The sequence below is a fragment of the Canis lupus genome, chromosome 3, assembly GCF_011100685.1.
Source record: "Canis lupus familiaris isolate Mischka breed German Shepherd chromosome 3, alternate assembly UU_Cfam_GSD_1.0, whole genome shotgun sequence".
Taxonomy (NCBI): Eukaryota; Metazoa; Chordata; class Mammalia; order Carnivora; family Canidae; genus Canis; species Canis lupus.
In genome coordinates this window covers 79,328,904-79,400,992 of record NC_049224.1, presented here as the reverse complement: position 1 = coordinate 79,400,992, position 72,089 = coordinate 79,328,904, and the positions used below count along the sequence as shown (strand labels likewise).

General features: G+C 33.8%; 1 long non-coding RNA gene across 1 annotated transcript; it reads right to left on the bottom strand.

The window, feature by feature from the left end:
- Positions 1–26,324: 26,324 nt before the first annotated feature.
- LOC111095394 lies at positions 26,325–63,053 on the bottom strand. Its single transcript, XR_005356427.1, has 3 exons — positions 62,912–63,053; positions 32,082–32,334; positions 26,325–26,466 (listed from the first exon to the last, which is right to left on the bottom strand). It is a non-coding gene; the product is annotated as an uncharacterized LOC111095394 (long non-coding RNA).
- Positions 63,054–72,089: the final 9,036 nt, after the last annotated feature.

Sequence of the window (72,089 nt, the reverse complement as noted above, 5' to 3'; positions counted from 1 at the left end):
GTACTCCTGAATCTCAGGCAAGGAAGTGCTGCCTGTGAAGTAGCCGGTGCCTTGGACACCAGGGTGCCTGTGTTCCAGATCCCGGCTCTATGATTTGCCATGTTGGTCCATGCCTGAGGCCCAGGAATCATTACTGATGACAACCGGTGCCCCAGACCCGGAGTCGCTGTTACTGCCCAGGGACCCACATTCCAAGGTCTGGCCCCATGGCTGCTCTCAAGGGAATTGCACACCAGATATCTGTTCCCATGCCACTGTGGGGCGCTCACAAGCCATATTATCTCCCATGGGAGAAAAAGAGATCAAGTGGTTCCCGGTAGCCTTTGCCACCAAACCTTAAAAAAGCCACCAGATACCTTCAGCCTTTGTCCCCACAGATCCCTGCAATCTTCGCCAACAGTGACCTCAGCTAACAGAACTGTGTGGAGACTACACAGCTGGGCCCCCCACAGACTGAAACTGCCACACCCCAACAAATTGGCACCCTCATGCTCACCTTCAGGAAAAGTCTAGGTCTATCAATATCTGTCTCTAAATTCTCGACAAGGGTGACTGCTCCAGCAAATGCATAGTGTCGATGCTAGGATACCCAAGAAAACTGATAAAATATTGGAATTGCCAAAATCAGGAATAAAAGAAGGTGTGTTGTTTACAGTCTTCAGGAAGGAAAAAACACTCTAAAGAAACACTATGGATGACTCTATATTAACAAGTTATATAATTTAGACAAGATGGACATGTTCCTAGAAAGATACAAGCTACCAGAAATTACTCAAGAAAAAGTAGAATATCTGAGTAGACCCAGAACAATAAAGTAAATTAAATGATTAATTATAAACCTCTCACAAAGGAAAGCTCAGGCTCAGGAGATGTTGCTCATGTGTTCTGCCAAACATTTAAAGAACAATTAATACCATTGTCTCCCCACAAACTCTTAAAAAATAAAGAAAAAATATTCCCTTACTCATTCTGTGAAGTCATCCTGATACCAACCCTACACAGAGATCTCAAAAAAACCCACAAGACACTGAAGAACAATGTTTGTTATTAATATAGATACAAAATCCTCCACAAAATAATAGTAAGCCAAATCCAGCAATATGTTAAAAGTGTTATACATCAAGGTCAAAAAGACATATTCCAGTATCGCAACATTGACTTAAAATCTGCATATCAGTTAATATAATACACCACATCAACAGAATAAAAGATAAAACCGTATGGTCACCTAGACACAGAAAAAACATTTAACACATCTAACATCCTTTCATGATAAAAGTACTCAACAAGCTGAGAACAGAATGAAATTTCCCCAACTGATAAAGGGCATCTAAGAAAAGTCTATAGCTAACATACTGAATGGTCAGACTGAATGTTCTCCCCTTATGAGCAGAAACCGGATAAGAATGTACATTCTAGCATCTTCCATTTGACATTTTACTGTAGGTTTTATACAAGGAAAAAATAATAAAGGCATCCAGATTGGAAAAGAAAAGGTAAAACTATCTCTATTTGCAGGTGATATGAGTTTATGTATAGAAAATTTGACTGAGGCCACTTAGAACTATTAGAACAACTGAACTAGTTCTGTAAGATGGCAGAGCACAAGATAGACAATATTGAATTTTATTTTTATGCTAACATTAAAAATTAAATGAACAAAACAATTCCATCTACTGTGGCATCAAAAAGAATGAAACAGGAATATATTTAAGAAAAGAAATGCAGGGATCCCTGGGTGGCGCAGCAGTTTAGCGCCTGCCTTTGGCCCAGGGTGCGATCCTGGAGACCCGGGATCAAATCCCACGTCGGGCTCCCGGTGCATGGAGCCTGCTTCTCCCTCTGCCTGTGTCTCTGCCTCTCTCTCCCTCTCTCTCTCTCTCTCTCTCTGTGTGTGTGTGTGACTATCATAAATAAATAAAAAAAATAAAAAAGTGTATTAAAAAAGAGAAAAGAAATGCAAAATTTATACTCAGAAATTTATAAAATGCTGCTTGAAAGAAATTAAAGATCCAAAGAAATGGAGAGACACCCCATGTTCAATGATCTTATAACATTAAGAAGACAATACTCCCTAAATTGATCTGTACACTTAATTCTTATAAAAACCTCACTTGGCTTCTTTGCAAACATGAGAAGCTAATCCTAAAATTAATATGGAAATTAATAGGCCACTGATTAGCTAAAGCAATTTTGTAAAAAAGAACAAAGTTAGTATACTTTCACTTCCCAGCTTCAAAATTCAATCCAAGCTACAATAGATACAGTGTGATACCAGTTTAAATATTGTCATATGGACTAGTAGAATAAAATTGATTATCCAGAAGTAAACTTCCTTATTTATGGTTAACTGACTTTTGACAAGGGTGGCAAGACAATTACATGAGGTGGGGTCCAAAATGTGGGTGGTGTAGGAGATTAAATCTTTCAACAGATGATGCCAGGACAACTAGATATTCACATTAAATAAATACTGTACACAAAATCTAAATAAAAATGAGTCATAGTTCTATATGTAAGAGCTTAAGCTATAAAACTCTTAGAAGAATGTATAGGTACATTTTTGTGACCTTGGTTAGGCAATGGTTTCTTAAATATAATTCCAAAAGTAAAAGTTACAAAAGAAAAGTAACTGCAATTTAAAAGGTACTATCAAAAAAGTTAAAAATCAACTCACAGAATGGGATAAAATATTTACAACTCATATATTTGATAAAGGGATTATATTTAAAATATAGAAAAAACACTTAAAATACAATAAGAGGACTTCTGGGTAGCTCAGCAGTTGAGCAACTGCCTTCAGCTCAAGGCATGATTCTGGTCTGGAGATTGAGTCCCACATTGGGCTCCCTGCATGGAGCCTGCTTCTCCCTCTGCCTGTGTCTCTGCCTCTCTCTCTGTGTCTCACATAAATAAATAAATAAAATCTTTAAAAAAAATCAATAATAAAAGGACTAATAACCCAAATAAATTGAGCAAATTACCTGAATAGACATTTCTTCAAAAATAATATACAAGGGACCAAAAAACAGAAGTGGTCAACTGAACATTTATGTTCAATATGTGAACATAAATCATGAACACAATGAGTCCTGCTTCACATCCACGGGGATGGCTATAATGAAAACAAAACAAAACAAAAACAAAAACAAAAACAAAACCCCCTAGCTATTTACAAATGCTTGTGAGGATGTGGAGAAATTGTAACCTTTTATACTTGCTCCACATAAAGTGGAGGTTCAGTGGTATCTGGGTGGCTCAGTCGGTTAAGCATCTGCCTCAAGTCATGATCCCATTCTCCTGAGATCAAGCCCCATATAGGGTTCCCTGGTCTGTTGGAAGCCTACTTCTCTGTCTGCCTTTCCCTGATTGCTCTCTCTCTCTCTCTGTTTGTCAAATTGACAAATAGAATATTTTTTAAAAATCAAAAAAAAAAAATAAAGTGAAGGTTCTCTCTTGGAAAACATTGTGGAATTTCCTCCAGAGTTTAAAAATAGTTATCATATGTCCCAGCAATTCTATTCTAGGTATATATCCAAGAGTAACAAAGACATAAATCCATGCAATAATTGCTACATGAACCTTATACCATTATTCATAATAGTTCCAAAGTAGAAAACACTTAGATGTCTATTAACTGATGAATTGACCAACAACATGTGGTATATTTGGTACAGTTGAATGTTATTCAGTAATATAAAGGAATGAAGTACTGATACGTGCTACAACATTAATAAACTTTGAAAACATCCTAAGTGAAAGAAGCCAGCCATGAAACACCACATATTACCTAATTAATTTTATGTGAAATACCCAGAATAGGAAAATTCATAGAGATAAAAAGTAGATTAGTGTTTACCTATGCCTGGGGGAGGTGGCAGTAAATGAGGAGTGACTGCTAATGTTTTCTTTATGGAGTAATGAACATACTCTAAAATTGTAATGTACAATTCTGAAAAACCATTCAATGGTAAAACTTTAAATGGGTAAATTGTATGGTATATAAATAATGTCTCAATACAGCTGTTACATATTTTTATAAAATACACTTACTAATGGAAAGGAAAAATATAAGAATTATCTAAAATAGAAATAAAACTTATTTTAATGTTTATTATTATTGTTATTTTTATTGTTATTGTTATTTTGCTCTAAAATACTTACTGGTGGTCCCCAACAAGGCAGATAAAAGAATATGGAATGTTAGGGCAATTATTCTCATGACTGTGCGTGTCTGATTACTTGAAGTCTCAAGTTATGTTTTACTGCTGTCTGAAATGTCCATATAAGAATTTTTAGGCATATTTCTTAAAAATGCAGCATCTTCCTTTAAAACAATTTAGATTAACAAATGCTCACAATTAGATAAATGCAATATGCTTTAAACATATGTTCATTTTTTGCAGCTTTGATTTTTTGTTTGGATTTTATAAGTTTTTCAGACTATTGCAAGTTCTTTTTAACTTATTACTTGAATGTTCTAAGGTATGTATAAGCAAATCCCTAATATTCTTTAGTAATTGTGTGATTCTGCAACAGCTTATTAAACATCTGTGGACATCATTTATGCTACACAAATTATACTAGAAAACATTGTAAATTCTCTTAGAATTAACTTCATAGTAGAATTAATGGTTAGTACCAAATAAATGAGCATGAAATAAGCAAAATCAGAAATTCAGAAGTCTAACCATTGCATTATTTGAAGTTTGAAAATAGATCTATATATCTAAGTATACTTAGATATATAGATATATTGATGTCATGATCAATTAAAATATTTATATATAATAAAGCTTATGGAACTAGAAACAAGAAGTTTGGTGCTAAGGATCATCTATAGGTAGTTGTTTTGCACAGTAGTGTGGGACTATAAAAATGACTATGAAATCTAAAATTGTGGAAAATGACAATCAGTATGAAAATTATAACTTCTGTAATCCATTTAAAAGGTCAAAATATCTTTTAATATCTGCTATAAATGTAAAGGGAAATGAAAAAAAAAATAGGACTCATATTGCCCTGCATCGCTCTCCTTGCTTAGAGAGGAGTCTGCCTCCTTTTACACTTTCCCCTGCTCGTGTTCTCTCAGTCTCTCTCAAATAAATAAATAAAATATTTAAGAAACATAGAACTCATATTTATTTGAGGCACTGTTACTTAAAACATTAAAGTATTTTTTATTTCTTTAAATAAATTCTTATCAAGAATAGTTTGAGCAATATTGGGCTTCTGTTTATCATATAACTGTTAACACAGAGTGTCCATCTTTTCAATGTCTTAGCAGATTGTCTTACTCCTTTCCAAGTTTGGAACCCACATTTCATCCTTCACACTTTAAATGTTGTGAAATATCTCTGACGGTTACTTTAAAGTGAAATGTTTTGCTGGTGTCACTTTCTCTAGAACAAATTCATCTTTTTTTGTTAAATCATTTTTCTCATTTATTTAGTAAGTTCGCCTTCACTATGTTCCTCTAGTGTCTCTAGTAAAGCAGTGCTATCAACATTTCCAAAGACAGGTATTCTCTTTATAATTTCATTCATGTTTTAATTCTAATTTCTCTTCCAGTGTTATCACTTTTCATTTCTTTGCTGTACTTTCAGCTTTGTCAATTACCACCTGAATTTTACATTTTTTTAGATTTATTGATTAACTGATTGATTGATTGATTGATTGAGAGAGAGTGCATGCAGAGGGGCAGAAGGAGAAGGAGAGAGAGCATCCTCAAGCAGATTCCATGCTGAGCTCCGAGCCTTATGAGGGGCTGGATCCCAGGACTATGAGCTCATGACCTAAGGCAGAAATCACCAGTCTGTTCCTTGATCAACCGAACCACCCAAATGCCCCTGAATTGTTCATTTTGTAATATGATAAGGATGGATTTATATTATGTGGAAAACTGCACTTTTTTTGGGGGGGGGGTGTCTGTGCATGAACTGAATAACAGCTTACACATGGAGCAATCTTTCACAGACTTTGGAAGAAGTGAAGTGATTACTCATGTAGTTAGTGATTCACTCATAGACAGGAACAGTAAACTTTGTACCTGGTGTAATTAGTGACAATATACCATGGTAAATGGAATATGAACCATGTTATTGGTTACCAGTGTTATTTAAGTAAATTAGGGTAACTGAAATCTGTGCCTATCACAGTTTTGCAGTTAATGGTTGGTTGTATTCTACATAAACTACTTGGAAGCTTTGGGAAAGTTTGAGGAAATTCATTTATATAATTATTATGAACACAGTTTTCTATTTCCTTTATCGTATTTGATGGATATTTACTCTCAGAGAAAGTAGAAATTGATGATCAATTCCTAAAACTCTCAGGATAATCCCAATATGTAGGACTGAAAAGCAAGCTTGTTCAAATTTTTTAAAATCATCTCTTATTGGGTAGCCCCAGTGGCCCAATTGTTTAAATTATTTAGCACTGCTTTCAGCCCGGGGTGTGATCCTGGAGACCTGGGATGGAGTCCCACATCAGGCTCTGCATGGAGCCTGCTTCTCCCTCTGCCTGCCTCTCTCTCTCTCTCTCACTCTCTCTCTGTCATGAATAAATAAATAAAATCTTAAAAAAAATCTCTTATTTTCTTATAAAATAAATGTAAAATATAAAATAGATGAAGAAAAATATTATTGTATAAAGTATAAAATGACTTAAAAAGTAAATAATAGTATTACAAATGCTTAATATAATTAATATAATTTTTCACTGAATACTATGTGACAGGAATTATGTTAAATGCTTTATGGAAAAGTTCTAGAAGTAGGTGTTATCTTCCCATTATATAGTTGAGGCAAGGTAGTTTAAATAAATGTTATAAAATTTTCAGAGCTAAAATTTGGTATCAATATATGAACCTATTTTGTTCTAATTCAAAACTCCATACTTGTTCTTCACCAAATTTGAGGCAAATAATGATCTAATATTTAATTGAAGCTATATATTTGTAACCATATTTGTATCTTTTTTTGATTTCTTATATTTGCAAATTTCTTAATTTCTCTGTCTCTCACTTTGTCTTTCTCTCACGTTTTAAATGAGATCTAGATTCTTGTTTTTATTTATTTTTTTATTGGAGTTCAATTTGCCAACATATAGCAAGCATAACACCCAGTGCTCATTCCATCAAGTGCCCCCTCAGTGCCCATCACCCAGTCACCCCCATCCCCTGCCCACCTCCTTTTCCACCATCCCTTGTTCGTTTCCCAGAGTTAGGAGTCTCTCATGTTCTGTCTCCCTCGATCTAGATTCTTGTTACTCAAAAAGTAAAATGCAAACTGAAAGCATGGACTTCACTTGGGAATTCATCAGAAATTCAGAATAGGAGATCCCATCCAGAACCTATTAAAATCAAGCCAATTTTAACTAAATGACTGGGTCACATATTTTCTGAATAAACTTTGGGGAGCAGTTATCTAGATTACCAACTACTCACTCATTTTTTTAAATATGTTTTTTTAAATCACCTATAAAAGGACCTAATAGATAAAAAAGATACTTATAAACCAAAGAGCTCTTATAATTTCATGTCCTTTCTCACCCCCAAAACAATCAATATCTTAACATTTTTCTTTAGGCTTTCCATCCTTTTCTTGAAAATTTTAACAAATATATATCCTTCAAGAATTCTTCTGTATGAATGAAATCATACTGTTGATATTTTCATCCACTTGCTTTATCATTCACCATTATGTTCCTGAAATTCATGCATATTAATTGTCTTGCTTTATCTCATTTATTTACACTGTGGGATAGAATTTGATGATGTAAATATACCAAAATTTATTTATTTTCTGGCTATTGTTCACTTCGATTGGTTTTAGTTTGAAGCTAGAATAATTATTGCTGTTATAAAACTTCTTGTGTACATCCCTGAAGTATATGGCTATAAATTGGAATCATTGTGTCATAAATTAGTTATATACATTATATGGCTATACAATTTTCAAAATGTTTACTTTCAGTGTATGTATTGACCTTATCATGGACTAGTAACAACAGTTCACAGAAGTATAAGCCTCCACCCACAATATAAACAGTACTGAATTATAGTGATTATATTGAATTTACTGGGGGGAAAAAAAAGAAACACAAAATAGAATCATAGATTTATTTTTCATTTTGACATTTTGGTATGATTATTTCATATGCAATATATACGTATTCCAGTCCACACAGATGGGATTATGCATTCTCAGTTATTACCATTTATTAGCTTATTATTTTATTATTTATATTAGTGTTTATATATCTATATTATTATATTATATATTATATTGTATTATATTTAAATATTTATATTATTTATATTACTATATATTTATATTATTAGCTTAATACTTTACTATTTTAACATTTTTTCATTGAATAACTATTAGAATTGCACACTGATAAATGCTGGATATATAAAAATGGCATATTAACATGACACATATCAATAGAGCTTTATTTGTACAGTAAAGCATTAAAATGAAGCATGATATTCATATTTTGGAAATGGAAAAGGATACTCTTGTACATTGCTTACAAGCAAGTATCTTTCTAGAAGATATTAAATACAATACATTAATAATAATTTTAATAATTTAATAATTATAAATCTAATAATTTTAATAATAATACATGCCAAAATACATGACAAATTCCTCTAAAAGATTTACTTGGAAGTAAGAAATAAATCAAAGGTGTATATATCATTTTATCTGGATATTTAATAGAAATTTTAAAGTCTTTTCATATTTCAATTAAATATACTCAAACTTCAAATATATTCACAATCATTTTGTTAAAAAATATGCATATTTTGGTAAAGTGTGCTCTGGACTACAAGATTTTGTGTAAAGGGAAAAAATGTTATCTTCACATTACAGCAACTGAAGCTGGATAATATAATCTGATGACTATGTCAAAATCTGATGACTGAATCTAGTAAGAAGATATTCAAATCCCAAAATGTACAGCAAAAGTATAGAAATACAAATTTGGGTAAAGCAGATTAGTATTAAATTATATGTAAATAACTCTCAATTTAAAAAAAAAAACTAATTCTACTTTAGGAAGGCTTTATAATTTTAGATACTTTGTAAATGAATCATTGTATTGTTTGTTTAAAATGAATTTTCTCGGGCAGCTTGGGTGCCTCAGCGGTTTAGTGCCTGCCTTCAGCCCAGGGCGTGATCCTGGAGATTTGGGATTGAGTCCCATGTCAGGCTCCCTGCATAGAGCCTGCTTCTCCCTCTGCCTGTGTTTGTGCCCGTCTCTCTCTCTCTCTCTCTTTCTGTGTCTCTAATAAATAAATAAAATCTTAAAAAATAAACAAATAAAAATAAAATGAATTTTCTCATTATCATATAAAACATACCTACTCCCACTTTCTATTTGTCGCTAAAATGATTTTTTTAAACCAAGAAAACTACCACATTAATTCCTTACCATTAAAAGGGAGGAATCTCTTGTCTCAGACTTTTCCGTTTCTTGGTACTCCTACCTGTATTCTCTTTCATAGTAGCTCCTTAGATAGAAGCTTAATTTTAAATGTTTTTGTTAAACACTGTCCTAATATACACAGAGTACATATGTGAATTTAATTCATAATTGTTAGTAATGTTTATTAAACACTTACATAGTTTATGTTCACACTCTTAAGTGTCAAGGAACTTGAAGTGCAGAGACGTAAGACTTACTTCATTAGGGCTCCCCATGAGAATCTTCCATGATCCGTTAGTCATTCATTAACTCCCTTAAGTAACTTTAATAATGAAAATGCTCCCTGAGGACTCCTACTGAGTTATTTGGCTTAGAAAACATTTAGAAGTTGCTGACAACTATTCATGCTAATATTTCTTCCTAAATTTGGTAAAAGTAAGCTTGTCTCACTCAGCATGGGAGGAGCTTTATCATGGAAAATTCTGTAGCTTTGACTTTATTTAAGACACTAAATGAACATTTACTGAGGTAAGTATTCACTGGAAATAATTTCCAGTTATTTTAAATATTCATGAATAAATTTACTTACTGAGCATAGATTTACTGATATCTTCTTTGCTTATACTATGGCTCTATGTGCTATGGTTTCAGCAATGAATGAATAAAAAATTATCCTAGTGGCATGCAGCAAACATTGTTAGATTAAGAGACAAAATAAATAAACCTTCTTTAAATGTCAGGTAATAATCACTGGGGAAGACTACATGGAGAAGGGAGCACTTGAGAATACAGTCCAAATCTTAAAAGGCATGTATGAAGAATATAATTCATAGCATAAAGAATAAATATCAGTCAATGTGAACAGAATCAAAAATAGTATAGCTATTGTAATGTATAGACAAGTTCTTTAAAATTACCATAATATATATTTAAGGAATCTAATGAAAAAGAGATGAAGAAGATGAAGAATTTTAGAAGGTATGGCAAGTATAAAAAAGAACTAAATGAAAATCCTGGAATTAAATAATTCATCTGAAGTTTTTCATAAAATATATTGAATACAATTGGCAGAACACAACTGAAAAAGAGTAAGCATACTTATAATTATCCAAACTGAAGCATTAAGAGAAAGCAAAATTGAAAAAAGTAAACAAGTCTTAGTGACTTGTGAGACATTATCAAGTGGTCTAACTGAGGTATTCCTCAGCTGGAATTGAGTATAATTGGAGTATAATCGGAGTATAATTGGATTTCCTAAAGACTAGAAAAGAGAAAATGAAAAAGAATATACACTATTAATATATATGTGTATATATACACACACATATTTATAGAGACAGAGAGAGACAGAGAGAGAGGGGGAAGAGAGAGACAGAAAGAGATTAAGAGAGAGACATGTTGGACAAAATCAACATCAAAATAAAAACCAAAACAAGTATGATCACACTTGACTGATGATGCCCACAAATACCCTGATCAGTAAGTACAAAGAAAATCACATGCAGACTGATCACTCTTTTTGATGAAAACCAAAAATAATGCTCAAAATTTAAAAGCAAATGGGGCTGGTAGTAGGGAGTATGTATTACATAGAAGAGAATCATGATAAGAATAAGCATAGGATTATCATCAAGAAATGGGAAAAGAAGCTAGAATATGTTAAAAAAAAAGTCTTTAAATACTGGTTGAATGGTGTGTGTGTGTATGGGTGTGTGTGTACCTAACATCAAAAATTCTATATCATGTAAAAGTAGTTTTAAAAATGAAGCAAGAGCAACGTGATGGCATAAATAGATCCCAGTTTTTGGCTGGCAAACAAGTATCAAAAGCAAGAAGAGTCACTTACACAAATATGGAGCTTAGAAGTTGCTACCCTGTCTTAACAGCAAGTAAAAGCTGAACAGACTGAAACGTCAACAATTCCTGATCCATAAGAGAGGTGCAAACACAGAGTAAACCATTACCCCAATATTGGAAAGATAGGTGATTGCAGGGGCCCTCAGTTTACCGGAGCAGAGACTCCGGGGCAGAAACCACCTCAGGAACCAGACTGGGGTTGGAAAACCTGAACTGTAATTGAAAAATTGCTGGAAGCCCTGTGTTGGATAACTCTCAGAGTTAAAACTCCAGAGCGCTCCAGTCATAGGGGAGTCTCCATAATAGTGTGAGACTTAGCTCCAGGAGCCTCACCGGTTTCCCGCAGTAAGTACTGAAAGAAAAAGTCCTTTTTCACTTTCAGCAGGGGAAGGGGAAAGAAACCATTTGGGGATATATCAGATCACTCTGTTCTTTTTTGACAATGTCTTCCCTTAGGTGAAACTAGTTAATCAGAGCCTTACCTGCTGGAGTATCATCAGAGCCTAAATGAACAGCAGTCTCTAGCCAACATGTCTCATGAAAAGAGAGAGAGAAAAAAATCTGAGAAACACTTGTTAAGTTTACAGTTCAAGGCACAGGCTCAGGAAAAGACTGGGACCTGATCATAGAACTATAGAACGATGGAAATTGGAAAATATTTGTAGAGAAAAATGTAACCCAACACACCAACAGTTATAAGGTGCACAAAGGCAGTTAGCAAGTAGAAATTTATACCCCCAAATACCCTCATTAAAAAAGAGGAAAGATCTCAATCAATAACCTAATTTTACATCTTGGATAACCAGAAACAGAACAGCAAACTAAACTCAAAGTTAGTAAAAGGGAGGAAATACTAGTGTCAATAAATAAAATAGAGAACAGTAAAGCATTAGGGAGGATCACAAAACAAATATTGGCTCTTTTAAATGATCAATGAAGTTGAAAAACATTTAGCTAGAAGAACAAAGGAAAAAAGAGAGAAGACACAAATAACTAAAATCAAAGTGAAGGTAAAAATACTGCTACTGACCTTATGAAAATAAAAAGAACAAGAAGAAAACATATAAACAATTGTACTCCAACATATTAGATCATCTAGATAAAATAGACAATTTCTAGTAACATACAAGTTACCTAATCTGACTTATTTATCTGGAAGAATAAATAAAAGTATAGAATAAATGGAAATTTCAATATACCTGTTAAAAAAAAGGTAATAAGATGAAATCAGTAACCAAAAATTTTCCTCCAAGAGAAATATCTAGATCGTGCCATTGGTGAAGACTATTAAACCTTTAAATAAATTAACAACAATTCTTCTAAAATTTATGTGAAAAATAGAGGAGAATAAAACACTTCCTAATTCACTTTATGAGTTCAGCATTACTCTGATACCAGATAAAGAATCACAAGAAAAAAAATCCAGATCAGTGTCCCTTATAAATGTTGATGCGAAAATCTTTAATGAAATACTAGCAAGCTGAATGCAGCAGCATGTGACCAAGTGAGATTTATCACAGCAAAGGAAAGTTGATTTAGCCTAAGAAAATCAATCAATAAAATGTAACACATTCATGTGGGGGAAGGGAGGAAAAAAAAGGAAAAGAAATCATCTCAATCAAAGTAGAGAAGTTATTTAATAAAATGCAATACACTTTCATGGTTAAACACACACAGACTTGTTTACTCACCCAGAAACCCGGGAATAGGGCCCTGAATAACCATAACAACTTTGCAATAGAACATATTTAGAAGATCCTCACTCCACTTTCCAAAATTACTACAGTGCTATAGTAATAACAACAGTGTCTTTTGTATTGGTATAGAAATAGATACAAAGATCCTTGGAATGGAATTGAGAGTACAGAAATAAACTACATATACAGCCAATTGACTTTTAACAAGAGTGTGAAGCCCATTAAGTGGTGAAAAAACTGTCTTCAACACAGGAGCTGATACTATAATTTTCACAACATTGATTTGTCACACCCTACCTAACTCTATATAAAAAAACTAACTCAAAAAGAGTCAAACACCTAATTATGAATTTTAAAACCATAAAACTCTTAGAAGAAAGCATATGAGTAAATCTTCATGACCTTCGATTTGTAATGGATTTTCATATACGACTCCAAAAGTACAAGAAACAACAGAAAACACAGGTAAATTGGAAATCATCATTTAAAAAAAGTACATCAGTGGATATTTCCATAAAGTACAAAGAGCATGGAAAAAAAATCTGCAAATCATATATCTGAGAAGAGCTTATTATCTAGAATATTTATATTTTCAAGCTCTTGAAGCTCAACATCCAAAAGGCAACTAATTAAAAATTGGGCAAAGGATAGGAATAGAAATTTTACCTACGAAGATATACAAATTGCCAATAAACACAAGAAAAGTTGTTTCACATCATTAGTTATTGGGTAAACACAAATCAAAACCATAATGATATCCCACTTTATATCTCCTATGCAATATGGAGAAAAAGTATTTGAGAGGATGTGGATAAAATGGGGTGCTTGTGAGTGGGATAGTAAGATGGTGTACTTAAAATGGAAAACAAGTTGACAATAGCTCAAAAAGTTAAACATAAGTCTACCACAGGATGCAGCAATACTACCTACCCCTAGGTATTTACTCAAAAGAACTGAACACCAAGACTCAAGAAGATGCATGTACACCAATGTTAATTACAACATTAAACATAATAGTCAAAAGGTAGAAACCTAAGTGCCCTTCAACAGATGAATGAATAAAACAAAATGTGGTTAATACATAGTATGGAATATTTTTCCACCATAAAAAGCAATGAAGTTCTGATAAGCCTTGAAAATTTCATTTTGACATAAAGCAGACTCAAAGGACACATTGTCTGGTTCCACTTATGCATAATATCTAGAACAGAGGCAGAAGGTAGATTAGAGGTCACCAGAGGTCAAAACAGGGAGGAATGTGAAATTATCACTTAATTTTTATAGAGGTTCTATTTGAGGTGATGAAAATTGAAATAGATAGTGGTGATGATTGTATAACGTTGCAAAAGTAATTCATGCCACTGAACTATACACTTAAAATGATTAAAATGATAAATGTTATGATATATATATTTTGATATGTTAATTTTTTAAAAGGAAGGCGAAATGAAAACATTTTCAGATAGAATAATCTCTTATAAGATCACAAATCAGTATGTTCATGATAGAATCAGAGCTAAAAAAATGGATAAGATTCAGTATAGTTGTTTTCTATCAGAGATGATTTGTGAATGTTTAGAGACATTTTTGGTTGTCACAACTCAGACAGGAGGCCGTGATGAGTTATGAAACCTAATGAGAAGAGGTCAGAGATCCTGGCAAACATCTTATAATGTGCAAGAGACCCTCTACAACAAACCATTATCATGCCTAAAACATCAAAACTGCCTAGTAAATCCCCTGAAAGTACTTGGGATTCTCCAGAAATCTCTCAACCTCACTGTTACAGTTTAGTATGGCTTAGGAGATATTTAATGATCGTGACCCCAAAAGATCTAAAGTATGTTTCTCCAATTGCTAGTGTAAATCAGCAAAGAAGTAGTACTATTTTTGTTAAAGAAAAGACTTGTTTAACATTTATCAACATGTTTGCTTGATTTATATATATATATATATATATTTGATATATATAATATATATTTGATATATATTTGATTTATATATAACTTTATTATTATTATGTAATATTATTTATATTTATAAATATATATATTTAATTGCGGGCATCTGTCTCTCATTACCTAACAAAAGAATAAACAAGATTAGGCATGGTCCACTTCTTTGCCAATCTGAAGGAGACTAGACCATTTGTAGTACATTTAAAAAGTTGCCAGCGACCTTTTATTCTGGGAAGGTCTTCTGAATTCACAGTGACAGCAGGATTTAACTCTTCAGTCAATTGTCTTTGATCCCTCCTACTTCTGGGATAGCCATCATCCCAGGGTAACTCCTCAAACCCAGTAACTTACATCTGCATATTTAATGACATTGCCACAAAAACTGAAACTCTCCTTTCACCTTAATGCAATGCAATGCTACTCTCTGATTTTATATCATAATATTAGTTATAAAAGGGTCCTTTGGTATGTGGATAATATCATTCCTTCAAACACATAGCAAAACAGTCACTTCAGATACAGAACACCTAAAACAGGAAGAATAGTTACATATTTAGCAGCTCCTTCTAGGTGAAGCACTATGCTAAGTATTTTCCAAGTAATATTCATAAAACTCTCGCAACTTCTCCATGAAGTGGCATTAGTATTACCTTTTAATAAAAAGGGAAACCAATGCTTAGCATATGGGGAGAATAAGATCACAAACTTATTAGTGATAAAGCCTGGGTTAGAATCAAATTTCTTAAACTCCAAAATTCATTCCCTGTAATCAAAAAGTGATAGTACTTCTTTATATCAATATGATTAACTGTATCTTTAAAGGAATGTCTACTTTGAAAGTTAAGTAAAAATTTGTTCAGAACTACCATTATTGAATAGATGGCCATAGACAACTTCAATGACTATAACTGATAATAAGGCACAATACAGAAAAAAAAATCATAAATTGGAAAGAGAATTCAGTCAACTGAACAATGACTGGATATAAGCTATTTGTAATGAAATATTCTAGGGGTTCACAAATCAATAGCAGTAAATACGAGGAGATCTACATATAGGTATCACTAATCATTAGCTCTATATGCAATCTGTAATAGCTTTTCTGCATATGGAAAAAGAAAACTCAAAAATCATAATTTCTGTGGAAGAGTAAAACCAGAAGGTTTACTAACTCCATATTTGCAATTTTTAACCCATATAATAGGTGCACGATTATATAAATGCAGTTAATCTGCACTTATTCCAATTTAGTAATTTATTTAAATATCTTGCACTCATTAGTAGACTAAGGTGGGTTTTTTTAAACATTTCTTTTTGTTTCAAGCTCAATTTTCTAAGAAATTCCAGAAATTCTTTCTTCCTATTTCTTTCCTTATTACTAGTAAGAAAGGGACAAGTAAAATGTACATAAAAAAACCAAGTTCAAGTTATAAGCAAACTGGAATTTGTCAACAAAGTCCATTCTTCTATCAAGTTGCAAAACACCCTCTCTGCTATTTCCCCTAAAATTATGCCCTCTCCACCTCCATCTCTTCTTTCTTCTCTGTCAAATGTCTGCATGCTTTCAAAATGTCTGTTTGTCCTCTGAATGCCATTCCAAATGCCAGCCTCTTCCTACTAAATAAAAACAAGAACAACAAAAAACTTTCTCATAATGTAGTATTTACCATCATATATTTTTCTATCGTGGCATTTATACACACACATGCAGACACTGGTTTTGCTACCACCATCACCTTTAATAAATTGTGCAAATGGTGGCTTGATTTTCTAGGTGTCTTACATCCTCACCAGTATTGAATAGAAGAAAAGTATGGGTGTGTGCCCAACAAGAAAGAAATTTATAATTTAATAGGATAGTAAGGATAATTTAAAACATTAAATACCAACTTTTGGCTATGATATATAGTAATAGAAAAATAAATTCTTTCCCAGATTTTAACTTCTCCAAAACCCTTTTTGAGTATTTTTGATGAGCCAGTAAATTTTCATATATTAAAATAAAAATTGGAAACCTCAAAGAGCGCTTGCTTCGGCAACACATATACTGAAAACCCTCAAAGCAGATAGTGTACTACTATTGATATGTTTGTTACATAGGGTGAAAGTAACTCATTATTAATAGCAGCAACCATGGTTAAAATGTAGCGTCCCTTTCGAAGTATGCTATCTGCTTGGTATGACAGTAGTTTAAGGTTTTTAGGCTGGAAATGTAGATTATTTTTTATAGGGAATTATGAAGTATTTATCCATAATCGACATTTTTAATTTTTATGGATTTCAAGATGGCAAATCTCATGTCACTCCACCACCTTGTAGAAAATAATAGGAAACCACCACAACACACTGAAGAGGCAGGAAGGAAAAAAGTCTTTTCTGATAAAAGAGCAACCAAGAGTAAGCTTGCTATCACATAGATGTAGAGTTCAGATTTATACAACTTTGTAAAAATGTGAATTGCAAACTAAGAAATTAATTTAATGTGGTACTAGATTGATAGCTCTACCTCAGGCTTGATTTCTTTAGTGACAAGCATTACTTCCTATTTCTTTAGTGAAAAGGAAACAAGCTAAATTTCTTTAGTGAAAAGCCTTGCTTCCTATTTTGTGACAACATGGACGGACCTCAAGGGCATTATGTTAAGTAAAATAAGACAAAGAAAGACTATTACTGTGTAATCTCACTTATATGTGGAATCTAAAAAACAAATCCAAACTCAGAAAAAGAGATCAGATTTGCGGTCATAGGAGGGAGGTAGTGAGTGGGTAGGGAGAGGAGGAATTGGATGAAGGTGATCAAGAGGACCAACTTCCATTTACAAGATAAATAAGTACTAGGGATGTAATATACAGCATGATGGCTACTGTTTACACTACTCTATGGCTTATTTAAAAGTTGCTAAGAGAGTAGATCCTAAAAGGTCTCATTGTGGGGGAAAAAAACCACTTTTTTCTTTTTCTTTTTTTTGTGTCTTTATGAGATAATTCAATGCCAACTAAGCTTACATTGGTAATGATTTCATAATACATGTAAATAAAATCATTCTGCTGTTCACCTTAAACTTATACAGTACTATACATTCATTATATCTCAATAAAACTAAAATGAAAAAAAAAAAAGGCTTACCCAATTATATACTCAGGATTCCATGGATAAAATTCAAAGAAAAATTGATCTTTAAAAAAGTTAGCAACGAATGAAGAAGGAGTATATTATGAATAAAAGTCAGAAAAGAAACTAAAAAAAAAGGAGCCTTCAATAAAATTAGTTCTTTGATTTGTCATATACAGATATAAAATATCCCCATATATTATTTTTAAATAAATGGGTAAGAGTAAGCAGGGAATAAAACAAAACATCATCAAAAGGAAGAAAGTAGATTTTAAAAGTACCAACAAGTGCTTTTAGAAATGAAAAATGAGTATGATTACTTAATAGATATGTTTCATAGAGTATGAGGCAAAACTAAAGAATTACTAAGCTGAAAAATATAACTAAAGAAATTATGCCGAATTCAGCTTAGAGATATAAGAAGTTGGAAAATAAGAAACAGGGATTACAAGAACTGGAGAATAGAAGTGCGAGATATAGTTACTCTGATTTCCAGAAACTCAAAAGAGAGCTATTGAGCTAGAGAAAATACTGAAGGAGATGCTGATTTACATAAAAATGCTATCTCTGAAAACAATATTTAGATCCCTTCAGTATTGCAAGTAATCAGTATCAAATGTTATTCATGGTACTTCTGCATTCATCCCCTTTTTTCATGCATGTGTCTTTCTGTATCTGCAAAAGATGGACATTTATTGTTTAATACTGCAAAATGTGCATCTGTTGTGAATACAGCACTAATCCCTACACACTACTGAACCAAGTGACTCAAAGAGAAGAAAAAAAAAGAATGTTCAGCACTGTAGAAAATGGCACTTCCTTATAGAAGAACCTAAGCTATTCATGCTGTTTGATGATTAATTAAAACTATGTTTCCCTTACCTAAGTGTTTTCATCATTCAAGTTTTCCTCATCCTGGGAAGTAAAGTCTCTGTTCTATTTGAGTGGTAGCATTTGGCATTCAAATCAGTTAATTTTTTTTTTCCCCTCAAGGATTTAAGACAAGATATGTAGAAATTATCTTCCTGGGACTTAAACGCAGCTAGTAACAAGAGTGGATGTTTAAAGTTATGGGCCATACTGTGCCATCACTGGGGACTAGGTCCTGCGAGAAAAGGACATTCATTCTTAAAGAATGTGTTGTTTTTATAATTGTGAAAATGTAGCACCAGCTAGTGCCAAGGGCAAGGGCCTTTCCTGATTGGTCTAAAGTGGATACAAAATGCAAATGGAAGAACAAAAAAGATAGTATAAAAATTAAGATCAAGTTTCTTTCTAGTAGGAAAGGAGTGTGTGCTTCATCTGTATTGCTGTCTTCACACTATAGCCTCTCATGACAGAAGGGGGCAAGCAAGCTCTAAGCATCTCTTCTATTAAAAAAAAAAAATGTTACTCTTCTCAGTCACCAGGGTTTCCTCCTTATGATTTAATCAAGTCCCAAATACCCCACCTCTAAATAACCTTCACATTTGGGATTAAATTTCAACATATGCATTTTGGAGGTAAAAACATTCAATCTATAGCAATTGTTAATGTTCTGTTTCATAAACAGTGTAGTTCATTCACAGGTGTTTATTATTGTGCTTCATAACTTTCAAAGATGATTATTTGTATAACCAACTATCCCTTTCTCCAATCCCTAAATCCTCCTACAGTCTTTGTAATTGCTGTATAACATATTTTGTTGATATACAGCTTATATTTTACATTATAATAAATATCAAATACTGAAATTCTTCCAGGTGACCATAAAATCACATTAGCACATGTGAATCCCTTCTCCATCATCCCTGAACATGCTATCGCTCAGTCTCTTAGTGTTGATATCTGTAACTGGGATGCCATTATCACAATGAGCCATTTATTTAAAATTGGACAGCATGAAGTGTTGCAAATTCATGCAGCGTATGCACCAAAATATCCTTGTCTGTCAGATTATTCATTTTATCTTTAAAAAAAGTTTGTATTTTGCTTTTTGAAGTCACATAGAAAAATACAGTTCCAAAACAACTGAATTACTATAAATATTTAATTTTATCATCTTACATGAACAATAAGAAACATAATGTTAGCAATTGGACTTCTCATTCATATTTGAATGTTTTATGGCTAGCCCTTATTCCTAAAATTTGCTACCCTAGACTCAACCTAATATTCCAAAGGCGAAATATTATTCCAGAAAATTATGTTTCTTACAATGTAACATTCAGGAAGTTAGCAACTTTTAGGGCACCTGGATGGCTCAGGTTTCAGCTCAGGTCATGATCTCAGGCTCTAGTCAGGCTCCTGGCTCAGTGGGGAATGTTTGAGATCCTTTCTCTCTCTTCCTCTGCTCCTCCCCCCACTTATGCTCCTTCCAAATAAATAAATAAAATATTTTTAAAATTAAATTTTAAAAAAATAAGTTAGCAAGTTTTTTAAAAAGGTTTTATTCATTTATTTCAGAGAACCAGAGAAAGAGCACAAGTGGGAGGGGCAGAGAGAGAGAAGCAGGCTCTCTGCTGCAGGGAGCCCCACTCCAGCTCAGTCCCAGGATCCTGATCTGAGCTGAAGGCAGACCCTTAATGGACTTAGCCACTCAGGCACCCCGAAGTTAGCAAATTTTAATAGCAGGACATTTCCATTCATCTTCAACTAAATGACAGAACTGTAAAAAAGCCAACTATTAACTATACTGTACTAGAAATTGAGTAAAATCATGATTATAGAATTTTAAAGGTGTTAAATTTCATTTCGATGGTTCAGAATTTTTAAGCTATTAAAATGATCTTGAAAATTAAAATCGTAATTTAATATTACTTCTCTCTTGCCTAATTCTTGTATGCACTTAGAAAATCTGCCTTTTGTTCTTTTTAGTCTTTAATTAAAAATAATTTGAATAATTCATAGCGAAGTAAAGAATCACATTGTATTCAACCACAGTCTGCTAGGAAAGCTGATACTTTCCATGTAAATGCTCAAGAGGAGCAAAGTTACATGACAACTATAACTAGTATTCAGCAACCATTTTTTATTATTTCACCCAACCACTGACAAAAATCAGCCAGAGGGACAAATCTTGGTAGTTTGATATTTGGGGTTAAAAGTGACCAAATGAAGTTCAGGATATGAAGATATTAATTCTTACCTGTACATTTAAATTCACGTTCAGAATGTAACGTCTATTTTTATTACTAAAGCCTTTCTAAAGCTTGGCTTTACATTTTATCGTAAGCGTGACTGGTTAAACAAGGTAAAATTGCATTTTAAACCCATGGGTCTCATGTGCTTTCTTTCCTTCTGCTATAAACATATTCCTATATTTGTATTTATGCAATGTGATTATAATTGAATGGTAAATTAATACAAAAATATGGAATTGAATACGTTATATATAACTCTATATGAAATGTGTATCATGAATTGTATGTTGTAGAAAAAGAAGTGTCTCCTTGGAATTGCTTTACCTACAACAAACCAAAAATTTAAATATCCAAATAGATTCTTTCAGATTACTATTGAAGCTTTCCTTTTTCTGTCATAAGTCGAAATTTCCCCCATTCTAGTCAAAGGGAATGACTATCATACATTGACAGATGATTATATATAAATTTATAGTGATAAAATATCTTCCTAATAATAATTATTCTTTCAAAAATTTTAACTAATCATGTAGAATAAATCTGTTGGCTTAGGTTTAGGTAGGTTTCAGGATAACTTTTTAGTAAAATTCATCTTTCTGGAGGTACTAGCATTTAGGACAATGGCCTTCAGATATTGGTCTATCAATCACAGTAGGGTGAGTCCTTACAGAAACCCACACTGCTCTCTATTCCTCAGTATATCATCTGTAGAGAATGTGCTTAACTGAGTACCCCTTATGATAAATTCTGACTCTAAATCTCTTTGATTTCAAATAACTTGGTTGCCTTTATAAATAGAATGAAAATTCAGTTGATTTTACTATTTTCACATATGTAATTTTGACTATAACTAAGACTGTCAAGATGACTTTACTAGGCTCTTAAAGAACCCTGCAAAGAACCAGAACTCTGCTCTTTCCATAAGTACACATACTTAGCAAAAATTTAAAAAGTAAATACAGTACACAAATTAATGATAATGAAAATTTATAAAATATTTGCAGTGTTTTTATGAATTAACCTAGATTTTGGATTTATAGAAAAATTATTCTAAGAAAGTGTTCATTTATATAGAGTAAAATCCATAATTGTTAAATACATCCACTGAAAACTTTTGAAAGATTTTTTATGTGATAATTGCAGTATTGTCTAATTTCTATAAAATATTTTTATATATGATTCATAACTGTTTCCATATTCACAAGTACTTTAAAAATGCATTGTAGGAAGTTTTACTTAAAAAAAAAGATTTTACTTATTTATTTGAGAAAGATATAGTGAGAGAGATGGCAAGAGAGCACATGAGTAGTGGGGAGAGGAAGAAGCAGCCTGAGCAGGGAGCCAGATGGGAGGCTCCATCCCAGGACCCTGGGATCATATCCTGAGCTGAAAGCAAACTACTCATGTGCTCTCTTGCCTTCTCTCTCGATATATCTTAACTACTGAGCCCCCCAGGTGCCCCAGTTTAACTTTATATTAACACTTCTTATGATGACTTTAGTAAGTTTAGGCTTATACAAAACATTTTTGTTGCTTCCACCATGAACAACCCATATTGTTGTAGCTGGTTTCATATGTGAACACTTGGTCCAAGATACTACATTGCTTTGTTGTCAAATCCACTAGATTTCGCAAAATGCATTTCATGGGGAAACAGGAAGATAGCTCAGTGATCACTTTGCAGTAGCACTGTTACTTCACAGCTGAGTAACCTCAGTGTCTGTTTTTTTGTGTTTCAGGTGGTATGAAGAGAGCTTAACTTGATCACATCTTTGAGTTAAGATTTTTATGTTTTTCTAGAGCTAAGATTTTCTTAGCAGGACTGTTGGCTGTCATGGAGTAACTACATTCTTATCACGCTGTCCTCTGAAGCATGACATCATGACTAAAGATGAGAAGCATATACCGGATTGCAGACACCTGAGCTGAATTTTGATAGACTTTCTGTAGCATGTTGTAATCTCTGGGGACAGAAAACCATGCCCCTTGATTTACTAAAGGACCAGTTGATGCTTGGAAGAGAAAGAAGAATAATTTCCTAAAAGACAAATTCTAAAAATGTCATGAGTTATTAAGTTATTTCAGTGATAACAAAAACTGCCTAATTGCAATGTTAGGCTCATTATTTACTACAATATCAAAGTCTATTTTATTAAATAAATAAATAATAATTAAATAAATGTTTATCTTATACATTCAAAATATTCTTTTACTAGAAAATCGCCTTGTATGTATGAATATTTCTATTGTGTTCTGCAGTTTAAAAATGTCACTTATCACATATGCTTTCTTATTTCTTTTTTTCAATAAACTGTGTGTTTTGTAAAACTGTACAGAAAAGAATTCTGAAGTTTTCCAAAGTCACATAGCTGAGTGATTTTCGAGACAAACAACAATAATTTATATCCTGGCTCCTGTAGTTAATATTTTTATTTCTATGTAGCTGTAATATTTCACATAATATGCAAATATATTTAATGGTTTGCTATTATGTTTTGTTGACATCTTTTTTAGGTAGTTTCTTTTTGTAATTTTAAGAATGTAGCTTTCCATTTAGAGTGTTTTAAGTTAACAGAAACCAATATTGAATTGTATAATATGTATTTTAAGTGTAACAGATTACCATAAGAATTTATTGCTGACATATTAACCTAATATAATAATAAGTTCTGTAATTCTAAAATATCCTGAAATTGCTGGCATGTATCTTACCCTGCTATATATATATCCTGTAAAATCTTAGAATAAATTACCTGATTTGACTATTTTTTGCCTATGTCTTCCTAGATCTTTTCTTAGAATATTGAAGGAGAAAAAAATCAACTAATACAAGGCTCTTATGATTCATTCAAACATTACTCATTTAAAAATGGATTTTTGTTTGTTTGTTTGTTTGTTTGCTTTGAGTGCCTACCAATTACCAGACACTGTGCTCTATGTTGGGAATAAAACAGCTACAGGGGGCGGGGGTGGAGGGGCGGGAGAGGAGAAAGGAACTGTACTCTTACTTGCAATTTAGTATAGAAGACAGACATTAAACAATTAATTGCCTAAATGAATCATTTCAACTTTGACAAATGCTACAGGGTGCATGCTGATATGAATACCTACATTGGGGAATGTGATCTAGTTTAGGATTTGAAAACAATGTTCTCAGGAAGTGACAACCTGGCTGAGTCGTGAAGGATAAGTAGTAATTTTATAAGAAATGAGGCATGAGAAAGAAGAGAAGGAGCAACACTTTGATACAGCACATATGAAGTTCAAAAGAAGCATGGCATGTTTAAGCCTCTTCAAAAGCATACTCAAACTAGGAATAGAAAGGATGTATTTTTTGAATGCAGTCTGCTGTACTGTATACTTATTCCATTAAAGCTGATTATTCCTCATTGATAGCTCTGTTTTACAGACAAGTTAACAAAGACCCTAAGTACTTCTATAAAGTCACCAAAAGGGAGAAAAATAATAATATACAACAAAGAAGGCCTTGAAATTACATTGAATCAGAGTTTATTTATATTGGAGTTTACTTATATTGGATTTTATATAACATAAACTCCAGTTTGTCTTTCCAATATTATACCCAGCAAATCATATGAAAAAGAGAAAGACCCTATAAGTAGGATTAAGTCAATTTCTTTACTAATGGGAAGACACATGACTTTGGCAGACAGGATCAGAAATAGTGCCTAGCTGGGACAAAAAAAAAAAATACTGATCTTGCCTTTATATATAATTTGATATTTTTTCATGGTGGATTTTTATACTAAATTTTAAGTTTAAAATATTACATTAAAATACTGTTTATTGTGATTATGAGCTTTTTGGTGCATCTTTACATTTGTGTCCAAAGCAAGTGCTGTAAAACCCTTCTCTTGTCCCATACATGTAGGAGAGGAAAGAGGACAAGGATTTGAGGGTATATACAAAAGGATGAAAAAAAAAAAAAAAAAAAGGATGATAGCAAGATGAACCATGTAATCAAAGTTGGCTAAGAAGGAAAATACGCTCGTAAAAGGAATGACAGTCAAAACTAGAGATCCTGATAAAGTGAAATACATATTTGAAGAAAAGGAAGTACAAGGAGAACTGGAAGATTGTGAGGTATTGACTACAGTTTGGATTCCTTGAAGTCAAGGTTTTGGATGGTATGGGCAATAAGATGACTTTTAAAAACCTCCATAAGGCCGATAAAAATAGAAAATCTCTCTTAAAAACACTGCTACCAATGGTACTCGATTTTTTTTAATTTATTTTTTATTGGTGTTCAATTTACTAACATACAGAATAACCCCCAGTGACCGTCACCCATTCACTCCCACCCCCCGCCCTTCTCCCCTTCCACCACCCCTAGTTCGTTTCCCAGAGTTAGCAGTCTTTACGTTCTGTCTCCCTTTCTGATATTTCCCACACGTTTCTTCTCCCTTCCCTTATATTCCCTTTCACTATTATTTATATCCCCCAAATGAATGAGAACATATAATGTTTGTTCTTCTCCGACTGACTTACTTCACTCAGCATAATACCCTCCAGTTCCAACCACGTTGAAGCAAATGGTGGGTATTTGTCATTTCTAATAGCTGAGTAATATTCCATTGTATACATAAACCACATCTTCTTTATCCATTCATCTTTCGTTGGACACCGAGGCTCCTTCCACAGTTTGGCTATCGTGGCCATTGCTGCTATAAACATCGGGGTGCAGGTGTCCCGGCGTTTCATTGCATTTGTCTCTTTGGGGTAAATCCCCAACAGTGCAATTGCTGGGTCATAGGGCAGGTCTATTTTTAACTCTTTGAGGAACCTCCACACAGTTTTCCAGAGTGGCTGCACCAGTTCACATTCCCACCAACAGTGTATGAGGGTTCCCTTTTCTCCGCATCCTCTCCAACATTTGTGGTTTCCTGCCTTGTTAATTTTCCCCATTCTCACTGGTGTGAGGTGGTATCTCATTGTGGTTTTGATTTGTATTTCCCTGATGGCCAGTGATGCAGAGCATTTTCTCATATGCATGTTGGCCATGTCTATGTCTTCCTCTGTGAAATTTCTGTTCATGTCTTTTGCCCATTTCATGATTGGATTGTTTGTTTCTTTGGTGTTGAGTTTAGTAAGTTCTTTATAGATCTTGGAAACTAGCCCTTTATCTGATATGTCATTTGCAAATATCTTCTCCCATTCTGTAGGTTGTCTTTGAGTTTTGTTGACTGTATCCTTTGCTGTGCAAAAGCTTCTTATCCAATGGTACTTGAAATAATTAGCTGCCCCAATAAATTTTGTTGATGTCTATTTAAACAAAAAAAAAAGTTTACTTGTATAAGAAAAATCTGAGTGAGCTTAAGTACTATATAATGCAGGGTTCTATTGTTAATCAACTGGTTAAAATATTTTTCATAGATGTGATGCCAAATTTAATAAAATGTAAGGAATAGAACTAGGAAACAGAACCCACACTCAGGTTCCATATTTATTTTGAACAGGAACTCATCGCCACATCATGAATTTCTATAAACCATGTTTTTTCAAACCTTAAAATATAATTACAAGTGATAATTTATAATTATTGTGCCTGGCTTTTCCCAGAGTCTCTAACTGCTTCTATAATAAATGATTGTTATCTGCAATATGGCATGTTAACAACGGAGTTAGCACATCCTGACCATATGTCTATCACTGCAGGCAAAGTCCAGGAGGATGGTAAGAATAAAAATACAGGATAAGTTCTCCTCATAATTACATGGAAGTAGAAACTGATGGTTGACAGATAATAAATGAGATGTAAAATTATTGCTTCATATGTTTGGAGATTAATAAATGGGGACATTTATGAAAATATATGCAATGCCCAGGAGTTAAGGCAAAGAGTTTCCACTTGGAGAAATATATGTACTTAACCAAAATTCTTCTTAATGAGATCAGATGTAAAATTCATTAATTCAAAGACAAGAGCTTCAAACCATAAATCTGGGTGAGGTTACACCTTTTTAAAGCTGCAAATTGAAGTTAACGGATCAAAATCAATTAGGTCTGCTAATCTGTTCACAAAGGTGTAAATTCTTAATCAGAATTTATTACAAGGCTGACAATGTAATTTAACAGCAGTACTTAAATCTTGATCAGACAATTCAACTTTCCAACTCAGGTCCTTTTTTTTTCATGAAAGAAATAAAAAGACTCTAATGTTAGCATCATAAGACAATTGTAATATTAAGTTTATATAATACATGTAAAGTGTTATACATGAATATAAGATAAAATTTATGTGTTAGTAATTATATTATTCAGTTTCAATTAGGATTCGAGGCATATTTTATGAGATTTGGCATTTGTATTATTGGCACGTTCTTTTGTCTTGGAATGAATCAGGTGGTAATTTCCCCTAAAATGTCTATTTTTGAAACCATTTCAAGGATGTTCTCGATTTTCTATAATAAGGACTACTTCAAAGCAGTGTAGTACCTTTTGAAATGAAGTCAGCTGTTCTCTCACACTGTCACCCGTGACAAGAGATGCCATTAGCTTCAAATTGTTCAGCAGAATTAGTCCCCTTATAGGTTTTCCAAAGTATGCAATGTCAAGTGTCTTCAGAAAATGATATATGGAATATCTGTGGTAGTTGACTTTGTAGATTCACATTTTATTTTTTGCTTTAAAGGAATGAATTTTTATTTGGAGTCTATTATAGTAAAAACGTATTATTTGGAGTGGATATTGATGAATACTATAGAGATTTCAAACTCACATTTTGTTTTGGCAACTAAGTTCTGTCTTGGCTTATATGTGAGGATATATTCCTACATGATGAGAATGAGCTAATGGAAAGTTAATTGTATTAAATTCCTAAAATTTTAAGGGCATCTGGGTGGCTCAGTAGCTTGAGGGTCTGAATCTTGATTTTGGCTTAGGTCACAATCTCAGGATCCTGAGACTGAGCCCTGCTTTGGGCCCTGCTTTCAGTGGGAAGTCTGCTCAAGATTCTCTCTCTCCCTCTTCCTCTGTTCCTCCTCCTCTAAAAATAAATAAATGCATCTTAAAAAATATAAATAAATTTCAAAAATTTTAATTTTTAAAAGCACCTTATAATAGAATTTGGTTGCATGTGTTTTGTGTGCTATTTGGAATATATTACTGTGTCCCCTGATTTTGAAAGTTTTTATTCATCAAACTAATAACAGAAAATTGTGTATTAACATAATCATTAATAAGTCATTTGTGTATTAACATTTATTAGAAATCTACTTGCGATGAACAATTTCAGGGTATTGGTTGATATAGGCGTGGAAGAGATAAACAATGTCTGCTTTAGAAAAGTCCACTTAATTGGTTATACAAATAGTCACATATATCAAAAATATATTTTCCTGTGTTTTAGAGGTAGCACAATCCAAATTGCTGAATATTTGATGGAGAAAGTTCAGTCCAGAGACACTGAATGGCTTTTTAAAGTTAACAAGTTAATTACTATCAGAATGATCTAAGACTCAAGTCTTCTAATTGAATGTGCCATAGCTTTAACTATATTTTAAATTTCCAATTTTTATTCACTTCTCCTGCAATTGCTGGAGATAAAGGACTGACATAAGTTTTTTTTTTTTTTTTCTTGGAGTTTTTTTTTTTTGGTCTACAAATATTATATATAGATTTAGATAGATATGAGAGGGCTACACACACTCATTGGCCTAAAAGCATTGAAGTTGAAATTTTCAAAGAAAAAGTCACACTCATTTTAACCTAATGCTAATTAAAAATGAGAATTTTTAGGAAAATAATTACTTCAGGAAAAATCTGCCTTTATATATTAATTTTTAGCACTCATTTTGTAGAGTTGGTATAGAGGTTCACAATGTCAAAGAAGTATTATGCAGACATCAGTTTTGTAATACATGTCTGAGTAGAAAATGTTTTAGTTAATCTGATTGATTCTCAAGCTATTTTGAAATCATCAGTGGACCTTAGAAAGCCTTCTAAAGAGGATTTATTTTCAACAACCCCTCAGGTTAAAGTGGTTAACAGCTAGATTAAGTGCTGTACCTTCAATGACCTGAAAGGGGAAGGGAAATAGCACAAATGAATAATTTGTAGAAGTGTTGTACTGTATTCCCATTAAACACAGACCAAAAAAAAATTTTTTTTTAAACTTAGTTACTGAACAGTAGAATTTTAGAACTGGAAATGATCTTAGATCAAATTGGAACACTTTCTATTTGTCAAGTATTTTGCTACTTTGCATTCATTATTTCATTGTAATTCTTACAATGCATAATGAATAGTAATATCTTCATTTGACTGATGTAGAAATGAGTATCCGCATCTTTCTTTTTCAAATAATGCAGCTGAAATTCAAAAACAGAATTTGACTTCTTCACTGTAGTTAAGCAGTTCAGTGCATGAGAACCTCTGACTACCCTGATCTCTCCTAGTTCAGCATTTAGTTGCCTCCATAAATATTAGGTGTGTGTGTGTGTGTGTGTGTGTGTGCGCAGGTGACAGATGGTACATAGCTTGATACAAATAGATGATAGTGATAGATTAGATACGAAAATATGTATTTGGAAAATGCAAGTAGGAAATTTGTAGAATCTTAATAATAAAGCTAAACATAAAATATTAAATAAACACTTTGAAAATATTCTGCAATAAAAATATTACTATTTTTTTCATTTTTATGAAATCAAAATTTCACTTAAAAAACAAAAGCCCATGTATTATCTTATTGCTTTTTTTTAAGTACAAATATGGCTATAACCCATTAAAATTTGAAAAGACTTTAAGTAAAGAATCTGTTAGTCTTGATTTTTTTCACACAGATTTGAATTTTCCTTTAGTGATACATTATAAAAAATTAATATTGGTTAAAAAACAGAAAAGTATATGTTTAATGTTATTCTCTACCATGAAGGAATTTCTGCAAGTACAAAAGGAAAAATATTTTGAATAATGTTTATATCTATTTGTAATTTTTGCCTTAAATTTCTTTTCATATAAAGATGTAAGTAAAATAAGATAATGTAACTTTCAATTCCTGGCCATAGTAATTTATCTTCATTTGGAAAAAAAAGGCAAAATGTATATATTCATGTATCAGTATGTGATAAAAGTCTTCTGTGTGAATCCATTTTGTATAAAGGATATAATTAATAATGACTTCATTTTATGCAATAAAAATTCAGCTGGGCTTATCTCAGAGAAGTATCGTTTATTGGTATCATTCTAAGTATGAAAAGACAAATGAAGGGCAAATGAAGAATATTAATCTTTGCCATTACCTATTTTTATTAGTTTTCTTTAAGAAAGGGAGAGAGAGAGAGAAGTGAGGCAAGAGAAGAGGGAAAGAGAGAATCCTAAGCAGAGTCCCCACTGAGCAGAGAGCTGGATGTGGAGCTCAATCTCATAACCCTGAGATCATGACTTGAACCAAAATCAACAGACCTTTAAGCAACTGAGCCACCCAAGAGCTCCCATTTTTATTAATATTTTAGGTAACAAAATATTTCCCTGGTTTCTTTTGTTTCAGTGCTTGTGATATGGAAAATTAACAGATCATAATATTAAATATAAAATGTGAGCTTAAAATAAATATGAAATATATCTTGGAAAATGCATGATTTTTATTTCCTGCCTCATACATTTTTTTTGTTTTCCAATTTTTTTTAAAGATTCTATTTATTTATTTGAGAAAGAGAGAGCACATGAGAGAGAGAGAGAACATGAATGGGGGGAGGGGTACAGAGAGAAAGAGAGAAGCAGACTGCATGCTACTGGGGAGTCCCACCAGGACTCCATCCCAGGACCCTGGGATCATGACCTGAGTGGAAGACAATGCTTAACCAACTGAGCTACCCAGGTCCCCCAACATATAGTACCCTTATAATTAGAAAAACTAAACATTATATCTAATAAGAAAATAAAAATTAGCAAAAAAATTACAAAAACAGGGTGAATTCATTGAGTTGAAATACTTTCTTTTTTTTTTTTTTTTTTAAATTTTTATTTATTTTTGATAGTCACACACAGAGAGAGAGAGAGAGAGGCAGAGACATAGGCAGAGGGAGAAGCAGGCTCCATGCACCAGGAGCCCGATATGGGATTCGATCCCGGGTCTCCAGGATCGCGCCCTGAGCCAAAGGCAGGCGCTAAACCGCTGCGCCACCCAGGGATCCCTGAAATACTTTCTTTAGAGAAAATTTACTGTAAAAAATTAAATGATTTAGATAAAGCATTTAGAAAGGTTTCAATAAATAGTTTTTGAAATGAAAAAATAAGAAAGCAAGACTTAATATGCAGTTTCAGATATGGTGTGACTGGAATTTGCTTAGGCTGACCACATTAATAGAAATAAAAAAAAAAATGTATATAAACATGAAGATTTCCTAAAGAGATTGTCCTCCTCACCTGTCTCTTTATTATGTGTCAGAAAGCTGAACTCAGGACAGTGAATATCTGCAGGTGTTCATGCAGTTACCCTAGCAGTGAAGTCACCACAGAGGAAGTATGCATGCCCCATTACTGCTAGGGTCTCCCCAAAATTTACATATTGAAGCTTTATTTTAAAAATATTAAAATTTTTTTAAAGATTGTATTTATTTATTCATGAGAGACACAGGCAGAGGGAGAAGCCTCCATGTGGGGAGCTCAATATGGGACTCGATCCCAAAACTCCAGGATCACCCCCTGGGCTAAAGGCAGGCGCTAAACTGCTGAGCCTTCCAGGGATCCCCATATTGAAGCTTTATTCCCCGGTGTGATGGTGTTTAGAAGAGGAATTTTTGGGAGGTAATTAAGTCTAAATTAGGTAATGAGGGTGGGTCCCTCATGATGGAATCAAAACTCTAATAAGATTTCCCTCTCTATGCCCCTCCCTCTTCCCCCACTCTGTTTAAAAAAGAGGAAAAAAAAGTCACCTTTGATAAGGCAGGTGCAGGTGTTTGTAGACAACATTGAGTAATATTGCTCCCATCTGTGATTGCTCTATTTTTTTCTTGATTGTCTTGGCCTTAGGTACATTTCTCCCACTTTGAAAAGGGATGCACTTAATTGTCACTCACCAGGACACACAGAACTTTTTTATTTGTGGAACTTTTTAGAAAATTCTCAATAGTGGAGCAATCTTCCAATTCTCAGCCTTTGCTTCTATTTCTTGACCATACAGTATTGCTAGCAAAAAAAAAAAAAAAAGACTATTACAGACAGCCATATTTCAAAAATATATTCCCTCAAACATTTATGAACTTAAGGTCACTTAACATCATTTTTACTTTTCCCTAAACATCTTTGTTTAATATTTCATCAAGAAAGAAAAATTCTACTAGCTCCTCTATTCTTCATCACTTTCAGCAAAATGCTTAATGTGATCATTGAAGTGATTAGGCACCCATTTCCCACCTCCAGCCCTATCCCACATTTACAAACTTAACTAAAAACTTAGTTATGAAAAAAAAAAAAAACTTAGTTATGCCATTTTTGCTCAGTGTCAACGTGAATCTTCCATCTTCTGTTTTTGATTTAACCTGTATTGTATTTTTCTACATGTTTCTTTCCAAATTAATTTCTCTTGCCCCATTCTTTTGGCATACAGTCATATAAATATTTCTGATGTTAGCCTATAAAGATGCTTATGTCCCTCAATTTCCTGGCCCCAGAAACAAATAATACACAATTTTAAATGCCTCTTTCCTCTATTAGTTTGATGTTACTTATTGAAATATCAACTTTTGGGGCATCTGTGTGGCTCAGTCGTTGAGTGTCTGCCTTTGGCTCAGGTCTGGGCCTGGGGCCCAGGGATCAAATCCTGCATAAGGCTCCCTGCATGGAGCCTGCTTCTCCCTCTGCCTATGTCTCTGCCTCTTTCTGTGTCTCTCGTGAATAAATTTATAAAATTTTAAAGAAAAAGAAATATCAACTTTTAGTATATTAAACACAGAGGAGTAGATTTTCTCACACAATCAGGAAGCTGGAGGTAATTATTCCAAGATTGGTAATATGTTTTATTAATCTACATGATATTTTAAAAATGTCACCATCTCTATTTTGTTATATTTTGCCATCATTTTTGTCGCCTCATAGTCATAAGATGGCTCCTGTACAACCCATTTCTACCTTTGCTTTACAATGATGAAAAGGTAAAAGGAAAGTGATGAAGCCTATGTTAATTAAGCAAAAACTTTTCCAGATGTCTGAGAGAGACATACTTACATATCAAAAATGATCAAAATATTTTCCTGTGACAACCTCTAAATACAAGATTCTGGGAAGGACCGCAACGCCTGAGTGGCTCAGCAGTTGAGTGCCTGCCTTTGGCTCACAGCATGATCCTGGATTCCCAGGATCGAGTCCCACATTGGGCTCATTGCATGGAGCCTGCTTCTCCCTCTCCCTGTGTCTCTGCCTCTCTCTGTGTGTCTCTCATGAATAAACAAATAAAATCTTAAAAAAAAAAAAAAAGATTCTGGGAAGGACAGAAATTTTAGCTGATAATGTTACTAATATCCTAGTTTTTAATACTGAATAATAAATTACTATAAGTATTCCTCAAAACAATATCCATTTATTAGATCATAGTTCTATGGGTCAGAATTCTTGGTTCTCCGTTTAGGAGATCACAAGGCAACTCCTGTGTATTGGCCAGGCTGGGCTTGTATCTGGAAGTTCTGTGGATGAATTTCTTCCTAGCTCATTCAGATTGTTGGCAAAATCCAGATCCTTGCAACTGTAAGTCTGGGTCCCCATTTCTTTTCTGCTATCCACTGGTATGTCTCTCAGTTCCATCAGTTACCCACATCCCCTCTCACAAAGTCACCTTTGATAAGGCAGCAATGGACCATCAAATCCTTCTCACACTTGGAAGCTGTTTTACTTTACCGCTACTAGCTAGAGGTTATTCTCTATCATCAGGCTCATATGATTACTTTAGGCCCATCTGGATAATTTCTTTTGGAAGGTTGACTACTCCATGTAACATAATTACAATCAAGGGGGAGATATCTCATCATATTCACAGGTTCCAATCACATTGAAAGGGAAGGAAATTACATAATTTGAGGGTGTGAGGTCATTCTTAAAATTTTGTGTGCCACAGTTGCTTTGAACAAAATCAAGACTTTCTTGTAAGAAAGAAGGTGGGAATGGATGTTACATAAGGAACAAACAATATTTGCCATAATCTCTAGTTCTATGCTTAAATCACTTATTCTCATTCAAACTCTTAAATACAACATCAAAACTTACTTACTTGATAGCCCCAGTAATCTTTTTTTTTTAAGATTTTATTTATTTATTCACGAGAGACAGAGAGAGAGAGAGACAGAGAGAGAGACAGAGATACAGGCAGAGGGAGAAGCAGGCTCCATGCAGGGAGCCCAACGCGGGACTCGATCCCGGGTCTCCAAGATCATGCCCTGGGCTGAAGGCGACACTAAACCGCTGAGCCACCATGGCTGCCCTAGCCTCAGTAATCTTGATAACTATCTTCTTGACCCACTCCAATCCAACTTCTCTCATCCCACCAGTTAATATAATGTGGAGGTAATCACTGTGATATCTGCAGATTGAAATCTAGAGAGTGGTTTATGGACTTATTTTTCGATGACTTAAAAATGTTGACAGTAGTGAACCTTCTTCTTTTGAGAAATTCTAATCCCTTAATTTATGTGTCTTTGACTTCTAGTTCTATTCCTACTTTCAGCCATTTCTATATTTCTGGATCTGCAACATAGCACACAGTCATATGGTGGCATGAGCATTATTATAGTAGGAGCTTAGATTAGTTGATTTAGGCAGCCCCTTCCTCATGCTCTTGGAGACCAGCAGCAGGAACAGGATGGAATGGGAGTTTTCTTCCCACTAGGACAGAAGATATGGAACCTGGGGTTAGAGGGCCCAAACTGGCTGGGCTGCTACCAATGCTCATACACGGACTGAAGTATTCCATTCAGTTATATGCCATAACCCTCCCCCATTTACACACCAAGCAGCTAGCACTTATGTGCATTCAGCACAACCTCGGACTGGTTGTGCAGCTCCAACAGAAAAAAATTAACTGGGGAAACTCAATTACATAATACGCATAAAACCAAGAATTACCAGATACTGGAAGAAAGCCAGCATCATAATAGAGTAAAAATAGAAAAGTTTCAGGAAATAGAGTTAATAGATAAGCTGAACAGGATGTTACAGCAAGTATAACTAATAACAACAGAGTGATTCAAAAGTATACTGCATGCATTAAAATACCATAAAAGTGTAAAATGATCATGGGGAAATAACTCAATAGATAGGATGAATATATAATGGATACAGTTAAGGAACACATTGAGAGCTCGAAGAGAAAGCTGAGGAATATTCTGAGAGTGTATCACAAAAGCATATGGAGATGGAATTTATGAAAAACAAGTAATAAATCAGAAGACAACTCCCAGGAGACGCAACATTTGCCTAATAGAAAAATAGACAACAGTGAGGGAAGGTTGTGAAATCAATACTCAAGACAATGAGATGACAATGGCCCAGAGAGAAAGAAAAAACTAGACTCTTAGTTATTTTACTGATCATTTTTAACATTTAGAAAAAGGGGAAATGTTGTATCTTCACAGGGAGGAGGATTACACTTAATCTACAGAGACAATGATAAAAGTGATATACATATGTTAATATCTATATATCTATGTTATCTATATTATTACAACACTGGTTGAAGTCTTAGAAGATAGTACAGCAATAATCATGAGGAAACTAATTTAAAATATACATTCCAATAGGCAACCAAAATGTAATTACTGTATAAAAATTAAGTAAACATGTGTTCAAATATATGAGAATACTGTTTGAAATAATTTTACAGGATTTATTCCAGACAGTAAAGTTATTCCAGAAGATGCTTTTTCTTTCCTCTGATTTTTTTTTTTTAGAATTTAAAGATGAAAATGATATTCCTGTCTTGAACAGAAACATCAATAGTAAAACATTTTTATTTATCTTGGTACACATCTTTTTGAATAATGCAGACATTTCTGATCATTTTCCTATTTGAGTATATATAGTCAGAATAGAATGTATAATATGGACAAACAATGTTAAAAATCCAAACTACTAACCAAGAAAACAGAAACAGAATCGTAAATACAGAGAACAAACTGGTGGTTGCCATAGGAGGTGGGGAATGGGTATAATAGGTGAAGGGGATTATGAAGTACAAACTTCCAGTTATAAAATAAATAAAAGTATAGCATAGGGAATATAGCCAATAATGTTGTATGGTAAAAGAAAGTAACTTCATTTCTGTGGTGAACACTGTGCATTATATAGAACTCTTGATTCACTAGGCTATATACCTGAAACTAATATAACAAATATGACTAGTATTTCAACTCTACTTCACTTAAAAAATACAAATGTTCAAATGTTCAGAATTTTTAGTATCTTACAGATTTGCAACATATCTTATTAGAGTGCTGTTTCCAACTTATTTTCACTGTTAATTACCACTTAGTTCTATGCATAAAGTAATATATTTTTTTTGGCTGTGATTTGAAAGGTAATATAATTTCACCATAAAATTAAAGACTTCTAGGATTTTAAGAGACTCTAAAGAAAATGCAAAATATATGACTATCATATTTGCTGAACAGGCCCTATGAGCTTTGAAAACAGAAATTAATCAAAGTAAAATCAATATTCAATTATCTGTGTGTGATTTCATATGATTACTAGGATCCATCACTATCTGCTCTGTGCACAACTGGGTTCTAAGTCCTATATAAAAAGTTTTTTGTTGTTGTTTTTTTTGTTTTTTTAATTTATAACTGTTTCTTGTTTTCTCTCTATTGCCCCTAGTGCCTCATCGGAAAATAAAGGTCTAATTTTATGGAATTTTTTGAGTTCAAATAACTCAACCAAATCAAAGAAAAGCATGTGGGTTGAGCAACTGACAATACCAAAATAAGAGATTTTAGGCTTATCTAGCAAAACATTACTGAGAAGCTTTCAATATGATTTGCCTAAAGCAATTTCTTCTGATGCACCAGGCTTACATACTTGGAATTTAACATTCCCAGTAATACAATGGATTTTCTTCCTGTTAACGCTAATAGAACTCCTCACTGGTGTGGATCAAATGCCCAACCTCAGACCAATCACTCTGCTAAAGCAACAGAGGGCCTTCATTGGGCAAACTTTAGTCTTGTGACAATTTAAGTCAGGATCATATAAAACATCTGAGCTGAGAAGCAAATAAAACAAGAAACATATGCCCATAAAAAATACCATAATCTCTGCCTCTATGTGACTTCCTTTTAAAGATGAACATATGGAACAAAATTAATGCATACCAATTACCCAGAATATAGAATTAATCTTTGTAAGGGAATCTTACTGAAATATCTATAAGAGAGACAAATGGAGGGACATACTTGTCTCTGTATTTCAATTGAAGCTTTATCAAAATGTAAAATATTGCTTATGAACCACTCTAAAAGTTGTATGTTAATCTAAAGTATTTGTAACAATCTTCTTTCATTTATATAAAAATCAGTCATCAGTACTACAAAAGTAATAACATGAAATAGTTTAGTCAATATTAGTTCTTGATACCTATTTGGCTTTGCTTTGAACAAGTGACATTTATTCTGGCACTTAATTAACCACAACCAGGTTTCTCTTTTTGTCCATAAGAGATATACCTTGGTGAAGACAATGGATTTTATTTCATATTTTATGACTTGATTTCTGCCTTCAAAATATTTGTTTTCTTCTTATTATTAACAGTAGTTTTCTAATTCAAAATAATTCTTCCCTACCCCCACTATATTTACCTTCTGGCAGATTATGAGATGCTTGTTCTATTTGGTAAGTTTCTATCACAAATGTCAAAGTTTATACAAATGTGTTGGGAGGTCATGGGGTGATATCTGAACAAATACAAAATCTCAAAGTTTAGTAGGCAGAGTTTATCACATACGTGGTATCAAAGCTATCTTACGATGATTTTATATTTCCCTAAATACAGCCACTCCCATATATCCTAGCTTTGTGTTTGTCTTGAGCATATGCCAAGAGATAAGAATGAGTAATAATAAATGTGAAAACAGTGAAAATTACCAGTAGTCACTTGAAGTCTATTTGCTCCAATTTTGTTGACGATTTCTAATTTCCTTTCAATATAATATATTTTGCCATATCTGAGTACCCGAGATCATTCAGTTTGTCTTGCATCTCAGGCCCTTGTTGTACTCCTGGCTTTGAGTAATTGTTTTTTTTTTCCTTTATTCTATAACGGTACCATTCAGTGTTCTCTGAGGATAATGCTAGGATTCTATAATTTAGCTTTCACTTCTTTTGGCTGATATGAGTAAATTCTTCACCTTAGTGAAGGGCCCAGTAGCTCGTCTCATGGTGTTGGCAACCCAACCAGTCTTGGGTTGGAAGTAATAAGTCAGTCTTCATTGGAACTAATGAGCAAGTTGCCATGTACAGTAGATGTCACAGTACTTGACAGTATATTAAGAAACAACAACTGGGTACACATTTAGCAATGTGAAAATGTGTAAAGAGGTTATAATGATCCTCAATATAATTCTTTAAGGATTGACTGAATTTTAACCATGTGCCTAAAAGAACAAAAAAGCAAAAAATTTGCAAAAGGATGACTGGAGAGCAAGATTTCACAATACTATAATGCACTGTTTTTGTTAAAAGTCAAATTCAAAAGTTTATCATGTTGAGTAAATATTTGTTTTAGCATTTGCTCTTAATGAACGTGGTCAGATAAATTGAATGAGATATATTGCCATCTGTAAATACCGAGGTGTTACTTTTACCTCTTACTGATTTTACCTGGAAGTGGATACTGTGGTGTGTCACTCATGGCCCCATCAGGTACAGACCTCTCCTTCTCCTTGCTGCTCAGTGTCATCTGTGGATGGCTCACCGCCGAGTCCACATGTAAGCAATGTACTCTGCTGAAGAGAACTAACTCCCCTAGTATTATTCTTCCTCCTGAAAGCAGCCCACATTCAATTATTGGTCAACATGGGAATATAAAGACTTGGCTTTCTTCTTTTCATCTGAGACACCTTTGAGAGATCATTTCAGCTTCAGGTCTCCTTCCAGGTTTGAAAGATTTTGTTGTTATTGCATTGCAGTTTAACTTCTGCTTCGGCCAAATCCTGCTTCCTTCACTCACTGAAGAATGTTTTTCTTGAATAATTCACTTAGAGGCAAATCTTGATCCTCCAACCGATTTCCCAGAGATGTAACCAACAACATACTGCTTTTGGGCCTATATTAAAAGGTGAAATAAACTGAATCTTTCTAAATCACTTACACTTATTTTAATTTCAAATTCAGATGACATCAAATGATGCCACACTTTATGCAATATAAAGTTTTGTTGCCTGTTTTACAGAAAATATATAACAGAGCACATTTTATTTGCAAAAGATAAAAGGATGAAACATACATATTGCATAAATTTTCAAGATAGAATTGATTATACATTGATCTGAAAAATAAAAAATCTCTAAGCTCTTAGATTTTCTTTACCAATGTGGACTTAAATTGGATGCCTTCCAGCAAATATACACCTTTTATCAACATTAGATTTGTTTTGCTTTAATTGTACTGTTTTAGAGCCGTTACAAAAGTGCCTAATGAAATTACCTCATATATTATCAGAGCACTTCAGAAAGCTATCTCTCTTCCTCTATTGAGGCTGACAACTTTCTTGTGAATCATGAGTTTATATTTCTTCATGGCCCTATTAATGTCAGCCTATCATAAATAAAATCTCAAATCAGTAGAAGACTTAGTGGGAAGGTAACAACTAGTAATTTCCTAAATTATACTTAATTTTTTTCTGATTACTTTCAATATGCTGGTTATCTATCTTTAATTATTTGAGATGTGTATACTTATGTATTATATTTTTCATTAAGGTAAATTATATATCATAAAATGTGTACTTTGTCAGTATAGAGAACTGAAAAGAATTTTTAAAATTATAAATACAAATATATATGTGAACCTATCGTTGAAATAAGATGTAGCATAGTGCTTACAACTTTGTCTTTACTCATTTCATGTTACGTTTTCTAGAATGTGAAAGTCCAGAAGCACTAGAATTTATCCCTCACCACTGTTTCACTATGGTTTAATGTAGCTCCAGTCAAAGAATAAATATTGCTATAAATATTTGTTAAATTATTAATGTAATCGTAAGGGATGAATAAGAAATATATTGTTTCACAGTGAAGAAATACTGATGATTGAGATTGATGGATGAGAACATTGAGAGAAGACAAAGGAGAAAGCGAAAGAGAAATAAAGAATGAGTCCCAGGATTCTGACTTGAACTGGATAAATTCAAATGGTGCCATTTGTTGGGAATGTAGAAATATAAAGCTTTAAATTAATATTGGAGTGTTGTGGGCATAATATTGGAGAACTGGGAATTTTCTTGGCCATATTGATTATGAGATGCTGGGATCTTTATAGAGTCTTCAGCATCTTGCCCATTGCCTTACAAATACATACATAATAAGTTGCATTAAATAACTCATTCTTAATGAATCGTTTAGGAATTCCAGCAATAATTAACTCCATATGCTTTCAAACTAAATAATGGTGTTATATATGGTTAAATATTAACATTAATGTTAACAGTGGTAAATAATGCTATTAGAAATTGCCAGATATTATCAACCACCAGTTACCGATTTTTGAAAGTAATGTTTTCCTCTGTATCAAAATAAATAAGTATATGAAATTATTTGCCATTTTTCTGTCTTTGGAGATCTCTGCTGCTATCTATGAGTTTCAACCAAGCACCACGATGGCCTAAACAAATTCCAGGTTAGTAAGAAAGCAGAGGAGAAATTACTGCCTGTGTATTCTTCTAGGATTTTTATGGTTTCAGGTTTCAGGTTTACATCTTTAATCTACCTTTGTGTTTATTTTCGTGAATGGTGTTTTAAAAAATGGTCTAGTTTCATTCTTTTACATGTGGCTGTGCAGTTTTCCCAGCACCATTTCTTGAAGAGGCTGTCTTTTCCCCGTTATATATTCTTGCCTCCTTTGTCATATATCAGTTTACCATACAGCTGTGGGTTTATTTCTGGGCCCTATTCTGTTCTATTGATCTATGTGTCTGTATCTGTGCCAGTACCATACTGGTTTTGATTACTACAACTTTGACTATATCTTAAAAATGTGGACTTGTGATACTTCCAGCTTTGTTTTTCCTTATCAAGATGCTTTGAGCATTAGGGGTCCTTAGTGGTGACATAAACATTTTAGTATTATTTGTTCTTGTTTTGTGATCCAATAATTCTATTGGGTATTTACCCAAAGAAAACAAAAATGCTACTTTGGAAAGATATATACACTTCTATGTGTTGCATTTTTCATAATAGGCAAGATATGGAAGCAACCAAAGTGTCTATCTATCCACAAATTGGTGAGGAAGATCTGGTGTATGTAGACACAGACACACACACACACACACACACACACACACACAGAGGAATATTTTATATACATAAAGAAGGATAATGTCATGACATTTAAGACAACGTGGATGGACCTGGAAGGTATTAGGCTAAGTGAACTAAGTCATAATGAGAAAGACAAATGCCACATGATTTCACTCATGCATGGAATCTTAAAAAAAGAAAGTGAATAAACAAGTAAAAAAAACAGAATCAGACTTACAAATGCAGAGAATAAACAGGAGAGAGAAAGGTTGGAGGGCGTTGGGAGAAATGTGAAGAGTGGGAGAAATAGGCTTCCAGCTATGGAATGAATAAGTCAGGGAATAAAAGGCACATCATATGGAATATAATCAGTGATATTGTAATAGTGTTGTTTGGGGACAGATAGTGGCTACATTTGTGGTAAACATAACACAATTTATAAACTTGTTGAATGACTATGTTATATACCTGAAATGTATGTAACCCTGTGTGTCAATTATACTCAGATTTTAAGAAAAGAAAAAAGAAAAGAAAGCAGAAGATAAAGGATCAAAGTAGGAAACATTTGTGTCTTCCCAAGAGAAGCAAGAAATGCTCTATTCAGGTACAGATAAAAGTATTTTTAGATAATCTCAGTTGAAACTGATATTGCTGTTATGTTTTTATTATGATTAACTTATCTTGAAAGTTCTTCTCTTTTACCTGCTCTACAAAAAAGATGGAAGAAATAAACTATGCTACTTTGCTCTTCCTTTGTTTTCTTAACAGTATCCAATCTTCTCACTCAGTGGTCCTGCCCCTGTGTTGTTCTTTCTGCCACTACTATTTTACATTGTACCTCAGCTCTTTTTAAATATTAGTGTTCCTGACATTACGACACAGTTGTATCTCACATATTGCAATGTTCTGTTTCTTATTTACTCTCTAGATTCAGCTCAAATTTCTTCTTGAAGATTTTCCAGCATCCCTCAAGTAGATGTCTTGTGACTATCTATGTGACAAATATTTGAGTACCTATTTTGGACCAGTCATTCAATTAAATGGTAAAAATATAACACAGAGCCAGAGGCAATATTCTCATGGAGTTGATATTCCGTGGAAGAAACACACATTTAAGGAAAATTTTAAATTTTAGTAAGCTATATAGGCATGAAATAAAGATTGTGAAGTAATAAAAATTAATAAAGCTGATAAATTTAGATGTTTATAGAAATGTTGTTTCCACTTCCAGTGGGCATTTTGGCATTTTTGGTGTGTCCCTTTTCTTCATTTCCTCTATTAGTTTAACGGTCTCCTTCTAAATTCCCTCCCCCTCTGCCTCAACATAAGTGCCAAGAATCATTACAAATATACAGTGTAATTATATTAGTAACAGACAGCCTGTGAATAGATAAGGAAAACAATTTTTGATCAGTGCTGGAAATTATTTATTTCAAATTAAGACTCTTTCTATTTGAGATGCTTAGAGCTCAAGCATATGTTTACTGTCATATTCACAGATCTGTGGACTGTGAAAATAATCCGCAGCTACCATATGTTAAAAGGAGTATTTTAGCTGATGTATGAAATCTACTAATATTCTTGATACTTGTTTTTTTTCTTAAACAATGTCATAATAACTCTTTACTGTTCATCAAGCTTTTTATTGAATTTTAACTTCCAAAGACATGATTATAATTATTTTAAAAATATTTGTATGTGTCTATTGTGTCAGTAGCCTCTGGAATACTTCAGATATGAAATGAATTGAAATATTTAATAAAATGAGTCATTTGTTTTTATTGTAAAATAATTCAAATAAAGAGGCATTTAGAGATGGTTTAACATCAAATCCAGGTGTAAGATTAAAATCTTTGGCCAGAAATTAAAAGTGACCAACCATAGTATTCTGTAATGATCAAAGTCTGATGGCAAGAATAACATACCATTTGTAGAAAACAAACAAAGAAACACAGAAAAACAGAAATAGAAAGAGCAGAGAGGAAAATTTGGTCATAAAACTCCTTCACTAAGAACACTAAGAAATAAACCTTCTTAACATGGTGACACATATACTTCCATGCTTTATTAAAAGCTCTTTCACATCTCCATCCATTAAGCAAACTTAACTGTGGTTTTATATTTTCTTCATGAAAGATACAGACTGATGTGCATGAAAAGATAAATTGTTATGAAGGCTAGACTATTTTTTCTGCATCTAGCATTCTTCTACTGCCATTAATTGAATGGTATGCATACCAAAATCAGTTTTGTTTGTCTCAGTTATTAGTACTACCATATCATCAATTTTTTTTGTCAAAGTATTTTTAAAAGCAATAAAATATCAAATCAAAATATGGTTTGTTTGCTTGTTTGTTTACTTGGAAATCAAGTTAAAAGCTTTGGAATTATTAGATAAAAATGGTTCACTTTGAAAATCTGAGTCAATCGTTCATGAGACATTGCAAACGATTTTCAAAGTTTTGATAATAACCAGGATTTTTTAGTCTGGTTTCTTCTTGGTTTCTAAGTTCTTCCACAAAAAAAAAAAAAAAAAAAAAAAAGCTAGATCTCTAAATTACAGATAATGGATCATTATTTTAGTTTTTAATAGGAGAAATCTTGAATATTCAATATATGCATCAAACTCTAAACCACTGCCCTGAAGTAAAGAATGGCGACAAGAATGATAGAGTAGATTCTTAGAAATTTCTCATTCAGAGAAATAATTATTATTTGCATCAGATATGAGACAAAGCCAGCGTCATAGTTCTTCAAAATAACAGGAATACTATAAAAACCTCAAAAACTGGAAACTACAGAAATAGGGCACATGAGCTGAAGACAATAGTTTGCCTTTTTTTTTTTTTTTTTTTTTTTGGAGAGGGTGGTTTATTGTATAAAGAGGCTGATTGTAGAGAGCAAAGATTGTACTAACACAGGTAGGGTGAGGGAGACCCAGAGGCCAGAGCTGGAGGATGGAGGGGTAGCACCCAGTCATCCAGGCAGTGGGCAGGGACAGAGAAGATTGAACAGCTCCCTCCCCACCCTTCTGTCCCACCCCCATACTGGATAACAGGGAGTCAGGCTATATCCTAACCACCAGGGAGTATAAACAGAAGACTCTCAGCAACCCGTCCCAAACCCCTAAAATGCATGAAGCTCCCCAATCTGGCTTCATTTGACACCAAACGAAGCAGTGGCTATAAAGCATAATGAGAAGTGTATCATTTAGGAAAGGATGGGTGTGTTGTTGAAACAAAGGATCCCCAAATCTCATTAGCTTTCAACAACAAAAACAAAAAGTATAATTTCCCTCTCACTATACTTTCTATGGCTGACCTGAGGTGGTAATTATTGTCAATCTCATGGCAAGGATAAAAGGGAACATAGGCAGGTTACCTGCTGGCTTCTAAAACTTCTACTTAGAAGTAAAATGTCCCTTCCACTCATGTTCCATTTGCTAAAATGCTCAAGGATAATCTTATGTCAATGAGGAGGGGAAGTATAATACTTCCACAGAAATGAACAGGAATAAGATTATAAATAATAAATATATAGTATAATCTCTTCTACTTACACATGACCTTTCACTACTTTTTCTTCTTCTTTGTGAAATATGATCAACAATACCCCTCAATGAGACAAACCAAAAGCCTGTCCATTACCTCAAGGTAATTTTTCTTTTTAAGATTTTATTTATTTATTCATGAGAGCCACAGAGAGAGAGAGAGAGAGAGAGAGAGAGAGAGAGAGGCAGAGACACAGGCAGAGGGAGAAGCAGGCTCCATGCAGGGAGCCTGATGCGGGACCCAATCCTGGGACTCCAGGATCATGCCCTGGACCCTTTGGGCGCTCAACCACTGAGCAACCCAGACGTCCTCATGGTAATTTCTATGTCAAGTTTCATGTATTATTTTGTTCTAGATAGCTATGAAGTGAAAAGATAGGAACTGCTCCCTGCTCTCCAACAGTCTGTTAGTAGAACCAGGATGAAATAATGAGGAATTATCATGGCATCTCCTCCCTGAGACTAGCTTCCTGGTTCATATTCTTCCATTTTCCCTTAGTTTGTTCTGATAGAGTATTTCCTTTTCTAGTACCCTTTTTGATGACATTTAAAGAGGTCAGAGGGAAGTGAAAGATATAAAAGACAGGATTGTGACACATGAGAAAGAAAAGTAACATGGACATAATCAAGAGTTTAAGAGATCTAATAATGGTGCCATAGAAGATAGGCAAATGAAAGCCAACACATACATTCATTTTTGAAATTTCCAGTAAAGACAAGATATATTTAAATAGAACAATATTAAGACATATTTCAAACCCAAATTCTAAACTGAAAAGTTTGACTATACCTATGGAAATTTCATATCTTATACTTGGAAATGTGAAAATAAAATGTGCAATATTGAGATGTTTCCTAGTAAGGTTGCTTTACTTCAAAGAGATGTGTTGAATTCACTGATCTGACTGGCACACAAAGAAAGATGGTAGCTGCTTCTTGTTCTGTTACCTCAGTTTGGTCTTTATAGATTTTCAGTTCTTTGAAATCTATTAAAACAATCCTCCATAATAAATAATCTTTGCTAATATAATTGGTGGTTTTTTTTGTTTGTTTGTTTTCCTGACTGATATGCTAGGCTAAATTGTAACTGACATTAAATAGTTTTGTTCTGTTTTTTCCATAAAATAATATATGGTACCCATATTTTCTCCAACTACATACTTTTTCAGGGTTAAGTATATTGAGAATTTACTGCATAAGGGCCAAAATATAGTACAAAAGGTAAATATTTACCATCATTTACCTTTTTTTACTTCTCCGTGAGGGGAAGTATTTATGTCAGCTTGCTAATTACTTTATTCCAGCTTGTAGTACAATGAATGATATATAGTGCATGCTCCATAATGTATTGACTGAATAAATTTTTCAACATCCATTTAAAAAATTTTAAGTACAAATGAAAATGAGTAATAGTGGGAAAATAACTGTGATTTTTAAATGTAGAAATTTATTGTCTCATAATATTTGCTCTTCATAGATGCAGAAATAGATCTTTATATAGCCATATTCCTTCGGCTATATATGTGTATGGTCATATATTTTTTCCTGAGGATAGTTTCATCAAATTTTCAAATGGTTCCATCATCCTTAAAGTTTAAAAGTCAGTGCCATGGAGGTTAAGTTCCTCTGCCAATAGCAGGACTGCTAATGGCAGAACCAAGAATAGTTCACAGAACTTCTGACACAAAGCACAGATTCCTACCTTTTACCCAACATACCTTCTTATGAAACTGTCTACTACACATAGGGTTAATCCCTTCTCTCATTTGCTTCAGCAGCATGCTGCTGACCTATTTTACAGAACTTATTACTTTGTATTGTAATTTTTATAAGTGGTTCCCACACAAGTATATGCATTAGTATTTTAACACTGTATTTGGTACCATTCTCAGATATATTCAGAGATCAAAATGGTCTACTAAACAAATGTGTAAATATGAAATTAAGCAAAAGTTGCACTTAAGGGAAATGAGACCACACTTTAGAAAAGATGACTAAGCACTAATAAAGATTCTAAAATGAAAAAAAAAAAAAAAAAAAAAAAACAAGTTATATGACTTCTGGGTTCTGCTCCCATATACAAGAAACCTGGGAGTCACCATTCTGTCCTAATAAGGAGAAAGCTATCCCAATTGAAAAATCAATAATTCTTCAAAGATCTACAAGAGAAGTTAGATTACAGGACAAATTGTTTCCCCTCAAATTTGAGACACCTACACACAAATACAGATAATGACAACTTATTGGAGCACAAACCTAAGAGTTGAAACTTGCACAGGAACCAGTAGGTGGTAAGGAAATTGAATTGTAATCGACAAATTACTAATGGCCCACTCTGGATACCTCTGAGATATAGAAACTCAACCTCACACAGAGTTATCAGGGGCACTGATGCTTTTATGATGTTTTCTTCTTGGAGCTCTACTATGTTTTCACAGTGAATATTGGAGCAAAATTCCCTCATACTTCTGCCAGGGGGTGGCAGGAAAAACATTTTGAAATATATCATAGCATTCCGATCTTCATAACAATGTACGTCTTCAGGAGCACATTCTGACCTGCTGGGTTTTTTTGTTGTTTTTGGTTTTGTTTATGTTTTTCATAGCTCACCAGACCTTGGGAAGAGGAAATGGCCACCTGTAGACAGATTTAGCCTTCCATTTGGAAGTGGTAAATATCCAACTCTGGCCCACTCTAGCTATACCATCTCATCCACAAAGAGGAAAATAGCAATGGTAAAAATTGACTAACATGTGAAGTTAACAGTCCAGAGGCAAAGACTCACTAAAAGACTGAAATCTAATTATAGGACTATAGAATGCTTCTTTCCCCTGACCTTTATGAACACATTACCAAAGGCCTATTTTCAAGCAGTTTGTTTTACCTAATATATCATACATGTCTGTTGAGAAAAATGTTACATTATAAACTAAAAGGCAAATACATACTCTGAAGAGACAGAGCAAGCATCAGAACCAAATTCAGATATGGCAAGGATATTAGAATTATCAGACTGGAAGTTTAAAACAGTTATGATTTATATGCTAAGGGTTCTAATGGATAAAGTGCACCACATGCAAGAACAGATAGGCAATGTAAGCAGACAGATGGAACCTAAGGAAGAATGCAAAATGAATACTGGAATTTGTAAAACTCTCTAACAGAAATTAATTATGTCTTTGGTGAACTTATAAGTTGACTCAGCATGGTGGAAAACAGAATTTCTGAATTTGATGACATCTCAATGGAAACCTTCAAAACTGAAAAGCAAAGAGAGCAGAAAATAAAACAAAACAAAATAAAGGAGAAGACATTATTTAAGAACAATGAGAAACTTGTTCATAATTTGAAGGACCAGGCCCAGACAGGATCATAGATGATTATAGCCAAACATTTAAGGAAGAAATTATACAAATTTTCTGCAATCTCTTTTAAAGGATAGAGCAGAGGGAAAATTTCCTAACTCATTCTATGAGGCCAGAATTACCCTGACATCAAAACTAAACAAAGACATCACAAGGAAAATAGTAATTCCAAACCAATATCTTTCATGAACGTGGATGTAAAAAGCCTCAATAAAGTATTAGCATGTCAAACCCAGAAACGTATTAAAAGAATTACATACCATGACCCAAAGGACTTTATCCCAGATATGCAAGAATGCTTCAACTTTTGAAAACCAATTAATGTAATGCATCATATAGTAAAAAATAAAAAAAAAACATGATATCAACAGATGCAGAAAAAGCATTTGACAAAATCCAACATTCATTCAAGATAAAAGGCAAACTATGGAGACAATAAAAAGATCAATAGTGCCAGGAGTTAGGTGAAGGGAAAGATGAAAAAGCAGGGTATCCATCTTTTTTTCAGACAGTGAAATTATCATGAATGATATTACAATGATGAACACATGCCATTACCCATTTTTACAAACCCATGGAATGTACAACACCAACAGTGAACCCTAATAAACTATGGAATTTGGATAATAATGATGTGATAATCATCAGTTGTAACAAATATTTTATTCCGCTAAGGGATGTTGACAATGGAAGAAGGCTATGCATGTGTGAGGTTAGTGGATATATGACAAATTCCTATACCTTCTGCTATAGTATATAGAATATATAGTGTATAGTCTATGCTATAGGATCTAAGCAGCAAATCTCATATCTCATACATGTATTATCTTGTATAATAGTCTATAAAAATGCCCTCGATACTTATACTTAGAAGCAAAATTTCTACCATTTTTTCCTATCATGTTTATTAACAATCCTTAATAAAACTGTAACTATTTGGGGATCCCTGGGTGACTCAGCGGTTTAGCGCCTGCCATCGGCCCATGGTGTGATCCTGGAGTCCCAGGATCGAGTCCCACATTGGGCTCCCTGCATGGAGCCTGCTTCTACCTCTGCCTGTGTCTCTGGCTCTCTCTCTCTCTCTCTCTTTCTCTCTCTCTCTCTCATGAATAAATAAATAAAATCTTAAAAAAAAAAACTAACTCTTCATACCATTTATTGTAAAAATGTAAAGATTTGTTGGAGAATTTCTTTCAAAAAATTTATGTTCCTTCTAAAGTATATGCCATCTTGGAATTATGTTCACATACTTTTTCCATAATGAACATACCAAATAAGAATCCAGGAAAGGTAAAGGTAATTAAATCATTTCCCACTTTACATCCTGGTTCAATAGGACATCAATAGGATTACTACAACTTAGTGTCAAACCTTCCAGCTGATAAACAACAGCATGTAATTGCCAACACAACACATGTAATCTACCATCACTCAATTTTATTTCACAATTTTCTGTCAACACATCCTACTTCCCTCCAATTTTTATCTGAAGCAATAGAAATGGAAGTATCTATTTTTCTCATAATCTCAAGAAACTATATTATAAGATATTTTAAGTCTACTAACAGAAGATAACAAAATAACAGTATTTTGAGGATTTTCAATTTTTCTCATTATAGTGCAGCTAGTGATTGACATCAAACTTTGTCAGTCAAAAATCAGTCACTGAATACACTTCACAATAGACAACTACCTATGTCTCACTTTGCACCAATCAAAGTCAGTGTATAATTGATCCACTCAGCAACTCATACTTTAAAAGGGAAAATTAAAAGTATAATTTGATACTTCTCTCTACTTCAAAGTCTTTGTTGTATTAAAGAGCTGTCTTTAAACTTAATATTTACCAAGTCACTTTGCTTCAGAACTTGTGGAAAGGAAATCACCTACTTATCCCCACCTTAAAAGGTTCAAAGAGTCTTCTGATTAATTCAATAAATTTGTATTGAGCCTCTCATATATATCAGTTATTGTACAAGGTGCTGGACATTTGTATAATGTTGAACAAAATAGGAGCTGTTCGCGCCCCTTGGAACTTTCTGTGATACGCCTTGTTAAAATAATCATACTAACATGTATGTGCTAAAATGACAAATAGAAGTGTGGCAGTGACACAAAAAGAAAGGCATTTTGTGCTATGAAAAATTAAAATATGTATTCATGCAATAAAATGCTCATTGAGCACCTTTAGATGTCACTTACTATGTTAATTACTAAGAATCAGCCAGCAATAGACTTAAATTCTCTGCCCTCTTGGAATTTCTATTCTAGTGATGGAAATACAAAAACAAATAAGGCAATAAATATATACTATGCAGAGGTTGGTGAGTGGTATAGAAGACAATAAGCAGAGGAAGACAGCTAAGGAGTTAGGTTGTCAGAGAATTTTTTTGAGAAAAGGGGCCATTCGCTCTATAAGCATTTCCAGCTTTCTTTTTATAGTTCAGTCAATCCTGAATAAGAGTTCCATTCCAACTGAATCTGCTAATACACCATTTGGTACACCCTGAATACTGGCCTTGGCTCCATTCACTTTCCCTTTTTTTTTTTTGCATTAACATAATTTTGAAAAGTCCTTTTGGTTTCAGCATGTTTGCACAGTGTTGGTATAACTTCTATTTATACTTTGAGACCTACTTTAAGTAACTATTTGAAGTACCTTTATTCTTCAAGCACATTTATTATAATAGGATGCAGAGAAAAGTTACTAAAACAACACGACCCAGAAATGCAATTGCTAAAGAACATTATTTTAATGACATGTAGTAATCCCTGATGAGTTTTTGGTTTCCGGTCAACATAGTAAGTAGACTGTTCTGCTAATTACAAGATATGGCTGCCAAGGGTGATTGTCTTCATTTACAACAGGCATGAAGAAAAGGTGAGGTGTGAGAAAGTAGGATAAGTGTCATTTAAGCAAAGAAACAGGGGTCACTTACTGTCACACTAAACCAGTGAAACCCCATGACCACTCATTGCCTTAAATAAGCTTATATTCCTATAATAAAAGGAAAAATGGATTTGGTTGGGCAAATTAGTCTCCCTCATAGTGAGAACTTTAGAATTTAGCCTTCCAATGTTCCCATAGAGGAGAATGGAAATGGAATTCGAGAGTGTCAAGTATCTGACCTAATTATTCTCTGGGAGTGGAAATAGTAAAATGATATATTTATCAAGGACGCCTGGGTGGCTCAGTGGTTGAGCATCTGCCTTTAGCTCAAGGCTTGATCCCGGGGTCCTGGGATCGAGTCCCATGTCAGGCTCCCTGCATGGAGCCTGCTTCTCCTTCTGCCTGTCTCTCTGCTTCTCTTTCTGGGTCTCTCATGAATAAATAAATAAAATCTTAAAAAAAAAAAAAGAGTGTGTCAAAAGAAAGTATCTGACTTAATCATTCCCTGGGAGTGGAAATAGCAAAATTATGTATTTATGAAAAGAAGTTAGAACTAGAATCAATAGAAATTATGGAGCAATTGTATGTAGAGGCTGAGAGAGCTCAGGAAATAAGACAAAGTCTAATAACCTAACAGTTTAAAATTAGAAGGGTAATGCTATAGCTACCAGAATCTTAGTCCACTGGTTCTCAAATACTCTGGTCACAAGACCCTTATACACTCTTAAAAATCATTGAAGATCCTCCCGAAATAGCTTTTGGTTATTTGGTTGTAGCTATTGACACTTACTATATTGGGTTGTACAACTATGAATTATATATACATGCATATTTATTAATTTATAAGTATCAACATTTCTTGTTAGTATACTTAATGGAAAATAACTGCTTTTACCAAAACAAAAACTAGGTGAGGAGAGTGGTACTGTTTCAAATATTTATCTATTTCTTTGGCCTGATTTAACAGAAGATAACTGCTTTCTTGCTTTAGCTTCTATATTTAATCCCTTACACTCACACATGTTATGTAGCCTCTGGCAAACTCTACTGCACACTTTGAGATAATGAAAGTGAAAAAGGTAAATCCTATCCTACCACTATTATGAAAAAAAAAAATAGTTTTGACCTTGCAGATCCACTGAAGTGTCTCATCTTGCTCAAAAGCTCTTGGACCACACATTAATACCACTATCCTGGCCCAGAATTGACCAATATCTAATTGGTAGACTACTCGGAAAACTGTGGAACTGATTTTCTTTCTTTACTTCTTGCATTCTTATAATCCATCTTCTCTGTAGAACCAAAGAGATCTTCTGATAGAGAACAAAATAGTTACTTGACTCTGCCTTATAAGCCTAAAACTCTGCAATGATTTATCTCCAAGGCTTATGGCACTATGATAATTCAAAACATTCATAAGAACTTTTGACTTGATAGACCTTCAATAGCTAATTAAGAATGATTACAGATATTCTGTTTATGTTGTTCAATGTTTTTTATATTGATACTTCACAGATTTCTCTCTCCAACATTCAAGGCACAAAAATATTCATATATATTTTAATATAAACCAGTCAATGTTGATGTTCCAATAAGCTTACCCTTCACAAGAATTAATACTTTTATACTACCAAAGAATAAAACAAAATGGTCATTGAAACAACCGAAATGTCTCTTTCGTCATATAACAGCAAGTAATTATGAGTCATTGTCTTGGACACTGATGTGTTACTGTCAGTTTCAGATTGAATGGTATTTCCCAACCACAAAATATAACACATTAATATACAAAATGCTAGTGAGATTAGCAGTATAGTGCTCTAAGGAAAGAGTGGATTGGATGTCTAATGATTGGATGAGAAATATGAAGATGTAAATGACAATTATGCCTTTGCATCAAAGAGTACACTAAAAGATAAAGAATTAAAGTCAACAAATTGTCATCTATTCGTTACGATTGCTGAAAGCCATTGATTTTATCCCATGAAAATCAAGCTGGCTGACCCATAAAACAGAAGTGTCCAGGTATATCATCTAGATGCATGGCGAGTATACTATTCCACAGGCATTGGAAAATCAATATTTGAAACTTGGTTCCATGTCAAGGAACTAGGAATGAAAGTACTATTCATATATTTGGCCATAAATATTGGGATTACTCAAGAATACTTAGAAAGCAAAAAGAATGTGTGTCCCAAACAAATGTGATTTACACAAAGCTAATTACATTGTCATGCTTATAAAAATAATGAGAATGGCCTCATATAATTTTAGTGTACACAAATATTTTTCTACATTTTTTGCTGAAACTTAAACACTGTTCTCTGAACACCATCATGAGAAATATTTGCCTTTGAATAAGTTAGAAATATTTTGAATAAAAATTCAGGTGATGAGCAATATTTAAACCTCTTTATTTATGCAACACAAGTTTATTGAGCTCCTACATATCATATCAGCAGTACGATAAGCTCTATAGAGACTGAACTAAATGAACCAGTATTTTTTAGCCTTATGGTACAGTAATATTAATATTTTGTTATTGTTGTAATTATCCTGATTAATCAGTTCAGTAGTTCACTGAGCCTGAGTGGCTCAGTGGTTTAAAGTCTGCCTTGGGCCCAGGGCATGGTCCTGGAGTCTCCAGATGGAGTCCCTGGATCACAAGTCCCACATTGGGCTCCCTGCATGGAGCCTGCTTCTCCCTCTTCCTATGTCTCTGCCTCTCTCTCTCTCTCTGTGTCTTTCATGAATAAATAAATAAAACCTTTAAAAAATTAGTTCAGTAATAGTAAAATGTTTTTATATTTTATCAGTTGAATTAAAGTATGTTCTTTGTATTTTCTATAATTTGCGATGATTAATAAAAGTGAAGAATCAATGCCTTGTTTTTCATATAAGAAACATTACTCAAATAATCCAAATGACTAGCCACAACCAGTTATTAAGGAAGAACAATAATTCAGTATCAGCATACATACATAGAGTGAGTGTAGGCTGTGCCTACTTAGATCTTTACACTCTATAATAATGTGAAATATTTATAAGCACATAGAAAATACTTTACTTATACTAATAAATTACCCATTTTAATGTCTGCAGGATCTTTAGTGGCATTTCTCCTATCATTCCTGATATTTAAAATTTGTATCCTTTTCCCTCAATCAATCAGACAGGAACCTTATCAATTTTATTGATCTCGAGTAACAACTTCTGGTCCCATTAATTTTTTAAAAATTTCTATCTGATGACTTATGCTTGTTATTGTTTCCTTTCTTCTGTTTATTTTAGACTTAATTTGTTTTGGGTTGTTCTTTTTTTCATTTACAATGGAAGCATTAGTCATTGATTCAAGACCTTTATTCTTTTCCAACATAAGTGTAGAAGGCTATGAAGTTAGTTCCCTTTTAACACTGCTTTAATAGCAGCCCATAAATACGATCTTTTGGCTCAGTTTAAAATACAGTACTTTTTTTAGTTTTGCTTTTGATGTTTCCATTTTTTAATGGATATAGATTTATTCAGTTTATTTCTCAAAGAGTGAGCTTTGGTAACCCGTAGCTTTCAAGGAAATTGTCTATTTTATTTGTTGTGAAATGCATTGTCATGTTAGCTACTGTCACTGCCCAGCAAATAATTTTAAACCCAGCAACTTAAAAACAACAAACCTTCATTATCCCACAGAATTTCTTAGGGTCAGGAATCTACAAGTTGCTTAGCTGAATTCCGCTGGCTCAGTGTCCTTCATGTCGTTGCAGTCGGGCTGTCAGATGAGGCTACAAATCATATCAGGGCTCAAATGAGCAGGAGAATCTGCTCACACACTGTTTTGCTAGCAAAGCCTGATTTCTCATTAATCAGAAATCTCTGTTAGTCAGAAACCTCTGTCTCTTATGTAGGCCTTTCCAAAGTCTGCCTAATTGTGATGGTCTCTCTCATAAGGGACAAAGGAAGAGAGAGGGAGATTTGAAAAGACATAATCTACACTGTTTTATAATCCATTCTTGTTAGTGACATACATCTCCTCTACCATATGCTATTGGTTACACAGATTAATTCTGGATAACAATATGTACCTTTAACTTATCATTGTACACTTAATATGAATATTGTTCCACTCCATATAAGTTTAAGAACATTAACAACATTTCCTTCAGACTGAAGAGTTCATTTGAGGTTTTTTTTTTTTTTTGTATGTTTGTTTTTGCAATTTTACTGACAACAAATTCATCTTTGGATTAAGATTATCAGAAAATGTGCTTGTTTTTCCTGCTCTTAAATAACATTCTTGCTGGATATTGATTTCTAGATTGGCAGTGATTTTTGTTACTGTTTTCATCACTTTAAGGATTCTGTTTCTTTGTCTCTTGGCCTCCGTTTCTGAGGCGATTCATCATTTATTTGTATACCTTCTCTATGTAATGTGACTTTTTTCCTCTGACTACTTTTAAGTTTTCTCTCTATCCTTGGCTTTTAAGGTTATCTATGATGTGTGGTTATTGTTTGTGTCCTACTTCGATTTAATTGCATTTCAGAAAACCACATTGATGTTTTTCACCAATTTTGAAAATGTGCAGCTGTTGGATTTTCAAACATTAGTGCAAGATATTCTTCAGTGATCTTTTTCTTCAATCTGATGCAGCTATCAAACCTATCTAAATAACTACTCCTTTTCAGATATTTTACTTAATTTCAATTTTTTATTATTTATTTATATTTGTTTCATTTTCTTTTCTGAAATTTGTTATCTGTCCACATACCATATCAATGTTTTCCTTAAGAGCTTTGAACATATTTAAAATACCTCTTTTAAAGTCCTTAACCTAATAAAGGGGAAAGGAGAAAAATGAGCAGGAAATATCAGAAAGGGAGACAAAACATGAGAGACTCCTAACTCTGGGAGGTGGGTGGGGTGTGGGGGTGACTGGGTGGTGGGCACTGCGGGGGGAACTGGATGGGATGAGCACTGGGTGTTATTCTATATGTTGGCAAATTGAACACCAATAAAAAATAAATTTATAAAAAAATTAAAAAAAATAAAGTCCCTTGACCACTGATCCCAACATATATCATCTTAAAAACAAAACAATACAAAACAAAAAACCTTTTTTATGTCACCTTCTTCTGCTTCACATGACATAAATTTTGTTTTATTCTATACATCTGCATGATACCTTGAAGAGATTTTTAATTATATTCAATGGCTTTGTTCTGGCAGACAACTAATGGTAGATCATACTTGTCCTTTCACACTTATTGTTTGATAGAGTTGATATATATATATATATATATTTTTTTTTTTTTTTGAGTTGATATATTTTTAACTTTGCCTTAGACTCAGGGTATGTCATATGTTGGAGGGCAGAGCCCTTATGGCCTGTCTTTCCATTCAGGTTTCTGAACTAAATAAATTCCCCAGTGAATATGCCCACCCTGGTTGAGCCACAATTCCAACAACCTTCAGATCTGCTTAATGTGTAATACCTCTCTTCAGTGTTAGGCACCACCACAGCTACTCTCCACTAAGTTTTATGGAAATTCACCCCGCATATGCACAGATCAGCCTTGCAACAGGGCCTTGTAGATTGTTGAGTCCTCTTTTCTGCTCAGATCTTTCTTTTAGGCCCTCCATAAATTCAAGCTGCATAAGCAGCACTGAATGCTGATTCCTACCTTCTCTACTCATAGTGCTTTGTCTTGCTTGCACCCCACTTGCATGGGCCCCAGTCTAGAGTATGACCTAAGGCAAGGAGCTAGGATAAATATAGAACTCACATTTTATGTTTTTTTTTTTTCCATCAAGGATTATAGTTCTTCACTGTCTGTTGCTTAATGCTTATAATAAAATACTTGAAAGTAGTTGTCTCTTATATTTTGATCAGACACACAACTATTTATAGTGGAGAGCTGGTTCAATATAGTTATTTTACCATGCTCTAGATGGCAATGAATGAGTAATTTAATGAAGTTTAGGATAACAAATGGATGCAATACAATTTCTTTTTATTTTTTTAATATTTATTTATTTATTTTAGGGAGTGGAGAGTGATAAAGGAAGAGAGAATCTTAAGCAGATTCTGTGCTGAGTGGGAAGTCAGTTGTGGGGCTCAACCTGAGCTGAATCCAGGAGTTGGCTGATTAATCAACCAGCCACCCAGGTTTCCCAGATATAATATAATTTTAGTGCATATTTGTTGACCAATTAGATGAATAAATGTATTACTCATAGACAAACATGATCTACTGTTAAAATAATGCACAAAGATCCTGAAGCCATCAATTTTATGAACTTCTGGTCCAATTCCTACATAATATGCATTTCTCCAAAGATTCACATGGTCAAATTGTTCTCCAATATAAGTTATCGAATTTGGTTGTTATGTAATAACTTCCAACCAAAAATCATAATTTTCAAATTAATGCTTTCTAGAATACCTATGAAAGGATGGATTTTCCTTTTTAGATATTATAAAAAACAAAAATAACTAAATATATAAATATATATCATGGGCAGTCCCGGTGGCGCAGCGGTTTAGCACCACCTGCAGCCCAGGGCGTGATCCTGGAGACCCGGGATCGAGTCCCACGTCCGGCTTCCTGCATGGAGCCTGCTGCTCCCTCTGCCTGTGTCTCTGCCTCTCTCTCTCTCTCTCTCTGTGTCTCTATGAATAAATAAACAAATCTTTTTAAAAAAAATAAATAAAATAAATATATATTATAAAAAACAAAAAGGAACCCATTCACTTCCTCTTAGATTTACTCGTAAGAATATATTGAAGGTAAAAAAAAAAAAAAACAGCCATTACACCTTTCAGTCATTTTTAGAAATTTCAAAAATCTATTCTTTAAGTAAAACAGTATGAAAATAATTTAATTTTGTGTCCCATTTGTTAAAAATAATAAAATTTCAGTTTACCATCTTAAGCCATAATATTTGCAGTTCAACTGATTAAAACTGCCATTTTTTTGTAAATAAGACATAATTTGGTGATTTTATGAGCAATGGATTTAATGATATTTGATTTAATGATATTGATCTCTTTCTTTATTTCTTGAATTAATTGTATTTTTCTGTAGTGAACTTTATGTGTCATGATTACGGAGATCTAGGAAAATGTAGAATGGACATTAAATGTTCATCCCTAATTAATAATTAAGGCACAACAGAGGAAACAAGACAATTTATTCTGACAGGCAATATTACCTATCTCCCAGATCACTTTGTTCTGTCAGAAGAATCTCAGTCCCAATGACTTTATTTCAAATATATTGCTTTTGAAATAACAGCAGGGACTTGTGGGCTTCTCAGCATCTCTTGTTTACCATCTAGTGTCATGCTTAATGATCAACATTAAAGTTATGGCTTCCAAATCACCTTAATTAGGGTTGCAGAAGCTTTAAAAAGTTCCTTTCAAACAGCTCAGATCATCAAATTAGATTGCCCTCGTATATTGTGATTATATAAGGTCTCATAGTGAAACATCATAAAAACATTTCCAATCAGACATCCTGCAGTTCCTTTTCAAGATACATTTTCCCATCCACAGCTCTTCCATGAGTGCATTGTGTCCTTTCTCCACTCTCCAAGCTTATAGTTGATTGGATCAGAACAGGGCACCTGAACCAAGTAGCATAATGCTTAGGTTAACCCAGGGCTATGGAACAGGTCAGCTACATACCACTGTGCCAAAACTGTAACAATCTACTTTAACTGAATTCTCCTTCCGTTTTTTAAAAAGATTTTATTTATTTATTTGAAAGAGAGAGAGAACAAGCACAAGCAAGGGGGCGGGGCACAAAGGGGAGGGAGAAGCACGTTCCTCAATGTGGAGCAGGATCCCAGGACCCTGGGATCATGACCTGAGCCAAAGGCAGACACTTAACCTACTGAGCCACGCCTGTGCTCCATTATTCAACTCTTTGAATTGTGGATTATGAAATGTTTTTTTGCATAAGTAGTCTGATATATTTTTTCTAAGTAAACTCACTAAAATATGACATATACAGGAAAATATAGGAATCATATGTTTGCAGCTTGTTAAAGTTTCACAAATTGAACCAACCTATGTTACTGCCACCAGAATTATGAACTTGAATATCTTCAGCACTCAAGAATTTTCCTTATGGTATTTCCAGTCACTAACAACTCACTAGGAAATCACTATCCCTACCTCTATCACTGTACAATATTTTTTCTCTGTTTCTAAAGTTGTTTTGAATAAATAAAATCATATATTATTTACCTGCTTTGACCTAACATCTTTTGCTTAATTTGCTGTTTTTAAGATGCATCCATGTTGTTGAGAAAAGTCTATACTCAAGGTGTTGTAGGGGCAGCATTACTTCTAAAGGTTTAAAGGAAAAATGATTTTCTTGCCTTTTCTGGCTTATAGAGGCTGCCTGCATTTCTTGGATCATGGCCCCTTTTTTATATCATTCCAATTTTTTGTCCCATCATCTTCTACTTCTTACTTTGAGTTTTCCTGCCTTCCTCTTATAAAGACTTTTGTGGTTACATTGGGTCTACTCAGATAATACAAAATAATCTCCCTATTTCAAAGCCATTAATCACATATGAAAAATTCCATTTGCCATGAGATAATATATCAAAGGTTCTGAGAGTTAGGACACAGAAATTACTTTGCCAACCACAATGATGAAGAAAAGAGCAGAAGTCCAGATTTTAGTTCCAAATGTTTTTTTGTTGTTTTTGTTTTGTTTTGTTTGGGATTTTTTTTGTTTTTGTTTTTGTTCCAAATGGCTTGAAGACTGTTAGGATATGAGCATTAGAAGCAATTTTGTGGTGTGGCCTGGGCTGCCATTACTTTTTCTTTTTTTTTTTCTTTTCTTTTCTTTTTTTTTTTTTTTGAACACAAGAAGTGAGGATTTTTCTACCACCCTGTGTATATGTATACATGTGTGACTATTAGCTCTACAGTGTTCTAGTTGTCTTTGGTGGGTCTCACAAATTTCTTAGGATGACCAACTTATTTAATACTCCATGAACTAAAAGGTATAAATTGAGACCAAGTAACAGAAATAAAGACTGTTGGGATCCCTGGGTGGCACAGCGGTTTGGCGCCTGCCTCTGGCCCAGGGAGCGATCCTGGAGACCCGGGATCGAGTCCCACGTCAGGCTCCAGGTGCATGGAGCCTGCTTCTCCCTCTGCCTGTGTCTCTGCCTCTCTCTCTCTCTCTCTGTCTATCGTAGACAAAAAAAAAATTAAAAAAAAAAATAAAGACTGTCAGATTTATTAAGTCACTTTTAGAAATAATGTATTAGGGATGTAAAAGTCCAAGTGTTAAGATATTACTTTATAGCTACACTTAGTTCTTAGGCTCATGACTCTTTACTATAAAACTTTTTTGTGAATAGTTTATAGCTACAATAAAATTATACCTCAAAGCAATTAATTAATATGCATGACCTTGAGAAATTTGGGGGGAAAAACAAAATGTGTCTAAAAAATAACAAAGTTTAGATTGATTTTTAAAATGCATATTTGATCTCTATAATAAAATGTTCTTTGCCACATGAGTATGTTTATAATATTAAAAACCTAACTTAGATTCAATAATTCTATATTGGTAATATGTCACTGTGTTTTGTCTTCCAGTTTGATTTGTTTTAGTTGTTATTAGTGAATTGGATTTAAGATTAAAGGTATTCAGTTGTTTGTACATGCAGTTAGATGAGGCAAATGAAGGACATTCTCAAAGCATTTGTTTTATCATATATATTTCATATTTAATAACAATTTAATACCCTTCTTATATCATTTCATGGAATGCTACTTCATGACAAATTTAATTTTCACAAAAAATATATATATATATGAAAAGCAAAATAGAATTGTGGTTATCCACAGTTATATTTGTATCTATCTATATATATTTATATAACATTCCTTATATCTGAGAATTAGTGTGTCCTCAGTAAACCATTCTTATCTTATTTCTTTCTAAGAAGGTGGCACGCTTCCTTGGAGCTTCTGGCTTACTACCAGAAGGAATCTATTCATATTTTTTCAGTTCTAAATCTGTAGTAAAAGATGTCAAGATGAGCTCTCAAGCAATTATATATTAAAATTATCTCACATTTTAGTACGTTAATTGCCATATTAAAATGTGATATTGATCTAATATTTTAGATACTTATACTTAGTGAATTCAGTTAGCAAATTCAAGAAATATGTCAGGTTTTAGATGAAAGTTATTATGTTTTATTCAGTCTTTATAGAGTGCTAATGTAACAAGGGTTTATTTAATATCTATTTCTGTGCACTTCACCAAATGTTGGTTAAGTGGGAAAAACTATTATACTATGCAATTTATCTTAAACAGGGACTTCAACTCTAATACTTCTATCAGAAGAGTTTGGGGTACACTGAAGGAAGTTTTGGAAGACAGTATCACCAATGTACACCAATATTCAGGTTTTATTTCCCCTTCTATGCACAAATATATAATCTACTCCAGTTTCCACTTCCAGTATAACCACCTAAGTTTCTAACAGGCCAACATTCTTGCAGATTAGAACCATGAACTCTGTACAATACACAACAAGCTACCTAAAGGATCTAGAAAGTGAATAAAGGTAGAAGATTCTAGAAGGAGGTAGAAACTTGGATGAAGAGACGCGCATGTGATATACTCCACCACCACCACCACGTCCTCCCTTTTTTATTTGCTATGCCTGTGGGAATGCTGCAGTCATCCATTTTTGTTGTTCTGTCCTGTTTTGTTTTGTTTTGTTTTGTTTTGTTTTGTTGTCTTTTGGGGATTTTTTGGCTGGCCAAAACTTTGATGGCTCACAGCCTTTTGACTTTGAAATGCAAGAGGCCAGTGATCAGGGCACCTATAGCCACTAAAATGATAGAATGAGATGAAAATAGTAGAAGATAATTGTAGAAAATGGAGAACAGAGACAGAAGCCAAATTTCTATGTACATGTGCAAATCTTTGGCTGGCCCCATTGCTACCACACATGGACAGACTATAAACAACCCAGATAAAGAGAAAGAAAAGAGAGAAGAAAAGTAATGAAAAGAAAAGAAAAGGAAGGGAAAGAAAAGGATGGGAAAAGAAGGACCAGACCAAGATGTGAGCTCCTGTAAAAGACAGAATTTTTAGTTTGTATACAACCAAGTTAATTGCCAGTTGAAGCAATAATACTAACACTCATGGAAGAAACTGAGTAGAATCTAAAGTATACACAACATAACATACAAGAACAATCCAAAATTGCTTGATATATGAAGAAATAGGAAAATGTAGCCCATTCTTAGAGAAAATAAAATCAATGGATACCAATCCTGATATTTTAGAATTATCAGAGAAAGAATTTAAAATAGCTGCTATAAGTATGCTTGATGAGATAAAGGAAAATTGCTTGTTTGGAACAAGAAGATAGAAAATATCAGCAGAGAAACTACACTTAAGAAAATGAAAAATGATAAAGTACCTGAGTGACTCAGTAGGTTAAGTGTTCAACACCTGGTTTCCCCTTACGTCATGATCTCAGGGTCCTAAGACCGAGCCCTGTGTAGGGCTCTGTGATCACTGGAGAGACTGCTCAGTAATTCTCTCTCACCCTCTCCCTTTTCCCTTCCCCACTCAAGTAAATAAATAAATCTTTAAAAAAAGAAAAAATAATAATGGGGCACCTGGCTGCCTCAATAGGTATGTGCCTAACTCTTGATCTGGCTCAGGTCACGATCTTGGGTCATGAGACCGAGCCCCATTATGGGCTCACAATGGTTGTGGAGCCTGTTTAAGATTCTCTCTTCCTCTCCCTCTGCCCAACCCTCTACACCCAGCTTGAGCCTGTGCTCTCTTTTCTCCCTCTGAAAAAAGAACAAGATGGAAATTGTAGAACTGAATAATATAATATCTAGAATTTAAACATTTCTAGACAGCTTAAATATCAGAAGGATGTTCATATAAAGCATCATCAAATTTTCAAACAGTTCAATAGAGATTATCCTATGTGAAAACAGATTGTTTTAGAAAAGGGGAAAAAAAAAACATAGCAATTTCTTGAGTGATATTAAAAAGTCCAAAATATGTGTAGAATTCTACAGAGAGAAAGGAGAGAGAATGTCAGAACTGATGGCCCCAAATTTTCACAATTTTATGAAAGACTTAAATCTGTATATTCAATTAGCCCACTAGACTCAAGAAAGATAAATGTGAAGAAAACCATGCCCACAAAACACTGGAAACAAAAGATAAATAAAATGTCTTGAAATTAGCCAGAGAAAAATGACCTTTATACCGGGGAACCATAATTATAATGACCATTGATTTCTCATAAATAACAATACAGGCCAGGTAACAGGACCCTGAAATCATGACCTTGAGATCATGACCTTAGCTAAAATCAAGAGTCAGACATTTAACTGATTGAGTCTCCCAGGTGCCCCATGTTTGCAAAACTTTTAAAGTTTTGCTGTGTTACAAAGAAATAGAGACAATAGTAGTGCATATTTTCAGCTATGTGTATATGTTAATTTTCTCTGTCTCTTACTGGGTCAAATATATCCATTGACAAATATGAAATCTGAGCCTATATCCATTGTAAATTTACCTAAAAGTGTAAGTATGAAATACAGAGATTAAAATAGAGAAAATAAAACATAACAGGATAAGTGTAAGCTACATATCACATTAGATTTCACAAAGGTACACACTACGTGATGATATTATAAAAACTTTTTGACGGAATAATGGGGAAGATGAAAACAAATAAAAGAATATAATATTTCTCCATAAAGAAATTATAAAGTTGAGAAATAAGTCAATCAGAGAAACAAATACCATATAATCTCACTCATGTGTGGAATTTAAGAAACCAAATGAGCCAAAGGAAAAAAAAAGGAGACAAACCCCAGAAATAGACCCTTAACTAGACAAAACAAATTGATGCTTACCAGAAGGGAGTTGGGTAGGGGGATAGGGGAAAGAAGGGATGGGGTTTCATCATCATAATGATGAAAAAATAAGATAAAATCAAATGATTAAAAAAAAATTCTAAAGTTGAATCACAGTAAAACTAAAAAAGTAGGAAACCTTATAGTAATTGATTTATTCTACAAATTACAAAGATCTCTAACAAAAACAAATACCAAGTAATTAAGTGAGATAAAAAATACTACAGCTGATAATATGGAAATGGAAGAAGGGACTTCTGGCTATTCTTTAATATTTCTGGATTTCTTATTTAGACAATATGTATGTAAAAAATAGGTAATTAAATTTCAGTAGAGCTTTTTTTTTTCTTCAGTAGGCTTTTTAAGCCAAATTTCTCATAATTTTTAGTCTGCAAAACAGTTAAAATGGTAAGTGGAGTAATATGGAATATTTTGCTAATGTGAAATGTTATCTACACCTGAAAAGGGCCAATACAATAGGAGGTTATGCCCTCCCTTTTGCTCTTCATCAGCTCTTTGTAAAGCTTCTCTTCTGCCTTATTTGGTTCTTATGCTGGTTAATATAACTTGAGTTCTTTTCCTTAAATTTGTTTGTATTTCCCCTTCTTCAGTGAATTAGATCATTATCTTCAATAATCTGGGACTTCACTGTCCAATGAACAAATCGTGTAAACAGCAGGTAACCTGTGGGATGGCACACTTTTGAGGAGTCTAACCAGGTAAGATGTTACTTAGCAATATCAAACACTAGCCAATTCTACAAGTGACAAACACACAGTGTATTTGTGGTTAACCCACCACTCCCAAAGGTCTGCCATGCCAAGAGGGTGAAGAATTGGATGTTCAAAATATGCTAGTCTAGCATCTTAAAATTATTCTCAGTTTTTGATGCTTCACGGTATTCTTGTTCTTAGTAATTCAATTTTTCCTGCTTGATAAAATGTTTGAAGTTTCCAATAGTCCATGTCATTACACTGTTTAGTGTTCGCAGTGAATGGTGACCTTGATCATTGCTTTCCTTTGTATATTTTGAATAAAAGGACTCATGAGCCTAAAGATACTTTAGCAACCATGATATCTCCTTCTAAAATAGATCTGACATTGTCATTAGTCATTCGGAGAAGCCTGAGCTGTTAACCTACTTTGTCTTTTCACTGGACATCAAATGCTGAAGTTTACAAGGCAAAATTTATTTTCCTCTCAATCAGATGTCTGTCTGCTATTTTAAAAAGCATTGAATACAGCACTGCAAATATAATTCTGGAATAATTAGAGTTTCTTTTCTCTTCAGTTCTTTACACTAGTCTTTAAAATTTGAAATAAATACAAATTTTTCTTAGATTTTTGATTACTTTTCTCTCATGAGGTTATGTACCGTTCAAAATGTTCAAAGTTAAAAGAAAGTAAATAATGTTAAACGCAACTAGAGTGTCTTTTCCCCAAATGGTGTTCTCCTCAAACGCCAAAATAGAATTCTGTTTCCTATGCTGTCAGTTTATCACATTTCAGTGTCAGAAACATTGTTAAGTGAGGTCAGACATGCTTTCTGTTTTTGAAACTGATTCTGATAAAGCTGCTGAATTTATAATAATGTAACACAAACATCTCAAAACTTACCATAAATCCTAGTAGCTAAATAAAGGGTATCTGGTCAGTGGGTTCGCAGTGACAGCTAAGGATGGCTCTGATGGTCCCAGTGGCAACCTGGCTTGGTGTGATGTGGTTTGCTAACATGGAAAAAGAGAGACAAAAGCCTTAACAACAGGAGAGAGGGTAGAGTATAATTAAAGCCACAGCCAGATTTATACTCTCATATGGTTTAGGATATTGCATACACAATACTACATGACTGGCCCGCTCAAGCATATAGGTTTCTTTTTTTTGTTTTTTTTTGTTTTTTTGTTGTTGTTGTTTTTGTTTTTTTGTTGTTGTTTTTGCATATAGGTTTCTATTGAACAAAATAGAGCAACACAGAAGGAATTTAAGCACACCAATTTTAGAAGTGAAATGTGAATCTGAACAAGTCTTTGTATCCCAAAAGAAAAGGGAATTATTTTTGCTTAATTTTCCTAATAGCTACAGTGTGCATTAGATCTAATTAAATACCTATAGAAGGTTATGTTTGTTAGGTAGCTTAATTCAGTGAAATAAGTCAATACAGTGAGTCATTTGCCACCATACAAACTTACATAGAAGTAATAGTTGACTATTTTCAGCTGATTAGTAATCTGTACTGGCATCATATATAGTATCAGACAGTTCAAGAAAATATGAAAAACACACAAAGATTAATAAAATTCAATTATGAAGTTATAATTAACAACATTCCCATGAATCTTATACATATATAGTATTATATATATGATACTAAGCACTGCTCCAATAGCAACAGCCATTTTTCAGTTTCATGTTGTTACATTCTTAATTATAAATTAAGTGTGCATATTTTACATAATTCAACGCTTCTATCCTTTATATGTTTCTTTTTATATATATAAAGATTTTATTCATTTATTTATGAGAGACACAGAGAGGTAGGCAGAGACACAGGCAGAGGGAGAATCAGGTTCCATGCAGGGGACCTGATGCGGAACTCAACCCCAGGACGCTGGGATCTCGACCTGAACCAAGGGCAGACGCTCTACCACTGAGCCACGCAGGCACCCATATCCTTTATGTTTCAATCACAATGATCATAGAACATTAGCACATGAAAAGAACAGTATTAGTCTATGTACTGGAATTAATTGGTATATTAATTAATGTATACACCTTGAGTTATTTATAAAAATGTCATATAGGAATATTTTGTCCATTAGTACTATCAAAGTGCTTCAAAAATTACAAACATTGATTTCATTTGGACTAGCCCTTCCACTTGAAAGTCACCTAAAATATGTAGGTACTTAATGTCTCCCAATTTTGTTGACTAGAAGTGAAATTACTAAAGAAACATTTAAACATGTAATTCTATTTTGCTTCCTCAATTTATGCAATGTCTCCATGCCCTTTCTTTTTAAATTTCCATAGTCATAGAATAAACTTATCTGTAATAAAGCTAGTGTCAGTCAGTCCATAGGGAGTTACTGATTCTATACAGACAAATAGTGGGAACAGGTGAAGAGAGTCTAAGTAAAGGGAACTTTGATCTGGATAAAATTATACATATCATTAGGAAAGGTATACATTCCCTAAAATTAAATTTGAAATAATCAGTAGTGCTCGATGGAACCATATAGTAGCAATAAAAGGAATCATTTACCTTAAACAAGATATTTCTGTGAAATAATATCCCTCATGTAACTATATTTTAGATAAGAGACAATGAAACTAGTTTATTTTTTTGAAAGTCTCTTTGGTTTACTCTTTGGTTGTCGAATCCCGGAAGCCACCCAAATGAAAAGGTTTACAAAGTGAAGAAGTTTGACACTATGTCATTGATCTGAACTAATAGTGATAACAAAAACAAAAATTAAAGTCAGTAGTGTCACCACAGAGAATTTGCATTACTTCAGGGGGAAATATGAAACTAAGTGGTGGTTGTTGCATCACACAGGACATGTTCTCTTCCATTTTTAAATTTCCACCTGGCCTGATCCACTTATTGACAAAACCTCCTGGTGCACAGGGACTCAGAGTCTGCTACTATTAATAATGTGATTCAAAGAAATTGAGATTTCTCAAAAATTGAGATTTTGAGAAATTGAGAAATTAAGATTCTCAAAGATCTAAGAAGAAGACTCAATGGGGGTATTTCCACCGTTTTCTAGAAAATGGGAAAAGAAGAACAAGTGGATGAGGTAAACTACATGTGGTATCAGGCAGTGGGAAGTAGAAGTTTAGTCAATACATACATGAACAATTATTTATTAGGCCCCATTGTTATCAGACACTGTAATAAGGATGGTCTGTTGCTGCCTGAATTACATTTGTGAGGTGGCTAGTGTGACTAGGGAACTGAATTTTTTAATGTAATTAATTTTACCTATTTTAAATTAAGTCACCATGTAGCTAGTGGTTTTATTATTGAGCAAAACACATCTATATTATTCACTTCCACAAAATTTTTTGATCTCTTCAAATTCAATTTCTGTGTTTCTATTCCACATCAGCTACTAATTCAAAGAAATATGTCCTGAACCTTAGGGTCAGAGTTAATGATATCTCTGAAATCTTAGAGGAATATTGCAGGGTTTTCTAGCTGCCCTTCCATCCATTATTTAAGATTGATATGCAAATTAGACATATCCAAAATCACATACATTTATCTTTTCCCCAGAGTTAAGCTATGAGAAAGAAGCACTGTAATAATAACTTAAAAGTGTAAATGCAGAGGTGTGTTTAGCATTATAATGGGAATATAAATCTAAAGTTTAGGTTTTTCTTCTCTAAAAAAAAAAAAAAAAAAAAATTACTGCCCAAACTGCTGTCCGAAATGTGTGGTGGAGGAAGAGCGGTTCTGCATTGCAAAACCAAGTGACAAAAACCACAGTATTCCCATTTTTATTTTAGTTCCAAAGAAACCCAGATTGGACCATGCCAATGCTTTAAATACCCAGAATCATTAAAGGCAGAGACATTTGGATCTTCAGTCTTGGTGACGATGTGTATCAGAGGAAGAGGCTTAACTAAATGTATATGTAAATCTCCCCCCAGAAAGGCAAGCCGGTAATGTGTGCCTCTAGGTTTGGAGCCCACAGAATAGGACTCTTAGACCTCTGGCTATGGACATCTATTTTATAGATAGAAGCTAAATTAGTGATACCTAGTGTATAACATTTAATGACCTCCCTCCCCAATTCCCAGGCAGAGGTAATGTACTTGCTCCCCAGACTCTTTGGGCCTCTAGTGATATGCTCAGATCATTATTCTAGAGCTCCTTACACTGTATTTTTCCACATTATATTTTGGTGAAGTCTTTGCTTGTCTGTCTTCTTCACTAAACATTGTCATTCAGCAGTAGATGTCTTGAGACAAATTCCCCAAGAAATTGCAAACAGAAATTTTACTGGGACAGTATTTATAGGGAAAACAATGGGGATGCCTGGGTAGCTCAGCGGCTCAGGGCATGATCCTGGGGTCCCTTCGAGGAGCCTGCTTCTCCCTCTGCCTATGTCTCTGCCTCTCTCTGTGTGTCTTTCATGAATAAATAAATACAATCTTAAAAAAAAAAAAAAGAAAACAACAACAAAGCAAAACAAATGAAAACAAACAACAAAACAAAAAACAAGCAAACAAGAAAAACCTACCTAGGAAAGAGAAGTAGAATTGGATAGAAGTTAAAGTAAAATAGCACCTGCAGCCAAAGCCTGAGCTAATCCTCTGGGAAAACTATGAATTGAGATAGCCTTTTAGAGAAGTTCTAGATCGAAACAAGAGGATTGGATTTTGTGCTATAGAAGGACAAGCCACCTAATGCAGGCTGCCCCTAAGCAGAAGCTATTATTTTGGGCAAGATATCTACCCTCAGCTGAGGAACATATCTAGGAATAAATTCATTGATAAGTCAACAGACAGTACTCCCAATAGATAGGGAATGTTTACTTCTGCTGAACGGGGATCTGGTCAGTGCACAGCAGCTTGAATGGAGTATATCCCAGCACCAATTGGATCAACTTTTATGATATGTTTATCCCATTTGGGGACAGCTCCACCAAGTTTCTTCTATTTTCTTAGGGAAACTCAATTTATCTATTGATAAATAAAAGTAACCACAACCCCTACTTTTGTAGTTGGTCTTAGGACTACATTTGAAACCTATCATTTTTCTTCCTGTTAACCATTTGTAATCATTCTATGTTTCTCTCACATTTAACAAACACCCAAATGAACTAAGTGGCTTATCCAGCATGGTGACCTAGACTCTCGTCCTAGCCTGGTTTCAACAAAGCTCATTGTCTCCTTTTTAATCATAGCTGAGGGGGCAGCTGGGTGCCTCAATGAGTTATGTGTCCAACTCTTGATTTCAGCTCAGGTCATGGTCTCAATATTGTGAGATCAAATCCTGCATAAGGCACAGAGCCTGCTTGGGATTCTCTCTCTCTCCCTCTGCCCCTTGTAGACCCTGCTCCCGCCTGCTCCAACTCTCTCTGTCTCAAACAAAACAAGACAAAACAAAGAAAACAACAAAAACATAGCTAATACATTTGTTGACTTACCATCAAAATTAACCAGGGAAGACAAAGAGATGTCCCAGTAATCACCTGAGTGCCAAAGATATTACATTCTTCCCTCAGTGTGTAATAGGAGACCTCATTTATCCTGATGATCCAGATCAGTTACCCCTGCCAAGCTGGTCTCTTGACAAAAAAAAAAAAAAAAAAAAAAAAAAAAAAAAAAAAAAAATTTTGTGCAAAATGACAAAATGGTGGCTGGAGTCCCCAGATGGAAGCTTACCTCCTGGAAACCTGGATATGTACATCTGCAGAACCTAGAGCTGTAGAGACAAGAAGCATGATTTTCCCAAGGGAGTACAAAGAATAGTAGTAAGTCTGGTCCAACCTTTACCTACCTCTTGCTTCCTGGATCTATATATTCCCTTTTGGGAACCCATCTTTATATAATGGTTATCAATTTAATTTGTTTTAAAGCACAGCACTCTATATTTACACAATACCATCAAGTTGGTGCCTCAGCTATTCCTTTAAAATGCCATTTATCATTCGCTCAGTTTGCACATTTCTGGGTAGTACAGTAAATGATATGATCAGTAGATCCCAAGATTATGTATCACCTGGTATACCTCCTTTACTGTAAAATGGTCATTTGGTCAAATATAGTGTCCCATCAGATTCAGTATTAGTGGTTCAAATACCCTGTAAGTCCTCGGATAATGGTAATAGTGGAGGCCCTGAAGACAGGAAAGAAAGCTCATACCTGGAAGATGTATTGAGTACCATCAAGACAAATTGCTGCCTCCTCCTGGGCATACAGAGTCAGTATAATCAATGTGCGACCAAGTAGCTAGCTAGTCTCCTAGAGGAATGGTACCCTATCAGGGCTTAATATATGTCTGCACTGCTGCCAGTTTAAACATCAATTTGGGAAAATACTTTAATCAGCCTCTGCTGATACGTATGTTGTTAGAGTCATGAATGCCTCCAACTCTAACACCACAGCTACTCTCTCCATACTAACCTTATGCTGGCATTGGGTGACCAAAGACAAATTCTAGTAAACGTCAACTCCTTAAGTTATTTGTTCTTCTCTGGTGCTTCTGTCATTGGTGTTTTCAAATAAGACATACCCCTTTCTGTAGGTTATCCACATGCCTCCTCCTCTAGATTCCTTTTTCTCTGACCTTCCAGCTTTTGCCCTTCTAGGGTCCTCAGTAACCAGGCAAGTATTTATCATTGCCTATGAATTGGCATATAGTCATACCTCAGGCCACTGCCTTTTCAAGGAGAAGATACCCAGGTATACGACTTGATGGTCGGCCTTTAGGTAGGATTTCTATTCACCGCTATCTTTTAGGAACACCTCTGAATATAATTTTAGTGCAATTTAGAGTCTATTTTTTACTTTCCCAAGTTTGCTAGTTTACTCATATATAACAACTCCATCCAATCATAGGATTAAGCAGAGTTGCAAGAGTGGTGTTGACATCAAAGTTTGGGATGATTTATCATGCAGTTTATGTGTGCCCTTTGGACTATTCATGTTTAAACATGATGGTACTACTTCCATCTTCTCATGAATTACTGATGGTAC